This window comes from Phlebotomus papatasi, chromosome 1, assembly GCF_024763615.1.
Source record: "Phlebotomus papatasi isolate M1 chromosome 1, Ppap_2.1, whole genome shotgun sequence".
In the NCBI taxonomy this organism is placed as follows: domain Eukaryota; kingdom Metazoa; phylum Arthropoda; class Insecta; order Diptera; family Psychodidae; genus Phlebotomus; species Phlebotomus papatasi.
The window spans coordinates 44031917-44102946 of NC_077222.1; the positions used below are offsets into that span (position 1 = coordinate 44031917).

Below are 71030 nucleotides of genomic sequence, written 5' to 3' on the forward strand. Positions count from 1 at the left end.
ATCACCAAATTTTCACCAGTTATAGATCTCGGTCCCAGGAACAACATATCTCTCGGACTAATATAAAGCTAAGTCGACTTAGCATAGTATGGAATGGAGTCGTCGGTATATACTACGTATTTACTTGAAAGATATACAAATTTAAATGTATACTGAAGTTATACGTTGCATGGGCGTACCCAGCTAAGGGCTAGAAGCGTAAAAAAAATTCAAAAACAAATGTAAAGCAAAAAAATATGTGTTCAGCAAAAAAAAAATTAAATTCGATCAGTAAAAAAATCCAAATCTTTCTAGAAATGGGCCTAATTTTTCAATTCATAAAGATCGAAACTTTCATGAAAATTCTACTGCTTTCAAAGATATAAATAATTTAGTCACTTCTCAAATTTGATGTTTTACTGCTCATTTGTACAGTGTCAATACAAAAATAGAAACTCAATAACCATTAAAAGCCGAATAGAGGGAGGGAAGGGCAAGGCTGTTGCCCGTTCTGTACTACATACAAAAATTAAAAAAAGTTAAGCGTTTTTTTTAGCATATAATTTACCATATAATATGTTATTGAGAAGAAAGCAAGTTTCTCAAAATGATTCTACCAATTTTTTTTATAATCTTCTTCTTAATGGCCTATACCATTGGGAAGAGTTTTTGTCAAAAATTGCATTTTTGTCAGAATTTTAACGTTTCCACCTAGAGAAGTGCAGAAAATTTCGTTCAAAAAAGCATTTTTTAATGAAAATTGTTCCCAATGTGTAGAGGCCTTAAGATATCTTAGAAACTTGACGTGATGGACCTTAAGTTTCTTCGGGAGATATGTTTAAAAAAAAGCACCAACGACTCCGAAAGTTTATTTGAAGCCATCAGATTTAGCAGTCAGAGGTGAAATTTAAGAATATGTAATTAAAGCTGGGGTCGTACATTGACTTAGAACTTTAAACTGTTGAGAGGCTATTCGGGTCAAAAAGGCTGAAAATTGCGTATTTTCTAACTTTTTTTCTCAACATAATAAAAAGTCTATTTAATTCAAGCTCCTAGGCATATAAAAGCATAACATTTAAACTATATTTTTTTGACATTTTTATTAAAAAAAAATGAATAAAAATTCGGCCGTTAAAACCTGATTGTCTTAACGGAAACGAGTATTAAAGAAAACTCACTTTTCTTTAGTAACGATTACGTGATCCTTGTAACCCCTTACGACTGCGTGATCCATGTAACCCCTTAAGGGGTTACGTAGGTCAAACTGACTAAAAACAGCACATTTTTCTGTAATATTTTCACAGCATAATAAAAAGTCTATTTAATTCAAGCTTTTAGGCATATAAAAGTACAATATTTAAAGTATATTTTCAGAAATTTTCTTTTAAAAATTCGGCTGTAGGGATCTGATTTTCAGAATTCGGAGATCTTAAAAAAAAAACTTTTCGATGGACAAGATTTCTTGAAATAAGTTCATCCGAAATCCAAAAACCAAATATTTCGTGTTAGCTAATGAGTTAAACCAGTCCTTCATCATCATCATCATCATTATCATTTACAACCGCTTATCCCTATTGGGGTCGCATCCTTGATGCCTAACCGTATTTCGTTAATTTACGCATTTTCATTGCAATTCTTATGCAAATTCTCAATTACCGTGTTACCTTATCTCATACTTGGTGGCACTAGGTAAAAATAATATGAGAAAACTGAAGAAATAAAGCGAAAATGAGATAAACGGTGAGCAAAAAACTTTACGAAAAACTATAGCAAAAAATCCTACAGTTTTTTCCACCGTTTATCGAATTTTCGTTTTATTTATTCAATTTTCTTATACAATTTTCACCTAGTGCCACCGAGTATGAGATGCGGTAATACGGTAATCGAGAATTTGCGCAAGAATTGTAATAAAAGTGCGTAAATCAACGAAATACGGTGAGCATTTTACTGTCAATGTGATTCTGCCCTAAATATGAACTAACAGAATGCATCCTTGCTGTAGTTATTTGGTAAAAAGTAGCGAATAATTTCTAAAAATTAATTTTATTTGTGGCCAATAATATGGGAGACAATACACCTGTCCAAGGAACACTGATGATCGTTCCTTAAGAATATCTACAATTTGGGCATAGGCTAATCTCTGGTGAAAAGTAGGACCATCTTATATTTTTATATACTTTTCATCCCATTTTATGTTTAACGTCAAAATAAATATTATGTACCCCCCCCCCCGCCAACAAAATTTTGTGACTCAGCCCCCCCCTAACTGAAATCCTGGGTACGCCCTTGATACGTTGTATCTCTATACGCAAAAAATACTATGTTGAAGAAATACCCGGTATATATCGAGTTTTGTCATTGGCAATTAATTGAGATCAGTAGCAAAAGACAATCAGAGCCAGTGTCTTCATAGCTCAGTTGATAGAGGATTCGCCTAGATTGCGAAAGGCCCCCAGTTCAAGCCTGGGTGGAGGCAGGAATTTTTTCCTGTCTCTATTTCGATTGAATTGTGAGTTGGGAGTCACTTTGTTCTGATTGTCGCTCTCTGTGCATAAACACAAAACTTCTTGGGCTTACGTACCAAGCGAACAGAAGTCTGTTTAATCACTTTCATAATATATCGAGTATAAACTTTGTATTTCTGAAGGATAATTTTTGAAACTCTCACTCGCACCCGCGCCGCGAGCTTTTTAGTGGCCGAGAGAAATTGACTCGCACACCCCGCAGATTCAAATCCTTCTGTAACGACTTCTTTATAGCATAAACTACTCGTTGCACGTACTCAAGAATCTGCGGGGTACGAGTCAACTTCTCTCGGCCACTAAAGAGCTCGCGGGTCGCGGGTGCGAGTGAGAATTTCAAAAATTGGCCCTCTGGTTTAAAGTCCCTATAACTACACAGATCTGCTCTGTCGGGGTGCCTGTCGGCCATTTTCTTTCTAGTCGACAAAGTTGTGACATGTCTAATGGTGCAAGAAGTGTTTCCGCTCAGTGGAAAAGGGTAAGTTTTCCGTAATTTATTAATTATATTTTCAGTGAATTCAATCAAAAGGGACCCTCAAGACCATGTCCACAAAAAACAATCTGGAATAAGTGTACGCGGAAGTTTTCGTGAATTTTGAGGAAAACAAAGTGCGCAAGTTTTAATGAAAAAAAGTGTTCAAGCTTCTTTAGGTTCGTTCCGGAAACCACTGACAATCAATGTACATAGCTTTCGCATCCAGCTGAACATCTTGATGTGGTGATCAATTAATACGGAAAGGGCATTTAGAATATCGTTGATAATCTGTTGTTTGTTATACAAATATATTTCAGAATCTGTCTAATATAATATTCTTCCCATTTTTCTTATCTTCTTGCGCATAGGGATTTTATAGCGCAGTTTAGAAAAATTATATTTTATCCTCCTTTTTGTTTACATTTTTTCCAGATTATTAAAAGACCGACATTTTTTGATGAGGTGCCAGATCAATCAGGCTTCTTACATTCCCGGAACTGCCATCGCATACGGATCACGTATTGGAAGTCCTATTTAATGGCCTCTATCAAGGATTTCTGTGCAATGGATAGTTGGATGCAGGGATAATGCGATTTTATTCTCAGTAAGTGTAGGATTTGCAGGACATTCAATCTCAATAGTATCGACGTCTATTTTGGAAATCCATGAGTGAAATGTCCGCTAGGATAATCAGTAGCAAAAGACAATCAGAGCCAGTGTCTTCATAGCTCAGTTGATAGAGGATACGTGAGATTAATACGTGAGACTGGAGAGAATGGATGATTTAGTTCTTTGGTCATGCCTTTTATTCTTCTTCAAAAACATATTCAAGAACTAAACCATCGATTCTTTCAGCCTCAAATATATTTTAAAGCTTATCCTAGTGGAGAATTCACCTATAATCTCAAAGATGTCCTATCTCTCCTCCACGCTCTACTAGAGACTGAAAGTCTCGCAAATCACGTACTTAATTACTGAACATCAAATCGCATTATTCCAGAGTTCGCTTTTATTCGCTTTGTTTGCACTGCTGTGGGACACGAAAATTTTTACCAAATATCCATCCATAATACAATGTGCCTAGCCACATTGTATTTTAAGAAAAGTTCAGAAAATAAATATTTATAGAAAATAAAAAACATTGTTTTTACTTAGTATAAAATAAATAACCGTAAAATACTAGGTACCAACTCAGTACCAATACACGAAAAATACTTAGTATAAATAGTAGAAAAATACACGGAAAATTTATTGAAAATTAATGAGGAAAATCAAGTAAATACAAAGTAAATATACTCAGTATAAATGTCGACTCACGCGCACTAATGATAAGTATTTGGGACATTTCATACAAAATCTACTATGTATTTTATATGGGCATACTAGTTTCGTACTATATACTCAGTATATACTGAGTTTGTACATAGTAGATAGCCGGCCGGGAACTACCAATGCGTTCTACTTGCAAAATTGCTACGCATCATGCCTAAAATCAGTGATAGATGCGGTACAGAAGAACTTTCCCGATTCGTATCTGAAAACTAAAATTTACCGTTGCCAAAAAGCGGATGAAGCTGAAAATTTTGTGTTTTGTTGTGTTAAATTTAATTAATAATTTTGTGATTATTTTATTCGAAGGTGGTGGAAAAAGGAAGTTTAAAGGTAACAATAATTATGTCTAATGGGAGAAATCTGAGGTCAAAAGGTAAAAGTCTTTAGAAATACCAAATCAAAAAGAGTCGCACTATTTTTTTTTATATTTCTGTACTTTTTGCGGAATCCCTTTGAAGGCATGATCAATGATAGAGTGGAGAAATTGAACGGAAACCAATGTCCAATCTGCTTGGAAGAATTTGAGCTTAAGTACAGCATAGTCACAAATTGCTCTCATATATTTTGCTCTACGTGCCTCGATGAATACCTAAAGCAAGATAGAAAGCAATATCTCCTGACATTTCTGTATAATGATTTACACCTCAACATTCAGAGTTGCAAGAAGAACACTCACAGATGTCCAATTTGTAGGAGTATCTTAAACAAATTACTCTTCATAAATTTAAGTTTTTATTCCTACAAAAAGAACTAGAAACTTTTTGAGCGCCAAGGAAAAAGTGTGGTTAGGGTGTGGCAAAGTGAGGTTAACTTGAGTGACGTAAGAGATGTTTTTGAGAAAATTTCCTCAATTTTGGAGATTTACCCGTGGTATCAGTATGTCAGCAAGTGCAAGAGCTAAAGAAGCTGTCGAGGAGCTGAAGCAGAAGAATCCCTATTACGAGAAGTATGCCGAAAAAATTGCAAAGCTGCAAAAAACATCTCCGGAGGAGTTTCTTTCCCGTGTTGACACTTTGGAGAAGGGAAAAAAGCCCCAGAAAAGCCATAAGGATGATCCATCTAGGAATTATAGTGAATTGCTAAGGCCAAAGGAATCCCTCGAGTGTCCAGATCAAAAGGCTGAGATTCCAAACAAGAAACTGGAAGATATTATGAAAACTGAGCTGCTCGAGGGCAAAACTGTTGATGAGATTCGTGCCATTTGGCTGGAGTATCACAAGACAAAAGATGTGATTGCAGCGGTAATTCCCACTGAACAATATAAACTGCAGCAGAATAGGGCTAAAGCTCATCCTGTTTTTGTCCTTCCTATCCCGAGGAGTGAGGGATTTGAATTCATCATGCTCCAATTTGCCGCCAATTCTGTGCACTTCACCCCGCTCCTATGCTATCAGGTGCACAAGGAAAATGCTCCAGAATGTCTCAATATTGTCCACTACACTGAATATCAGGACAAGGGAATTGTTCTAATGAGAGGAGAATACGACAGTCAGGTGCTAAATGCACAGGAGGCACAGTGCCTGGCCAATCAGCTTCAACTCTACTATGGACAGTATTCCCAGTCCAAACTTCAGCTTCTCCAGACCTTCACGAATACCCCGGAGAGCTTCAAGCACATGGATGTCATTGCTGAACTTGAGAACCTCAAGATAACCACATAATTGTTCTCCACAAAATATCTGTTCTTATTTTTTTTTAGAATAAAAATTCCTGTGAAATATTTTCTCTGGTGTTTCCCCAACTAAAGTCTTCCATTGCTGATCTCCACGAAATACCACTGCAATCCAGCACTTCCTCTGTGACTTCACCTTCCGGGTTCTGAAATGAAGTTAATTTTGAAGTCTGCTTTGTGGTTTTCCGTCCTGTGATCTCATTCAAAATCTGAGTACTCAAGTCCAAGTCCGTCATGTTCGAATCCTCTTCCAGTAAATTATTGAGCCAGGAAGTGTCTGAAACATCGGTCGTGATTGTTTCTTGAATTCCAGTGGAATTCATAGAGATTTCAATCACAGAAGCTTCCTCACATTCAGCCAGCAGCTTGTCTAAATTCTCAAAGAGACTCACACTCTTCTTCCCGCAATCAGATACTAATTCACGATACTGAAGAGATTTTCTTGGGGTATCATCTTCAGCTTGACATTCTCGATTCGGATTTTCAGGAGAAACTGATGTAGGAATATGCATTTGGGGATTTGTAACTTGTTCAATTTGTTCTTCTCTGCCTTTCTCGTCTTTCCCCTCAATATTGTCCAGAGTCTTCCAGTACAGGGAATTCTTAAAAGAGCCCGGAAGAGATACTGAATATCCTGGTCGCTTTGTTGGCTGAAGGAATGCACGATCTTCTGAATATTTTCTCACTTTCCCTCTCTGAGCCATAAAATAAGCTAGAAGGAGCCAAAAAGTAAAAGAATTTAATCCCCAGATAGATCCTCTTTTCAGGAAAATTCCTTATCTTACCCATTTCCTAGTCTCGTGCATTTTCTGGCCCACAATGAAAGAAGCAAATTCAAAATTACTTCCTTAGGTGGCGTTGCAAAAGCTGCTCTGAAAGCTCATTTTTCGAAAAATAACGGTTAGATATTGCCTAGATTCATTCGTATTTCTTCATTTCAATCGTCAATCCTCGAGAAGATCGCCAAGAAGAGTCAATTTGCAAAATTGATGGAAAAACAAACAATAAAATTATTTATTTGCCTCAAAATTGCATTAGTAGATTGTTTAACGCGTATGGAGATAGAGATACAGTAGAGATTAATCTTGTTTTTACCTCCAACTTGAGAAAGATGTTTGTGCTCTAGCTGCAAATTATACAGCAAAATGCATTTCTAATTACATACATTCACATTTGTCTGTGACATCCTCAGGAATAGTTACCGTGATCAACTCTTTCGTCTCCTTTGGGACTCTGGGTACCCATGGAAACAACAATTTTTTTAGACTACCTAGAATCGATAAAAATCCGATTCTTGTGGATGATTACAAACTATAAGGATGTCCAAATGTAGGATATTTTTTGCAGGATCAAAATTAACTCCTGAGCTAAGATATTCTTGGTCAAAAATCGTGAATTTTCGATTTTCTGCTTCCCTGGAAATATTGTGACTTTTTTGATATTTCTAGACTCGAATAAGGAAAAACCTCTCGGGGTCAATAAGTATGATAACTAACAATTACAGATTACATAAATTCGAAAAACAATTTTTTCTTAAATTTTCAAAAAACTTGTTCAAACATCAGTCTTTAACCTCGAAGAAATTTTCCCTCCCAAACCAATCAGCAGATTGAACACACCGGCGGCCACTGGGTCTGATCTCGACTAAAAAACCATAGAAAATTCTAAATTCTAAACATTTTAAACTACTCCCAAAAAACACAGAGAATAATTTTTATTTTGGTAGCAGGAAAATATGAAAAAAAAATTGCACTAATTTTCGCAATTTTCGTTTTTATGAAAAATATTATGCATTGTTATTGTAATTTCTAGTGTCAAGAAATTTGTGCTTAAAAAATTTGAGAATATAAAATAATAATCATTCGTCAATGCCAATCAATGCGGTTTTTTGAAAACTCGTCACTTTTGAGCTTAAATATTTAGTACACACATAGCAAATAGTTGAAAATTTGCAAAAAATATCCTAGATTCCTACAACCTTCTACTTTGAGATTCCGTACAAACATTAGAAAGAAATTATTTTAGGTGGTCAGGAAAAATTATTTTCTCTAGGATAATGTGTGGTATTTCGGGACCCTTTTTAGCCCTTTCAAATTTCAAACAGCCTAATAACTTCTCAAATTATTTTTTTCTTTGTTGATACAAATATTTATGTTACTTATTCTATCCAGAATAAGATTCTTACCGCAAAATGTTGAAAAATGCATAATTTTTTATTAAAAATAGCAAAAAATGTAAATATAAGTAAGAATGGTGTATTTCGTGACAATTGGGTATTTCGGGACAGGGACAAAACGCTATTAAGAAAATAAATATCACTGAGTCTGACTATTTACCTTTAGAAGGTCTACACTTCACTCTTTCATAAAAATTGTGTTTAAATTTCACTTGTAAAGTGGCTTAAATCGAAAAAAAACTCAGCACTGTTTCTGTTGACATCTGCAAAATTGACGACACTGAAGGCTTTGTAAAAAGTGGAATGTGATACTCACAATTCACGCGTATTTCACACTTTAAATTAAATAAAATTTAAGAAGTTTTATGTTTATCTAATACGTAAAGAGCTTAAAATTTCATATACAGTAGACTCTCGCTCAATCGGCTCTTTCTCAATCGGGCAACAAATTTTGTTGACAATTTTCACGTTTAATTATGAAGCTAATTCGATCAAGTTCGGTGCAGTTCTTCCTATTTTATCGTGATTCTTTATAATTGAGCCCTTTTTGTGGAATTTACAAAGGCTTTGACGCTCAATTCTATCGCTAAACCGGATGACATTTTGCCCCATATTCCCGATTGAGAGAGAGTCTACTGTACACACGGCTCTTCGTTATCCGGCACTTCGTTATCCGGGTGACAGCTGCCAAACACTGGCCGTTGATGTATTCAAAATTATTTTTACAAAACATGAATTTTCTCCAGTGTGAATTATTAAAGTATTATTATCATTGTATCGCAGTTTTCAATACATAATTGTGATAAAAAATGAAACATAAGTACACCATGAAGAAAATTCTCATGTTCTTTGTCAGACAAAAAATAAATTCACGCAGCACAAAATATAAAAACCGTTGATCATTCAAAAAACCTAAATGTCATTTGTCCTCCAGTCAGCCGGATAACGAAGAGCCGTGTGTCGAACTTAAAAATAATAAGAAAACAAATATTTAGAGGATTTTTGATGTGTCCAGAAATACCCATATTATGTCCCGAAAAACACCTTGTCCAGAAATATCACACGTTACCCTATGGGTCACGGACACGGATGACCTAATCGTCCTTAAAGTTTAACCCATTCGCATCTTCGCTCTAGGTGGTTTTGAATAATTTATTTAAATTCTATCTAATTCTAATTCTATCAAAGAATTTAAATTCAGTGATCATTAAAGCGTATGTTTAACAGCCGCTCCCCGCTCCACCATAATAAATTTTTTTTATAATGTTAATCTCTAATGGTTTCGCCATACAGTTTAAGAAAATTTCATGAAGTCAACATTGATCCCTTTCTTTCTCAAAAGTTTTGTATAGGCTGTATAGGTCTATCTCACTCTCTTAAATGTCTCTCTCTCGTAAATGTCTTTAAAAAAATCAAAGGTTCTTTCTAAGCGAATCTATACTTCCTCAAATGTTTGAAAAATACGCTCTCTTTATAGATTTTTGTTGACCTTGAAATATCTTAGAAGGAATAATTCAAGTACATTGTTACATATGCGGATAGGTGGATATCTAGAGAACATCCGAAATAAAAAAGTAATTTAAAAAATCTACGCATTTCAGAAATATGGGGCACTCAATGGGTCAAGTGGTAGAGCACTCGCTCTATGATGCAAGTGTCCCGGGTTCGAATCCCCTTTAGGTCACCAGGAATTTTTCTGGCGTTAAAGGTGTTCGGATTGCATCCAGTGAGCTTCACTGCACTTGATTCCACGGGCATGGGACTGACAACCTCATCCCGTACAAGAAAAATTAATAATGCATGTCTAGAAAGAAATCCCCTTGCGGGAAGGCCTTGTTCCTTCATGGAATGTTGTGCCAGCATTATTATTATTTATCTCACTCTCTCGCACTCTTCTTCTTCTTTTGAACATCACCAAATTAAATTTAATTCAATCCTATTTTGAGTCCGGAAAAGTGGGATAGACTAATGCAAGTCTATGAAAGAACATGATGCGAAATTTTGATTTTGTGAAATTTTACTGATCTAGAAGATGTGCCGGAAATCATAAGGAACTAATTCCTATGAACATCCCTCCTTGGAAATTACAAGTGGTCAACTCACTTTTTTGCGATTTTGAGATTCTAATGCACTTAGAAAGACAATTTAATAAATTTTCAGATGATATAAGTCATTACATTTCGTCATTAGAAAAGTTTTTCAAAATTTTAATCTTTTTGATTACTTGCATAATTTTGTTTGAAGTAAAGGGGCACAAAATATATTCATCATCGTTCAAATTTTTGTGAAACACCGGGACTAACTCAAGCAAGATCCCTTGTCATTCTAATTTCAGCAAAATTTGCACATCTTTTAGAACGACAAGGATCTAACTCATTAAAAAAAACATAATTTGAAATGTAAGAATATAAAAGTTTCGATGTTTATATTAGTGCTCATACAAATAGAAAAGAAATAAATTGTTTTTGTTCAGTCATTAAATTGAGATACTGATTTACACAAAATTGAATCTTTCATGCTGTCTCCTGAAAAATGGCCGAAAATTAGTTGGCCCCTTGTAATTTCCAAGGAGCGACATATTCTATTCCCAGTATTTCTTGTATTAAGGGTACAAAAAAGTTCTCGCTGTTCACCGATAGATGATGCTGTCACGTACTGGTATTTGTAACCAACGTCGATTCTTTATCAATAGATTGTAATTGGTAGTAGGGGAGAACGGGGAGGTTTGGGACAGGGGTAGTATGGGACAAGGCGATTTTTTCATTAATTATTGAAATAAATGGGATTTAACAACTACTCAATCGTAGGCAACAATAAGATGTATCTTGACTAAAAGAATAGATATCGTCAGTTCTATTGCTAAATTCTATGAACATTTTTTTAAAAATTGATAAAAATTTTTGACGTCTCAGTTTTCCTCTTTGTATGTTATATCAGCGATATATAATCAAAACTTTTTTATCTCATTTGGTAGCAGTGTAATCTGGGAACATATTTTTATAAAAGTTTCAGAGATTATACGCTCTTGTTTTTCTACATAAAGTTTTTAAATACCAAAACTACACACGGGGGATGTTTGGGACACCTGAAAGGGGATGAATGGGACTTTGATTTTCGACAAGATTGTAGGTGATGTGCAATTGTTTATTGTCAAAATGAAGAGTAATGCCCAGTTTCTACTGAAAATCTCTCTCTTGTGCAAACTTTACCAGTGGAGCAGATTTCTCTAACTACAGGGATATATAATCTTCATGGTGAAAAATGTTGTTGACTTATCTGAAGGTACTTCGATATTCCGAGATTCTTTACACTTTTTTATCATGCATGACAGTAAAAATTATTTTTGGAAAGTTCAAAATGTGATCTAAATTCTTATATTTTATAACATTGTGACTTTGCCATCAACTGGTCAAATATTTGATTCAAAAATGTTTTAAGTTTTTCACAAGTCTCCAAATATCGACAGAGAAAATATTTGTTTTTTCTTAAATATACCGGGATTGTCCCTGATCTTGCAAAGGTTCTGGGAAATTAAGTCATAATAAAATATTAAAATAATGGAATAAAGTAATACACGAGGTAATACAACTGCCTAATCACTAAGGTCATTGTCACTGACATTGTTGCGTGTGTGATAGGTAAATTGTAAATTATGAATCTTGCAAAAGAGTTTTATCAAATAAATTTTCTTGGCTTTTCTCTTTCAGTACAAATATCTTGAGGTAAAAGCCATTATTCGGAGAGTACATAAAATACTCCATGTAATTTCGGACACTTTTAGGGTAAAATTGGACACTACTGTAAATAAACTGATTAAAATTATGAAATTTTCTTCAAATATTGTGACAAATTATTTTAACCTCTTTTATCTTTTCATTTAATGGATTTACTTTCTTAATAAAAAAAAATTGACATTAAATTTTTTTTAAATTTGAATATGATTTTGAATAATTAAAATTTTTACTCGACTGTAAGCGAAGCTGGTATTTCTGTAATTTAATTCTATTTCAATTTTTTCCCAATATTCTTACCTTATAAATTAGAGAAAATAAGCCATACAATATACGACTAAACAGCATTAGAGGTCTAACGTTTGTATGCTGTTTCACGAAAAACATCTATTATATTATTAGTTGATTTTTACATCATACTCACAATTATTATTTTTATTTATTTATTTCGATGTACCGGGCTTTTATTGCCATTTTGTACATTGTTCGGTTTACAAATGTATTATTCAGTTAACAATGTTTCGTGAAAAATGTCCATTCAGACGCTTCAATTATTTGTACCGGGCGGGACTCGAACTCACAACTGTGACAGTCGAACCGAGGGTCACACCGCCCAAGAGCCGCACGCTCTTACCAATTGCACCACGGACCCCTTACTCACAATTATTATTTTCAAATGGACTACCATTTTGACAAACTTCGCTAAGTTTTCTACTTTCGTTTCATTCTATTCAATGTTCTACACTACAGGAAGTTCCGCTTTGAAAGGATTTTTTTTGTAACCGAATAAAAGCACGCGAATTAACTCCAATGACACAGTAAAATTACACATCTGCAGGAGATATCTTTGGGATAAATTATGGAAACGCCGCGATGTAGGGGGAGATGGGGCTTCTTTGATCTGTGGCGCTACATTGCTATACGATTTTTTCGCAATGGCAACTGGGTTTTAATTTACCTTGATGTAATTTGGATAGCCAAATTAATTGTGGATCTAAATAAAATTATTGTAAGGACCAGCATCATTTAGAAATAGGCGAAAAAGTTGTATAACAATCTAGCCTCACAGCTCAAAATAGCCCCATCTCCCCCTATGCAAGAAATTTCCGGCGTCAATTTTTCAGCCTATTTTCAGCGCCAACGATCCATAAAAAATGTATTTTAAATTTATGGCATAAAAAATTGCATACATTTAGGGACATTTCAAAAATTATTTTATAAATGAGCTATCAATAGTAAGCAATTCATATCAAATTCTTTCAGCCCGTTTTCTCTCAAGCTGGAACTCCCTGTATTTGGCTAGAAGATTTTTTACACAATATGTCTAATTGATATTAAAAAAAAATTGAAACTTAATATTTGGTTTTTGCTCGGAAATTTCCGCAATTTTATACTCAGTCAGTGAACACCAAATGCCATGCTGAACAAAAAATACTAAGTTATAAATCGTTATAAATCAGTTAAAGACTTCTGATTTTTGGAATTTGCTGTTCCCTGAATACGCTTTTGAGTAAACCTAACGAGCACAAAGGGACGACGTTACTCTGACTGACTTATTTTTATACGTTTGGTAGGTAGTTATTGCTCTACAAGTAATTAAAATTAGGGCACGACATGAAGTCAAGTACTTAATTAAGTGTTGTACTTAATGAATGTGTTAGCCGGGAAGTTTACACGGAGTCCCGTCCCAATATTATGCACATTTTCGAGACCGAAAAAAACTGCGCGAAATGGTATTAATGCACCTAGAAAATTTGCATACGCGCAGGAGATTTCTTTCTAATAAGTTACAGAAGCGCCGTAATGTATGCAAAACTTTTATAGCGCCAAGTTTTCGCCCTATTATCAGCGCCAATGGTTCATAAGAAGTGCATTTAAATTTAACCACGTCAAAATATTTGCAATTTGCATACATAGGGGTATTTTAAACATTATTTCCAAATTTGTGTCCCAATAACAAGCAAATCATAATTCCGAAGTGCATAATTCCGAACTGCATAATTCCGAACTGCATAATTCCGGGACCTCGTATGTACAGACTTAGGGTTCTTCGGTACAAAGAATATAGTGTTTGGACAAGTGTTTTAAAACTGTATAAAAACAGTTGAATAATTTTCAAAGTACAGTTGCGGGTTGCGTTGCGGTTGTGATAGTTGAAAGTTATTAGTTATCAAAATCCGTGCTATACTACAGTAGACTCTCTCTCAATCGGGAATATGGGGCAAAATGTCATCCGGTTTAGCGATAGAATTGAGCGGCAAAGCCTTTGTAAATTCCACAAAAAGCGTTCAATTATAAAGGATCACGATAAAATAGGAAGAACTACAGCGAAATTGAGCGAATTAGCTTCATAATTAAACATGAAAATTGTCAACAACATTTTTCGCCCGATTGAAAAAGAGCCGATTGAGTGAGAGTCTACTGTAGTATAAATGTCCAAAATTCCAAATTTTGCATGAACCCCATGAACCTTACGGTAAGTTATCTTAAATTCTATGTTCTTAGGCTGAAACCGATCTTACGAGATTTCCAAATTCGGGCCCTGCGTTTGGCTCCCTTGCCTTCATTATGAAGATCAATGTGAATTTGTGATCTTGGAAATTTTCTCACCTAGACCTCTTTTGGGGGCAATTTAGGTATTTACTTCCCTTTATGCAGTAAAATTTCTCGTTATTTTTTTTTAATGATACCCAGAGAGAAAACATTCAATAACTGATATGATAACACTAATGACACCCAAATGAACAGTCATAAAGCGGCATGAATTGCGTGGGGGACTTGCTTGTGTGATTCCGTGAATGAAAGATAAAGGTGATATGCCTAGCATTTGATCCACCAGTTAATTGTTGCAAAAATAGCAAATTAAACACTGATATTCCACGAAGATGTTTCTCTTCAGATATGTTATCGAAATCACCAACTGATAAAATATTATTAATGTATTTTCATGACGAAATCACACAGTATTCCTTATTGAAAGGATTGGAAATGCACGTTTTTCACCAATTGATCAAATTTCTATCAAAGTAAATATTTTTCCACTAGAACATTTAACTGTTTCTTTTTACTAATTGCTGAAGAAAAGTGAAAAGTTTTATCATAATCGAAGAGGTTGAGGGGGTGCCTCGTGGAAAAATTTCGCTTTTCTGGGTTTTGGTAAAAACTGGCCTAACTGGATGTTTTTGGAAAGAAAAGAGAGCATGATAAAGAAAATAACATGATAGTTATGGTGTAACAACACTAATAAAGCAAATTGATATGTGATAAGCGAGGGCAAATTAAAATATTATTTAAATTTTGTGGGTGGCAAAGAAAAATACACAGAGATATCAGGGAGTATTGTTCCAATTTTTGTGTGTGAGCCAAAAGACGCCAATGTCTTCTTGGAGAGCACATATAAGAAGCCTAGGTTCTCAGCTCGTGACTTCAGTTGGTGTTTTGTGGAATAAGAATGCTATAGTGTCTCGACCAGGAAATGTGGATTATCGGTGATTAGAATGCCATTAAATGTGCAATTTTCTTTTTATAATATTGTGCCCGTATTTGTAGTTCTATTTTGTGGTTGTCTCCTACCTTCTGTGCTGGGACAACAAAGCTACAACAATAACCCTGTGAATGTGGGAACATCTCCCATAGTTGTGTCATCGCCCAACTATGCGAATTATTATTCTCCTGGGTCTCGCTGCTCCTGGCCAATTACCACTTTCTCAGACTATCGTATCAGACTCACATGCACAGTAGTTCAGGTTCCAAATCAAAATAACGGCTGCCCATTGGACTACATTTCTGTATCACGCACGGGTAGAGCAGATCATGCCGATGGATATAGATATTGCGGAACTGGTACTTTTGAAGAGTTCTCTGACTACAACCAGATGAACATTGCACTATTCTCCCAGCTCAATTCCCCTGGAGGTAGATTCTACTGTACTGTAAGGGCTTTCTTTGAACCATGCAACTGTGGACGCAGAAAGAGTGTAAGTTGACTCAAAGGCAATGCTCCAAAATCCCAAATCAGAAAACCATCTCGATCTTTAGTTGATTTATTCAAAAACAGAATAATTTTACATCAAAAGATTCTAAGTGATTAGAGTGAACATAGCTGAGAGTAGTGGGATTCTGTGAGTTAATTTCTGTCTTTCGTAGACTCGCATTGTTGGAGGGCAGAATGCAGCCGTTAATGAATTCCCAATGATGGTAGCTATATATGATCTCAATACAAGAACCATCATATGTGGTGCAACGCTCAGTGAGTTTTATTTTCTTCTTCTTGTGCAACTTTTTATCCAATGAAATCGTCATATATTTTTTCTAACACTTTAGTCTCCGAGCAACGTGCCGTTACTGCTCAACATTGCCTTGCCAATCAGACTCCAGGCTCTATTGTTCTTGTTGTTGGTGAACATGATATTAGTGTTGGATCAGATACTCCTTACACAGCTGTCTACAATGTAGAATCTTTCGTTTGCTACACCGACTGCAACCTTAACACTAATAATCAAAATGACATCGCTCTGATCAAGACAACAACTCCGATCCAGATGAATCCCGGAGTAGGAATCGCTTGTCTACCATTCAAATACAACACTAACACGGTAAGCCAGTTTTCCGGCTATACAGTTGAGGCAGCCGGTTGGGGTACCACGGAATTTAGCGGTCCGCGACCCAATATTCTACAAAAGGTTCAGCTGAATGTTATCTCCCAACCTCAATGCCAGTCAGTTTTGGGCAGTGCAATTAATAATAATCACATCTGCACTTTCACTACGAATAAGGACACTTGCCAGTACGATTCTGGCGGTGGCCTCTGGTGGACTGGACCAGATAATGGACGTCTCTATGTTATTGGGATTAACAGCTTCGGAGTTGCATGTGCAGATAATAGGACACCATCAGTTGCCACCCGAGTAACTCAATATCTCAACTGGATTATGGTAAACTCCCCAGAATCTAGATACTGCAGCGTTTAAAACTCTTACATATATTGAAAAAAATATATATTTTTGTTATTCCCTAATTACTGGGAGACACTGCTACTGATGTTTTTCTTATCATCGGGAAAGAAAATAATCTTGTACATGAAATATATTTTTTGGTACTTATAGATTTCTCTGAAAGTCTATCTTGAAGTCTACCACAAGCCCCTCATTTCCTAAAATCCAGAGGTTAAACGAGTTAAACTCACAAACATAACAGGAAAATTTTTAATTGACTTTTTCTTAAGGTAATTTTGTTAGTTGGGGTTGGGTCCTTTATTAAGAAGAGAACTGTGTCTCGGATTAAGCCTTCTTAGATTAAGCAGAAATGGTGTATATTGTACGAAATAATGGTAGGTCAGGTATTGTACATGGCTAAACTGTTTTTCTAAACAACAATCACCGAATTAAATATAGACGGATAATCCATGAACTGTATTAACTGTATTGATAGCACACGCAGTTCTGGAAAAACATTGAAAACTTCTCTACCGTAACTTAAACTCGTGAATAGAAGAACTGTGCCAAATTTCGGACATGTTTCATACGAGTCCCAAAATCCTAAGTTCGAAATACAATATCTAATACAAATTGAATTTTTGTTACATAACTTCTTTTACAAGAGTTTTGGAACCTACACAATTTATTAAACACATTTGTTTTCTTTATATATTTAAAATTGAGTATTGCTTTGTGCGCTATATCGGACAACAAGTCTTCCAAAGCTCTTTGCCGTTCTAACTCTTTCAAAGATTTTTCTGCTCATAGAAGTGGCACTCTTTTCTTTTTTTTTTGAGATTGCACAACTCCAAGAAATTAAAAAAAAAAAAAAACTAAAAAATTATTGAATTTTGAGAAATAAGGGAAATGACCGATATTTTCAGCCGTCCGAAATTTGAAACAGGTATTTTCCTATCAGGTAAGTAATTTGCATTTTTTATTTCCAAAAGAATATTTTTTGGAATTACACTCAGTCCCGGGATTATGTACATTTTCGGGTCCGAAAAAACGCAAGAAATGGCATTACGTATCAAAAAAATTGCATACCTGCAGGAGGTTTCTTTTAAATAAATCGACCCATTGATAAACTTAGTCAAACTTGAAAAATGTCAGCAAACTTTTTTCAAATTTAACTGCCGCCCGAATTAAAAAGTAGCCCGATCTTAAAAGAGCCGAATTAGCGAGAGTCTACTGTAATTCAATATAGTCATTCGAGGAGAGTTGGAACAGTGGGAGAGATGGACCACTTCGCCTCCTGCCTATACCCTATGTACGATCTCCACCTCATTTGGTCTATTTGTGCCCCTCAACATTCTAATGAAAACCCTCAATTTACAGCTTTCTACCTTTAAAATTGTACGACAAAATTGAAATTGAATTTTTTGGATGCCTGAAAAATGGCCAAAAATTTTTATTTCGCCATAAGAATACGTGTATTTGGAGGTTGAGGAGATATGGAACTTAATAGTTTTGGCAACACTTCCGGTGTGAATTTTGGTCAATGTTCTTCAAAAATTTTTTCAAGTAAATCTTAGAAATTATTTTCCCTAAATTTCTGGTAAGACTGACTTGATACACTCAGCGAAATTGCCATCGAAGTATATGAGCCTCATATTCCACAAAATAAATCATTTATACTGAAAAAAAATAAAATAAACTCCAATAAATTCAATGAAATAGTGTTCATGTTTAAAATCACTTCCTTCCTATTCTAAATTAATAAAATAAACTATAAATATTTTGCTAAAATTAGGGGTGTTCCATCTCACCTACCCTTTTTTTGAGTGCCTCAAAATGCAACTCTTTTTTAAATCCTATTTTTCGAAGTGACTATTTTCATCTAGGCATTTCTAATATTGATATCTTTTTTAGAGTCTTCAAATGATAAACCAGTGTGATTCTTTTTTGTCTCGCATTCAAAACGTATCCGCAATATGAATATAAAAAATGTGTTCCATCTCTTCTCGAATGACTATATTTGCGAGAAAAAAAGTGAGAAAAAATCCCAGCCCATCTGTCATTTCAAAAAAAAAAAAACAAACGACGCGGCGTACAATATTTATTCAATAAAATTTATAAATTAATAGCTTTTAGGGATAGGGATAACAGTTGAATTGACTAAAATTTAGTCAAATAAAGACGCTTGTTATCACTAGACTAGAGTAAATGAAATTGATATAATGCATTTTTGAAAATTGTCGTAACTTCTAAGATTTCCATACATTGGATGTTACGGCTTTATAAACGATAGAAGTTACGATAAAAACGTATTGTGTTTCATCGGACATATATCTCTATATCTCAGCTTTTAAATCATTTTATAAAGATTTTCTCGAGTTAACTTACAGTTTATTAGTGCCACTTTTATTATTTTGACTCAAAAGTATCGCATTCGGGGCTCATTTTTAAGAAAAATAATATTGAACTAAAAATTTCGTCTCCTGAAAAGTTGTCAAAAGGAAGTTACGACAAATGCTGATTTAACTGACGAACTTTACGTCTTTACCCCTTGAGAAAAACTTTGAGAACCTTTGAGAACCACTGCAAGGTAAAAGTAGATAGGGTAAGTGTGCCAAATTTCGGCCAACTTCTAATTTCGGCCACTTTGAGTGTAATTTCGGCCATGCAAATAAATTAATTAAAATTATGTATGTAATCTTCGAATATTCAATGAATTCATTTTGCTTTCAAATATTTATTCATTTTAGGATGTATTAATACAAAGACAGTTAAATTTTAGGTATAATTTGCATTTAAATTGCGTTGTAAAAACTCAGTGTGGAAAGAGTCTTACAAAAAATGTGACAGATCGATTATGTCTCTAGCAGTGTTGTGATTTGTGGTGAAGTGCAGAAGGTTTTCCTTCGGTGTTTTTCGTGAAAATTGATTAGTTTTCATAAACATCTTTTGCTTTCCTAAATTTCTTATTCATTTTATGTTTTCTTTTTCAATTTCTGAATTCTACAATGTCCAGAGAAAAAACCATCGCTTCTATGAAAAAGATGATGGGGAAAAGGCATTGGAAGGTTCAGGAAGTGCAAATTGCTACGGGAATCTGCGCGTAAATTTGAGATGCTACTCTTCAGGTGTTTAGGACAAATTACACGGAAGATCTCAGGGCTTGTTAGTCATATAAACGTATTAAATTAAATATTAAACTCGTTCCGTTTGACGTTTTGAAATTTTCTATCCGTTGCGTCACAAAATGTGGTCAGAAAAAAGGTGGCCGAAATTTCACACAAAGTGGCCGAAATACTACCCAAAGCAATGTCCATATTTTTATTAATTTTTCAATATTTTAGAAAGTGATTTAAAGAAAACAAAAATGATAAACTAGTCTTGAAGGTTCCACACGACCCTTCCGAAAAGGAAGTAACAAAAAATATCAATATGAATTAAAAATATTGCATTTTAAACTTAGGACTTCGGTGCTTACATGCAACTATGCCGAAATTTGGCACACTTACCCTATGATTTATTTGGTAAATCGGCTATAAGCGATTTCCACCACAGATGGCATAGAGTTTAGAAATTCGGTGTTTAGAAATGGTGAATAATCCCACCTCTCTACCGTCTCTACCAAAAAAATAATCACCACACCACTTCTCCATTCCATTGCGTTTCAGATTTTCGTGACGTTTGGTCGTGTTAGCCAAAAAAAAGGATAATAATACCATAAACCTCGTGACTCGTGATTCGTGACTCTGTGATTGGAAAAATCGTCTTTAAAAGATGGCAAAACGTATAAAATTGGACTTAATCGAAAAAGCGGAATCTGAAAATAAGTATCCCGTATTTTCTACGACGCTCTTTGACCTTCCTGTGCAGGATATCGTATGTACTCATATTGCAAAAGGGACAGATAATCCTAACCGGCTTATGTAGGTGAGATTCTTAACGTGAGCTAACTCGGAGTGCATGCAAATTCGATTTAGAGCTGAAATTGTGAGTCGCCATTCAGTTATCTTGAATCAAATTCGTGAAATTATACAAATTTTGTATTTAAACCAAAATATCAAGGATTTGAATGAACTGGCACAAAAGTGATATATGGGTGAAATGTAGACCAGAATGTACTCTATAATTTTCCTATAGAACATGATCTCATCGATTACTCAGAAGCCAAGATAATCGACATTGTTTGTTTCTGAACTGGTTTTTTCGACCAGAGCGCCCCATGTGTTCATTTGGTGAACTTCAACTATATCAAAGAATTGTTGTATTTTGTGAGACTTTCCATTTAAACCCCTATTTTAAGTGTCTTGGTGGAGTAGAGGCAGTCAAATTGGCATCTGAGTGATTTCAAAGCGTTATTATGGGAAAAATCAATTTTTTCACACTTAAACGACAAAATCGGACAGATCGCATTATCTGATCGAAAAATGATGTATGGACGAAATATAGAGACAAATATCCTCTACAATTATGTCGAAGTAATCATCAAAATCGGTGAAGCACGTGTCGAAATAATTGAGGTTATGTGATATTGAAATTGGTTTTTCGACTGTGGCGCCCCTGGTGTTGGTCCCACGAAGTTCAAATATTTTAGAAAGTTGTAGCATTTGGTGAGATCTTTCGTTTAAGCCCTCATTCATCAAAATCGGTCACATAGAACCGGAGATATGATTTTTTGAATTTCGTGAACTTTGACCCTTCATATCTCCGGTTCTGTTTTAACCACAGCGCACTTACGCACCATTTTGGAAACGTCCTAGACTGGACTACAGCATACTAAAATTTCATTAACTTGCACAATGCCGTTTTTGAGAAAAGTGACTTTGAATTTCGATGAATTTTGACGCTATCACAGCGCCACCTGTGGTGACTTTTTGAACTTCCATCTGAAAGTGCTAATCGAGACGAAACCAAAAAGGTAAAATTTAGGCCGCTATGTTAAATAGAACTGGAGATAGAGGCCGGTCAATGTTCGAACTTTGACCCCTTATAGCTCGGGTCAGGGGTTTTAGATCGACTTAAGGTTTTTTTTGTTTGATAGGTATAATCAACGGCTACAACATACTAAAATTTCAGCCCGATGCACAATGGAATTTTTGAGTTATTTAACTTATAAGATTTAAAAATTTTCTTTTTAATAATAGCGCCCCTAGCGGTGGTTTTATGAACTTGTGATGTTAGAAGGGGAAGTGGCATTTCATGAGAGCTTTCCAAAAAGCCCTCACTTTTTAAATTCTGACAATTAGAACCGGAGTTATGGCCATTTTAAGAAAAATTTTTTGGACCCTTATAGCTCGGGTCAGGGGGGTCGGGGGACCTTAAGTTTGGTATTGATCGAAAACTCTAAGGTCCAGCTATAACATACTAAAATTTGAGTCCGCTGAATGCCATAGGGGCGGAGCTATTGAGAAAACAAAAAAAGGGGGGTCTTCAAAATGGCGGAAGGAGGGGTGGGGGGTGGGGGGTCAATGCACCAAGTTGCAATTTTCACACGATATATAACCTTTGCCGAAAACCGCAAGTCGATATCTTTTTTAGTTTAGGAGCTATTAAGCTCCAAAGAGCGGCCGGCCGGCCGGCCGGGAACGTAAAATAGCCACATATATATTCGTGATCAGGAAGTGGCGAAACACATTTTGGCCAAGTTTGAGGTCGATCGGACGACATGAAATTTTGTTAGGATTATAGTAGGTGAGATTGTTAAGAATCTCACCTAATATTTGAGTCTGGAGGATATCTTCAACTTTAGAGAATGCTCCCCGGATTATCGAAAACTAGGAAATGAGATACTTGCAAATCTTCGGGTTATTGAAGTGAAAGACGATAAGTATTATACATTGCTTGAACGTTGCCAAAGTGTACAAAAGCTTGAGTTAAAAAATCTGAAGTTAATCACAAGTGCAATGCTTTGTCGTCTTGTACGGAGCAATCCTCATCTTAAAGATATAACTATTAAATCATGCAAGACAATTATTTTTATGCCACTATATGTAATTGCTGTAGAATGCACCAAATTGACCAGGTTGTCCCTAAAAGATATGTCTTGCAATTACCGGATCCTGGATACTCTTGCTAAGCACAATACTAAACTCGTGAAACTGGAGATTATTTACAATAAGAAGTATATTTCACGAGAGTGTCTTGAAAACTTCTTTTCGAAGCAGCCAAACTTGGAATGGATCAACATTGAAAGATTAACAACGTACAATAAGTTACCGATAGCACCAGTCCTGGCTGTAATTAAAGACTTGCCAAAATTTGAAGTACTTGAATATTAGGGGTTGCCCGTGGGTAGATGATCAGTCTGTAATGTAAGTAGGATTTATGGAAACGTCGACATCTCAAAGAATAAATTTAAAGCCCAGTACTTTTGCAGGAATATTGCTAAGAACTGCCCTAAAATAGAAAGAATCATACTGTGTGTTCCGGATGAGGAAGACTTGCAAATATATGACTCGGATTCATATTTTTCTGACAGTTCGGATGATTTTAGCGACGCAAAATTACACAAAAACACCGTGAAATACTTGAAGAGCAAGAATATATTTGGATAATTATTTCTTTGAAAAATAATTTATGATTTGTAACGTTGTAATGGTTGCAATGCTATAAAAATAAATTTACTATGAAATACACAAATTAATTTTAATTCTTTAGTTTAGTGATCAAATCATTTAAGGGAAGTGTACCACGGATCGGAATGTTAAGAGACATGCTCCATATTTAGTTGAATATATGAGTTCCAAAACACTATTTGGTAATTTTTTACACGCCAATTGATATATTAGTGATCCATTTAATAATTTTCGTGTATTGACACTTTTTCTAATTACGGAGATTAATAATATATAGGTGTAATTGTAAGGATGCAATGTGTTCCGCGGATCGGAAGGGACTTAATCAGGTGTTCCACGGATCGGAAGGGGTGAGCCACGGATCGGCAGATGTCTTTGATGAGGATTCTCCTGCTTTCTTGGCATCTAAATCACTACAAGGCTTCTGAAGCTTCTTTGTCATCCTTACACTGTGCACTGTGTATTCACATGATACAACTTCTAAAATTGTTAAATTTAATGAAACTTTCACTGGTAAATTGTTCTATCACAACAAAAACATCTAATAATGGCTGTGAAGATGACAGCTGAGCGAGTTGAGTGCAATTTTCCACGAAAAAAATGTGGCGATTCGAGGAACAGATGAAAGAAAACGTAACTTGTTCGCAAAAAATAATTTATTTTCAATATTCCTTGCCGAAATAATTAAAAAGGTATATTGATAGTGAAATTAGAGTCACTGAATATTCATTTTTTAATTAACACAGATTTGTAAATCATTTTAATCAAACCTAATTCCTCATATTCTTGCAGACAAATTCTCGCGTGAAATATTAAGAAAGTGATAAATGGCGGATTTTTTGCTAAGACTCTGATATATATAGTGATTCAATAAATTAGGTAAATAATAGTAATTTTGTTTGAAACTCGACGACAAAATTGGTTCTGTAGATTAAATATGAACTAACGTGATGCATCTTGCTAAAGAAAAATACTAAAATACAGTGAATAATTTTCAAAAGTACATTTTATTTTGGGGTGCCGATACGCGGGACAACCTTCCGATCCGAGGAACACTGACGATCGTTGGTACATTTACCTTATATCAAAAAATTTCTTTTTGAATATTACATAAATAATGTTCAAATAAAAAATTTTGAGAATTAAACATTGAGAACAGTTTCAAAGCTTTTTCAGAGAAAACTACCAAGTGTCAGTACTTCTTCAGTAAATTTGTTTTTTTTTAATTATGACGTGACAAATATTTACAATATTTTTTTTATATTCCTTATTCGAATCCCTTCTTAAACAAACTTTAAAGCCTCTTTATTTTAGAACATATTGAATATAGAAATGTTTAATTTGATAAATTTGGCACAAACTTCCCAGTTATGTTGAGGAGATCGGGGCAGAATTAGCCACGTACAGTAGATTCTCGCTCAATCGCTTCTTTTTTAATCGGACAAAAAAATTTTGTCCACAATTTGTTCAAATTCACTTTACAGTAGAGTTCCGCTATACCATCGCCTCGGCCATCGCTGCTACAGTCCACAATTTATCGACCGTTGATTTCAAAACACTGATTTTAAGTTAGGTTATGTTTTTTTTTAGTACGCGATACATGCAATGTTGTCATAAATTATTTTAATATTTTTGGCAAACTTTATTGAGTAGTTGTGATAATTGTGATCCATAATGAAGAAAGCGAGGACAAGTACAGTGCCCGCTCTCTAATCCGGATCGCCGTAATCCGGACGAGTTATCAACGGTTACATTTAAAATCATTTTGAGGTTATGTATGCACGAGTATTCTGCAATGAAAATGAATTATCCTGTGATGTTTTTGTTTAATAAGTGAAGTAGTTATAAGCATAGAATTCTCTAATTATGTCTTTTTAAACTTCTTTAAAACTTTTATTCTAATTCTAGAAAAAAAACTTGTATATATTTTCGAGACGTTGAACAAATTCAAAAAAATCACCCGGATTACGAAGCGGGCACTGTACCACAATCGCAAAAGAAGCCGTCGAGCAATTTCAATACTAAAAGTTGTTGATAATTTTAAAAAATGACGCACAGTAAAAAAATTAACACTATTATAGTGTGTAATCTTTCACACCACTATTATAGTGTTAAATTTGGAAAAAGTGTTTAATTTAAAATTGTTTAATTTAAAGTTGTTGAATTTTTATGTGTAAATTCAAAAATTGTTGAATTCTGTTTATTGTTGAATTTTCTTTTCATTTCGAAGATTTTGATTTTCTTGGCATTTTAGACATTTTTATTGGTTTTTTTCCTGTACTCGGGATCCCCCCTAATGCGAAATGATTACATCTGATGCTCGGATCTTTACGATATACTTATTTTGCATATAAATATTTGATGTTATATATGACTTTTGCCCAATGAAAAGCATCTCGACTGAAGTATAAGTCTTAATTGGAAATTCAACAATTTTTACACAACTTTTGTTTAAAAATTCAACAAATTTGGTTGCAATACACAAGGTTTCACACTATAATAGTGTTAAAAATTATGATCAAACTATAATAGTGTTAATGTTTGATCATGTGACAAAAAAATACCATAAAGTTGTGTATTTTTCACACTATAATTATGTGAAAACTAATCATACTATATAATTGTGGTAATTTTTAGAATTTGTCAAACAGTTTTAAATCACGAAACATTGTTGAAAAATTTTTCTTTTTCAAATTAAACAACATTGTTAAAAAATTTTCAACTATAATAGTGGTAATTTTCAATCACGTGACAATAAATTACCAAAATGTTGTGAATTTTTTAAACATTTTTAAATTAAACAACTAAAATGGTCGATTTTGCACTATTATAGTAGTAAAATTTTACACATTTTTTTACTGTGTATATGATTCATATTATTCAAAAACATGAACGTTCGAAGGGAGTTCCCGCACTTTACTGTTCTCAAGTTATTCTGCATTATCGACTTTTCTTTGTGTTGGTTCTTGTCACGACTGTTTGGTGGTTTAGATTTAGAACAAGGAGAGGACTGGAGGAAAACAAGTCGAGATGGAACTAACACAAAGGACTAGTCAATAATGTAGAAGAACTTGAGAACAGAAGTTCTAAAAAAAAAGTTCAGTTTTCATTGGAATCGCACCCACTTTCCGGATCGGAGTCCCCAAATTTTATTTTTTTCTATATCGAGCTTTTAGTATTAGCCGTAAGAACTAAATTTTTAATATTAAAATTTAGCTCAAAAATTAATTCGTTTTCTTCTAGAGTACCTCGAGTCCTACAAGGCGAAAAAGATTCTTATTAGGAAACCTTGCAGTGTTTTTACTTGGAATAATCTAACCAGTCTAAAATCCTTGAGTTTTTCTAGAGAGGATAATGAAAAAAGTATGACACATTGGCTACACTTGCCCCGGCTCGGGTAGATAATACTTTTGGGGTACTAATTGCCACCAGTTTTCCAGATGAAATTTTAAACTGGAGATACCGAATATTGTTTCGCTTGATACACTGAAGCCCACTATGATGCTAAATATGCCACTTAACCCTTTAACGACGAGACACTTTTTACGGACTGAAAATCAACAATAAAAAATAAACTGGGAAACATAATCAATGATAAGTCTTACATCTAACTTTGGAAAGTCCAACAGAGTCTGGGACAAAAATAGCCCAAAAATTTAAGTAATTTTTCTGGCAGTACCAATGAATAATATTTTTAGCTTTAATAAAAAATATTACGTATGAGTATTGTAGTTTTTATTGCCAAAACGGTTTTGCTTAAAAAAAATTGGAAGTATAAAAAATAAATAAAATCAATTATGAATTTGAGAATTTAAAAATTTGCCATTTTTGAGCTTAAATATTTAATACAGTAGCCTCTCGCTTATCCGTGGACTCTTTTTCCGGGTGACATAAAAAAATCCGTGATGCAGTTGAATTTTCAAAATTTTGAGGACTCATTGTTCCCGTTTTGGGGTTTTTTTGTTAAGCAAATGTGCTCTATCTACTGTAATTCTTACTCACTGTAACTTTTTTGGACAGTACGCATGTTTAGAGAGACTGTCGGATTCAGTCAGGTCAGGATTCACTCCATAAATTTTCAATGTAAACAAAAAAATCGTTGGATTTCAAACAATTTTATTGGTATCACTCTCAAAATCCGTATGACATTTGGTCCCGCTCTCACGGATAAGCGAGAGTCTACTGTACATAGCAAAGACATAGCAAAAAATATTCTAGATTTCTTCAACCTTCTACTTTACAATTATGTACAGACATAAGAAAAAAATAACTTTAGGTAGTCAGGAAAAATTATTTTCTTTATGGGACACCGGTGTTCCAATCGTCCTTAAAGGGTTTAGTGAAAAAGGCTTTAGCCGACTTTTTTATGACATTTTTGTAATTGCGGTAAAATTGATGAAAATATCCTGAAAAAATCTATTTCACAAATTTTTCATCCGAATGGCAATATTGCTTGGAATATCAATAGTACTTTTTCATCTAACAATTATCTATGTATTAGTGAAAAATCATCAATAGTTTTAGCCCGCCACGGAGGAGTGGCTACAATTGCCCCGAGGGCTGTTTTAGTGTTTGTCATCTTATATAAAAAAAAATGGATAATTATTATCCAAGTGAAAAATATTTTTTAATTAGATTTATTAAACTAGAAACGAGGTAAAACTATGAAAACTTGACTAGAAACTCAGAAAACCAAATGCTGGTCCAAACACTGTAACATCATAATTATAATTTTATACCCATTTTATAAAAATGCTTCTAAATTGTAGGATAACTGGATCAGACTTATAAATATTAGTACCAATATGGAGATGTATTCCTACTTGCATTAAAAAATACTTTGCTCGATGTTACATTTTAAGAAAAACGAGAAAAATCCACTGACTAATTCTACCCCTGGCTATAAGTACCCCGGTCTCCCCTATAATGGAAATTAGCCTTTTTTGTTTCGTGTGAAAATTCCTTCACATTTTATCTGAATTTTCAAAAAAATATACAAAAACCACAAGAAAACGGAAAAATCTTTATTGGAAAATGAATTTATAGGTCCTAATAGTTATATCAAACTGGCTATCCCCCTGGTTATAGAAGTCTTGCAAAATAAAAAATTATAGAAAATTTGCTGTTAACTCTTTCGTCTCTTTTGGGACTTGGAGTACCCAAAACAGCATATGAATGTTCTGTGAAAAACAATGTTTTTTTAATTATTCAGAAGTGATAAAAATCCGATTCTTGTGGATGATTACAAAATATAAGAATGTCGATATTTTTTGTAGGAACTCAATTAATTCCAGAGCTTAGATATTTTTGATTAAAAAATTGTGAAATTGGCTTGCAGCATAGCTGCGGTCTGGAAAGAGTTAACCTGAGAATATTTCTTACTAGTCCTTTATACTATTTGGAATTCTAATACGATTTTTTTTGCAACGGGTTTTTAACAATATCTTCCTACAAGAGTTGTGGGAATGTATCCTAAATAGGACAAATCGGACCAATAAGGCACCACCAATGAGAAAGGTTGTGACACGAGTTCTTAAAGTTCCAATAGGTGTTCCTTCGACCCTACTAAATGACAATTTTAGAGATTTAATTTATTGTGTTTTTAAGGATCTACTCAAGATTTGTTAAAACTCTTTATAAAAAAAATTTGATAGCCCTAAAAAGGGCTGTTTTTGTGAGGTTTTTTTCCCAATGTGGGAAGAGAAGTGAAAGGATTTGAAGAAAGTTACTTCTTCTTGGCTGCTGTCTTTTTTGGTGCAGCTTTCTTCGGTGACCCAGTCTTCTTCGGCTTGGGAACTTTTGGCTTTGTTCCTATGGATTTTGAAGATGCCTTTGTGGACTTTTGTTTAGGAGCAGACTTCTTTGCTGCAGCTTTCTTTGGTGCAGCTGTCTTCTTCTTCTCACCACTTGGCTTCTTTGCTGCCACTGCCTTCTTGGCTGTAGTAGTTGCCTTCTTCTTGGGCGATGCAGCCTTCTTCACTTTCTTCTCTCCAGAAGCTTTCTTTACACGGGGCTTCTTTGCTACTGCCTTCTCGCCTTTTGCTCCAGCCAATTTGAATGAGCCAGAGGCTCCCTTTCCTTTTGTCTGAACCAGAGCTCCACTTGTCACGGCGGATTTCAGGTAGCGTCTGATGAATGGGGCCAGCTTCTCTGCATCAACCTTGTAGTTGGCTGCCACAAACTTCTTAATGGCCTGCAGGGATGATCCACCACGTTCCTTCAGATCCTTAATGGCATTGTTAACCATTTCAGAAGTCTTTGGGTGCGTTGGTTTCACTCGAGGCTTCTTGGCGGTTTTCGGGGCCTTGGTCTTCTTCCCCGCTGGGGATACTGCTGGGGCTACTTCTACGGATGTCTCTTCTGCCATTCTTTGCGATTTCTGGGTAGATATCTCAAGAAATTTACTAGAAAATACCACATTTTACCTTACTCACAAACGTAACCCATTTATTGGAACCGGAATTTTGCTTTATTCTGCACTCAAATTTTCAGTCCATTTGCAAGACTTTCAAAAAAACTTAATTAATTAATAATTTCAGGTGTTCCTACTTAGTGGATTCGAAAGACTGAATGTCTATTAAACATATTTAAAAGATGCAACCTTCTTATTCTTCTATATTCTAAAATAATCACAAATTTGCTACGACAAAGTTGATCATAAATATTGGCGAAAAGTGATAGCATTTGAATTTTAAGTTAATTTTATGCAATTAAATTAATCACTCTTTTAGTTAATATTCCTAAAATATATTTAAATATATTTTCAATGTTTTTCTGATGTTAAAAGCTAAATTTATAAAGCGGAATATGTCGATTTTTTATGCTAAAAATCGTATATGTTGCAAATTCAAAGTAATGGTGTAATTCTAATGATATTTTGAAACAATTTTGGATGAAAAATTAATTTTATTTTTGCATTACTTGTTAATAAGACATAAGAAGAGGTGATTTATGTTGAAATATTATCAAATTAATGACATATCGAAAGGCATTTGGATATTTTCACAGGGATTGCATATTGGAAGTTGCTGCGTAGATCTCTCTTTTGTAATCTGGGAAGAACATTTTGAATTATTTTATGTTATACTTTTGTAGAAAATTAGCTTTTTAATAATTTATTAATTACTACTGTATTCTAATTAAAATCAAAATATTACCTGAAGACTGTTCATTTTTAAAATATTCTGATAGGAATATTTTTCACACCTATTGTAATTCATTGAATGTGAAAATTTATATGAAGATGAATTAATCATTGTACATCTCTTCTATTTGCAAATACTTTATGTAATAATAACTTAAAATCATGAATCAATGCAAATGGATATTTTTATTCAAACGATTTCTGGACAAATTCTTATTAATATTGTTTAACATTAAAAAAAAACTTTAAAACGTCTAAACTGCAGCAAAGGTTTTAGTCGTCTAACTAAATAATGTAAAATCTTCTAAAATTTAAATTTCAAGTTAATTTTAAGTACAAAAAATTATAATTTACTATATCTTATGATTTTACAATTTAAAAAAAAGGTTTTTTAAAAATAATTTCTCATTCACATTTTTTTGTATCAGCAAATTTAAAATAATTTATGCTTTTGTTCGCCCCATTTTTGCAATTTCTATTATTTTTGTTTTAAAGTTTTGTTTTAAGTTCAAAACGGTCCGTCCAAAAGTAATAAACATTTTTTTTAATAACTTATTCGATTTTAATCATTGGGATCATTGCGTTGAAATTAAATTATTTTAGCTACCATTCTACAATTCTTTTAGAATAATTCATTTCTTTGTCTAGCTGCGTAATTTCTACTAGAAATAAATCCATTTAATTTTTTTGCAAATTAGTATTGGTCTTCATGTACGATCCCCGGGTTTAAACTATCTCGAAACTAATGTCTGGTTAATGTCTCTTTAAATGGTTTATAATACCTAATTGCGTAGGATTAACATACAAACGTAGGAATTCATACAGACTAACATTCAAATTCGTTATTATCTGAAACAGTATAAAAAATTTCCTTTTCTAATTAAACGTAATAACAAAATGAAAAAGTAATTTAAGATTTCAATAAACTCTTTATCAAATGATTTGGTCGCCCTAAAAAGGGCGTTTTTTTTTTCTTGTCGACTTGAGAGCAGTTGATTTGCAGAATTTATGTCTTCTTTTCGGTCTTCTTGGGCAGAAGAACTGCCTGGATATTGGGTAGAACACCGCCTTGGGCAATTGTGACTCCGGACAGCAATTTGTTCAATTCTTCGTCATTGCGGATGGCCAATTGAAGATGACGAGGAATGATTCTGGTCTTTTTGTTGTCACGGGCAGCATTGCCGGCCAACTCAAGAACTTCAGCAGCCAGATATTCCATGACGGCAGCCAAATAAACTGGAGCTCCAGCACCGACTCTTTCTGCGTAATTTCCCTTCCGGAGGAGACGATGGATACGTCCCACGGGGAATTGAAGCCCAGCACGATTGGAGCGAGTCTTCGCCTTTCCCTTCACTTTTCCTCCCTTTCCGCGTCCAGACATTTCAGATGGTTTTCCTTTGTTTGAAGTCACACGAAGCAAACTCAGCAACAACAGTTGATTGACTATTAAAAAATCACTACTAACTCCCCTATATTTATGCGTTTAGTTGCCCGAAAAAGTCAAGTCAGAGTTGTTGCACACTATCTCACTTCCCCCTCCACTCAAGGCCTTTCCTATTGGAATGAACAGATGTTCAATGGTGTGAGTTAGAATGTGTGAGAGCCAATCTGAAACATTTCGAGTTACGAAGTCCATAAATACTGGTGTTCCCTGTACGACTTTTTAGTATCAAAAGTTACTTCACTGAGAATACTTCAATTACAATGGCTCCGAAGACTAGTGGAAAGGCTGCCAAGAAGGCTGGAAAGGCCCAGAAGAACATCTCCAAGACGGACAAAAAGAAGAAGCGCAAGCGTAAAGAGAGCTATGCCATTTACATCTACAAAGTGCTGAAGCAGGTCCATCCTGACACTGGCATCAGCAGCAAAGCCATGAGCATCATGAACAGCTTCGTGAATGACATCTTCGAGCGCATTGCTGCAGAGGCTTCTCGTCTGGCCCATTACAACAAGCGTTCGACCATCACGAGTCGCGAAATCCAGACTGCTGTGCGTCTCCTGCTGCCCGGAGAATTGGCCAAGCACGCCGTAAGTGAAGGAACTAAAGCCGTCACTAAATACACCAGCTCCAAGTAAATTCTTCCAAATCTTCTGATTTGCAACAAAAAACGGCCCTTTTGAGGGCCACAAATACATTTCATAAAGAGTTTGTGATCATTCTTCAATTTCTGGGAAATAATCTCATTGTCTCGCAATTTCCTGAAAAAAATATTTAAGAATCGAGAAGCAGCAGAACAAAATGGCGATTCACTTGAGTGTTCAAAATTTTATCACAAGAAAAGTTGTTTCGGTTTTCATGCTTTCTTTTACTTCTATATAAAAGTATATTATAGTATCCTTATTAAATTATTATTATAATTTTTTGATGAATATTTATTAAAGGTCTAGGCTGGATATTGGCAAATTTAGGTTAATAAGAAGAGCTAAAAAAAAGCTCTTTTTCAAATGTTTTAGACATATCTTCCAGACTTGCATTTGTAAAGATCATATAATATCGTCGGTTCCGAAGAAGACTATTGTAAGTCCAAAATGTAAACTTTACAGGAAAGAGGTTTAAAGTTTGACAACTAAAATTTATTTTCATTAACTTCACTGCAATTAGTATACTTTTATCTTTTGAAACTATTTTATCATACCTACGCATTGAATATCTTCTAGTTAACACTATTTTTAAATTAATTATAGCAAAATTGTGGGCAGAAAACTCAATAATTGGGCACGCTGATTTTAGGTTTTTTTCTTATAACTTTTGCAGGAATATCTTAATCAACATAAAATTTTGTGGGGATATAGATCTAAGGTTTCTGCATCCAATGATACCATCTTTTTATACTATTGTAAGTAGACTTACAATAGTCTTCTTCGGAACCGACGATATTGTGTTGTCTGTTGCATAAAATTTGTGAATTTGTGCGACTATAAGAGTCTTATGATGTTTAAAAAAAACATAAATGATAATGGCGATGAACGCTTCTATTAGATAAAATTTCAAAAGTAATATATAGAATAAATACTTTTGGCTTTTGATTAGAGAATTTTTTTTTTACTTGTATAAATAAAATTAAACTCAGAAAAACGCTTAAAAGGGACAGATTATCCTAACCGGCTTATTGTAGGTAAGATTCTTAAAGTGAGCTAACTCGGAGTGTATGCAAATTCGACTTAGAGCTGAAGTTGGGAGACGCCATTCAGTTATATTGAATCAAATTCGTGAAATTTTACAAATTTTGTATTTAAACCAAAATATCAAGGATTTGGATGGACTGGCAGAAAAGTGTTATATGGGTGAAATGTAGACCAGAATGTTCTCTATAATTTTGCCGTAGAACATGATCTCATCGATTACTCAGAAGCCGAGATAAGCGCGGTTTTTTGTTTCTGAACTCGTTTTTTCGACCAGAGCGCCTCAAATGTTCATTTGGTGAAGTTCAACTATATCAAAGAATTGTTGTATTTTGTGATACTTTTCATTTCAAACCCTATTTTAGGTGTCTTGGTTGAGTAGAAGCACTCAAATTGGCATCTGAGTGGTTTCAAAGCGTTATTATGGGAAAAATCAATTTTTTCACACTTAAACGGCAAAATCGGACAGATCGCATTATCAGATCGAAAAATGATGTATGGACGAAATGTAGACACAAATGTCCGATTTTGAAATCATCAAAATCGGTTCAGCGACCGTCGAGATAATTGAGGTTATGTGATATTGAAAGTGGTTTTTCAATTGTGGCGCCACTGGTGTTGGTCCCACGAAGTTCAAATGTTCTAGAAAGTTGTAACATTTGGTGAGATCTTTCGTTTAAGCCCACAATTGTCAAAATCGGTCACATAGAACTGGAAATATGATTTTTTGAATTTCGTGAATTTTGACCCCTCATATCTCCGGTTCTATTGAAACCACAGCGCACTTACGCCCCATTTTGGAAACGTCCTAGACTGGACTACAACACTCTAAAATTTCATTACCTTAAAATAAAAATGAGTTTTAATGTATTTTAAGTCTATGGAATTATTAAACAAAATGCAAAATATTTGAAAAAAAAAACAGTATTAATATTGAATTTAGCAGAAACCGCGATCCGGTATACGTTTTCTGGGAGCACATTTAATAATATTATCCACTCTGAGAATCATTTCAGCTGCTTCGGCAGCTGATACAAGTACTTGTCGTTTAACTGCATACGATTCAGTAATACCTAGCTCTTTCATACATCCAATGCTGTTGCGTTCCATATCTAGACCCATTGTATGATGCCCTTGTACATGGGCGGCTTTTAATTCGGACACAAGTTGGGCAGAGTCGTAGCCGGCATTATCAGCGATAATTGTAGGCAATTGCATTAATGCCTTAGCAAATGCTTCCATGGCAATTGCCTCTTTGCCTGGAGTTGACGCTGCTCTAGCTTGAATTGCACTTGCCATCAAGGCTTCACTGCAACCCCCACCGTAAACAGTTTTTGACTCGCGCACCGTAGACATCAAAACACATAGGGCATCATGAAGGGAACGATCAGCCTCGTCAATTATTTGCTGTGTTGCTCCACGTATTACAATGGAACAAGCTTCCCCTAGTTTAACACCACTAAACCGCAGAAGAGTATCTTCTCCGATCATTACCTGCATAAAATAATAATAGGAAATGTTTTGGATTTTTTGAAAAGAAAAAAAATTAAATGCTTCCAAATAAAAGTTTAATACCATAAATCTCTTGTTGATATAAATATTAAATATATAGGGTAAGTGTGCCAAATTCCGGACAGCTTTCAATTTCGGCCACCTTTTTTGTTCCTCGAATTTCTATGAACTGTTAGATTTTACGTACTTTAGAAGAGATTATACAATGCAAAAGAATAACAAAACAATGTAGCTTCGATAAACGATATGACGTGAAAGAGACATTTGAAGAATTCCCAGGCAAGAAACTATGAGAATGAAGGTGGCCGAAATAGGGCACCAAAGTATGTCTATATTTTTTATTCATTTTAAAATGTATTAAGAATGATTTTAGAGTAAAAAAAGACGGTAAACTCTTTACAAGGTTCCAAACAACACTCTTTCAGAAAAAAATATATAAAAAATCAATTTGTATTTAAAATATTACATTTCAAACTTGAGACTTTGACGTTTGCATGCATCTATGCCGAAATTTGGCACACTTACCCTAATAACGTTTATAATTGATTAAATAAATAATTTAAAATAAAATTGGCATAATATAAATGTAAATATTTAAAGAATTATTGACGAAATTACCTGCTCAATAACCTTGCAATGGCCAAATTTCACTAGTTCTGGGTGATCAAAGGTAGAAACTATTTCACCACCTGTCACTAGAGCTAGTCGTTCAATCCCATCAAAATCAGCATGTTCAATAGCCATGATGCCAGCATCAGCAAACAATTGTTCCGGATAGTTATAAATAAGCTGCCGGTTAATGAAAACATTGCAATTATGAGCGAGGATTTTTTGGACCTTATCCTTCATCTTTTCTTTTTCAGTTATTTCCAAGTCAGCAATCTTTGCCATCGAATCCACTTTCACCTGCGATCCAAACACTTTAATTTTATCCGTATCCATAGGCGTATTGGCTATCAAAATTATGGCATTTTCTACACGTTTGGGTTGATGAACACCAGGTTTTTTGTCTAGCAAGAAGCCCTCTTCCAAGAAACTGTCTTTAAGTGTTCCGCCTTGCTTTTTTATAATTTGAATAGCGTTGAGCTCTCCAGATCCTCGAAGGCGCAATATGGCATCCACCGCCAACTTGGCAAAATGTTCCTTGTGTTGTGATAGAATTTTTGAACTCAGCGTTGTACGTGCAATATTCATAAGATCATTGCGAAATTTCTCAACATTATTCGAATTGTCCTGAGCCACAGATAATAAAGCATCACGAGCTACATTGACTGCTTGTCTCCATCCAGCAATTATTGTTTGCGGATGCAATTTGCACTCCACCATCTTTTCTGCTTCACGAAGTAATTCTGCAGCTAGCACTGTAACTGAAGTTGTACCATCTCCAACCTCATCATCTTGTACTTTTGACATGTCCACAAGAATTTTGGCCGCAGGATTGTCTACGCCGACAGCCTTGAGAATTGTTGCTCCGTCATTTGTTACCATAACCTCACCGGCATTTCGTCCATGCGATACAAGAATCTTATCCATTCCTTTAGGTCCAAGAGTGCTCTTGACTAAGTCCCCAATTGCAATGGCACCAACAAAGGATGAAAGACGAGCAATTTCGCCCTTCTCCTCTTGCGCATCATTTTTTAAAATTCGTACAGGATTCAGTGCTACTTCCTGTAAGTAATTTTTGACAATATTTAAGAATATTAGAAGATGCTTACGTCAGAGCATTTTTAAAATTTTGTAAATGTAATTAAATTGTTGGTTTCTGATATTAAATTTTACAATACGTCAATAATATGTGAACGCGGTGCTTCCATGTTAACTTAATTGCTGAAACAATATTGCTAACTGGGAGCTTTAGCGCATAATAAATATTTAACTATAATGAAATATATTGCCAAATCCCTGGAAATGAAGTTAAAAATACGAGGGCAGAATCTTCTAGAAGTGTCATGTAATTTACATAATTTTTCTTAATCTTCTATTCAATATTCTGGTGATTTTTTAAGAACCGCAATATTTTGTTGTAGTAGCTAACGCATCCGTGATGTATTTTATGATTCTATGCTTATAAACTTACCATATTTCTTCAAAAAAGTTATTTTATTTCTCTCTGTTCTGCAATGCAACACAACACGTGTAAAATTTTTTACTATAAATATATCCATAAAATCGAAACTACATGGAAAAAAAAGCTCGCCACATATACGAGCGCCTCTTGTGTCTGAAAATTGTGACTGCTGTCAAATGAATTTGAATCGACCGGTAATCCACTTGGGACAAATTAATTTATAAATACGCAGAAAAAAGTGAAAATATGATAAATTTAAGTTTTTTAATAAAAATAAAAGCACGAGTAGTGAGTGAAATAGTGAAAATGTTAAAAAAAAAATTTTCCTTCGTTTTTTTTGGAGTCAATGAAGCTTTTGTCCGAAATCCGAAAAGTTGGCGATGGTGGCGCAAACTGTACTCGGAAATTTGAAAACTTTCGCAGCGACCCGTGTTTTTTTCATCTGTTTCACCCGTTTCACCTCACCACCAGTGATTGTGAAAATTTGCGTGAAAGAAAGTTCATATTTTTGTGGAATTTGTACTCAGTAGTGCAGTAAAATTAATAAAAATAATAATGCGTTGTATTCTGTGCATGCGTATTACAAATTTCTTTTGAAACTTCAGAAAATTTAGTGATTTCTGCTTTGCTGTAATGAAGCTTCTTAAGCCAGACTGGGTGCATCATGATGGTTAAGTATAGATTATAATAGTATAGCTGTGTAGTAGCTGTAGTAATAATAAATGCAAACATAACCTAAAAACGTTGCATTTTGGGTTTATTTCATTACAGAAAAACCAATATTTTCCTTGGATATTCATCCAGATGGTACAAAATTTGCCACCGGTGGTCAAGGGAGCGATTCAGGTCGAGTTGTTGTATGGAACATTGCCCCCATAATTAATGAGAAGGTGGAAAGAGATAAGTCTGTGCCAAAGGTATTGTGTCAAATGGACAATCATCTTGCGTGCGTGAATTCTGTTCGTTGGAGTATTAATGGACAGTGTTTAGCATCGGGTGGTGATGATAAAACAGTTATGATATGGAAAAGAGCCAAAGGAAGTGGAGGAGTATTTGGCAGTGGGGGCTTCACGAAGAGTGTTGAAAACTGGCGCTGTGTAACAACACTTAGGGGTCATGCTGGAGATATTTTAGACATGGCATGGTCACCACAGGATAGATGGTTAAGCAGCTGCAGCGTAGATAATACAGTAATAATTTGGGATGTATTTGCGCTACCATCGATTGTAGCTATCCTCAAGGGACACACAGGCTTAGTCAAGGGAGTTGCTTGGGATCCCGTAGGAAAGTTTATAGCATCCCAGAGCGATGATCGTAGTATAAAAGTATGGAAGACAACCGATTGGACTTGTCAAACGACCATCACAGAACCATTTCAAGAATGTGGAGGTACTACGCACATTCTCCGACTTTCTTGGTCACCGGACGGTCAGTACTTAGTTTCAGCACATGCAATGAATGGAGGTGGACCAACAGCACAGATTATTGAGCGTGAGGGGTGGAAATGCGATAAAGATTTTGTTGGACATCGCAAAGCAGTCACTTGTGTACGATTTCACAATTCTATTATGATGCGGACGGCGCCTAAGACCAACAAGTCTCAACAGTATTGCTGTTTAGCTGTTGGTTCACGTGATCATTCACTATCCATTTGGATGACAGCACTTCAAAGGCCACTTTTAGTTATTCATGAAATTTTTCAAGATAGCATACTGGATTTATCATGGAGCTCTGATGGATATATTCTAATGGCATGCAGCGGGGATGGTACAGTAGCTTGTTTACAATTTACCGATGATGAATTAGGTACACCTCTCTCTGAAGAGGATAAAAATGCCTTGTACCAACGTATGTATGGCAAGAGTGTAAATGACATGAATATGCAATCAGAAAAGGACATGATAATAGAGAATGCTGAACTTCTGGACAATATTGTTTGTGAAAAGCAAAAACAGCCAACATTTATAACAGAATTAGATAGTAGAGTTCAAGAAGAGAAGGGCCACAGTGTGTTACTTCAAAAGAAAACAGTATCACATAATAAGTGTGATGAAAAAATACCTGTCGTTAATTTTTCCAATGAGTCGGCGCAGTCAAAGCAGGCCATACACAAACAAATTGAGACAAGAACAGCAGACGGCAAAAGACGTATTACACCCATGTTTATTCCTATGAACCAGGAGACAAATGAAAGTAATCCAATTGAGCTTAATAGCTGCTCACGCAGTAAGAGCTCTATAATAATTGAGAAAGTGATTCCTAGACAAAAAATGCCTTTGTATATGATTGATCGTTCTGAAGATCAACTTGACTTCCGTCTTACAAAGAGTCTTCCGCCGCCGGCTAGGACGATTACTTTAAATATGGCAATTGGAAAGTCAACATGCACTCAAAATTCTACAAAATCTGATTGCACAAACATTACACGAAATCTAATAGCAGGTCGTTCAGAGATAATAACAGGAAATTTTGTGCGTACAGTAAATGATTTGCGAATTCAGGTGGCTAATTATGCCATAAAGTCTCCATATGGGATGCTTTCACGAGTCTTTTGCATCTCAAATGCTACGCCTATGAATACAGTCTGGGAAATCTTTTTAGGATCATCAGTAGTTAATTGCAGTGCATGTTCAAAGTATATAATTATATGTTGCCTAGACGGAACTGTGCGGTTCATCAATCTTCGTACAGGAGTTCTCACTTTGCCCATCCTGAATATGCCAACATCAGTTATACAAAGCGCATTTGTGAGTTTTTTTTATTCTAACTTTTTAGACTTTATACCTATATGTATTAGATGAGATCATATATTCTGTCAGTAGAAGAGGTAAAAAGTTTGGAGTGGTATATCTCAGCTCCTGATGAACATAATTGGATGAGTGAACTATTGTTGGAAAGCTTGGTTCATTAGCTTTCAGAATCTGGTATATGTAATTGGCTATGGGTAAATCATGGTCATCCAGAACCATTTATGTCGAAGAAGACACTTTTTGCAGCGTCATTTTTGACCATCTACTGCTGGGACCAGGAGTGACCCACAATTCTCGCACTTGGACTGTTCGTTAGAGGAACTCAAAAGGTATAATTTGTAGAAGAAACTTTTTTTTGGACATCTTACTTTTTTTTATTCATCGACTTTTGCAAGAATTTTAAAATGTTAAACGCAAGGAAAAAATTCCATTTTCTGGACAAACTAATGAAGATATCGACTTGGAATGTTCTGAGTATCCCCCCATAAGTTGATCCAAGGAATCCAAATGTCACTTCAATTTCACCCCAACGTCTATCCTTCCCCTCCAGAAATCACTCCTTTAGGAATATCTCAAGAACCAGACCATCGATGCATTTCATTTTGGGATATGTTTTAGAGAGTATCCTGGCGGACATTTCATTCATACATCTCAAAGACGTCCGACCTCTTCTTTTTGCACTTGCTAATAATCTGGTTAGAAGAGCAGAATTTCTTTTGATCAATTTTCTGACCAAAGAGACAAAGTTAGTGACTTTTATTGTTCTGAGTACCCCCCCCCCCCCCCATAAGTCAATCTAAGGAATCGAAACAACACATGCATTTGCCTCTCATCCCACTCCTTCTCCTCCAGAAACCACTCTTTTAGAAATATCTCAAGAACCAGACCATCGATGCATTTCATTTTTGGAAATGTTTTAGAGAGTGTCTTAGCGGACATTTCGTCCTCAGACGCCAATATCATCCAGGAATTTTTTTTTGGAATCTAGAAAATAAGTGTTTAAACTTTTGTACCAGTGAATTTCAACATAAAAGAAATACTTAACCAAGTAAAAATTGAATAAGCTTGTAAAAAAATTTAAGATCTATCAAATAAACTACATTCTGTCTAAATCCGTTAAAAATACACTCCCTTACGCAGTCTATTAATTGGCCTTGGAAATTCCAAGAATAAATTTCTGGATGATATTGGTGTCTGAGGACGAAATGTCCGCCTTGGCCATGTCAAAAACATATCCAAATATGAAAAGGATCGATGGTTTATTTCTTGAGATATTCCCAAAAGAGTGGTTTCTGGAGGAGAAGGAGTGGGATGAGAGGCAAATGCATGTGTTGTTTCGATTCCTTAGATTGACTTATGGGGGGGTACTCAGAACAATAAAAGTCACTAACTTTGTCTCTTTGGTCAGAAAATTGATCAAAAGAAATTCTGCTCTTCTAACCAGATTATTAGCAAGTGCAAAAAGAAGAGGTCGGACGTCTTTGAGATGTATGAATGAAATGTCCGCCAGGATACTCTCTAAAACATATCCCAAAATGAAATGCATCGATGGTCTGGTTCTTGAGATATTCCTAAAGGAGTGATTTCTGGAGGGGAAGGATAGACGTTGGGGTGAAATTGAAGTGACATTTGGATTCCTTGGATCAACTTATGGGGGGATACTCAGAACATTCCAAGTCGATATCTTCATTAGTTTGTCCAGAAAATGGAATTTTTTCCTTGCGTTTAACATTTTAAAATTCTTGCAAAAGTCGATGAATAAAAAAAAGTAAGATGTCCAAAAAAAAAGTTTCTTCTACAAATTATACCTTTTGAGTTCCTCTAACGAACAGTCCAAGTGCGAGAATTGTGGGTCACTCCTGGTCCCAGCAGTAGATGGTCAAAAATGACGCTGCAAAAAGTGTCTTCTTCGACATAAATGGTTCTGGATGACCATGATTTACCCATAGCCAATTACATATACCAGATTCTGAAAGCTAATGAACCAAGCTTTCCAACAATAGTTCACTCATCCAATTATGTTCATCAGGAGCTGAGATATACCACTCCAAACTTTTTACCTCTTCTACTGACAGAATATATGATCTCATCTAATATAATATATATATTTTTTTTAGAGTTTCTCTGGTGAATTCGGAGGTGTTGTATCAGAATGTGGTTTAGTTCGTGTGTGGAATTTAGAAAAACAGAAAGTTATTGTGTCCACAAACTGTTTGGACATAATTCGTGGAGGAACTGTCAAAATGCTAACAGTCACAGATCGGGGAATACCTTTCGTCTTAATTTCTAATGGATGTGCATATACATTTTCTACGGATTTAGAGAGCTGGCTCATTCTTCATTCCAAGGATGTTCTAAATCAACGCAATCTAATAAATTACAAACCACCTACAATGGCAGTCCATAAGAACTTGCGTACTTATCCAATAATGGGAATTCAGGGAGCAGCACATTCACTTTTACCTATGTCACACAGTTTCATAGATGTAACAGAAAGTACATGGGAAAACATTAGTCAGTTTACATTCATTGAAAATCAAATTCAACTGTGTGAGACTATTCAGTCACCCGTGGAACTTAAATACTGGTATTCTGCATTGGGATATCACTTGGCAAATTATGGCACTGAACAAAGACTGAGACTAACACTTGACGATCTCCTACGATCTATACATTCCAATAATACAGAAATTTTGGTAAAATTACTATTTCTTGCACTTTTTTTTTACAAACAACTAAATATATTATTTTATTTATAAGGGTATCAGCAAGTTGACGCTTTTGGAGACAATTTTGGAAAATTTGAAATCAGAGCCAAAATGGCAGCGTATTTATATGGAGTACACCGAACAGCTTAGTAATTTACAACTCTAACTATCAAAATATGCAGTAATAAATATTTAATCGAAAAAGCAAATGTTATTTTTTTTAAATGAACAGAAAATGATATAAATAAATTGCAAAAAACCGAGTTCGACCTTTGTAATATTCAGGGAGCAATTATATATATATATATCGTCAGTTAAATCAGCATTTGTCATAACTTCCTTTTGTCAACTTTTCAGAAGACGAAATTTTCAGTTCAGCATTATTTTTCTTAAAAATGAGCCCCGAATGCGATACTTTTGAGTCAAAATAATAAAAGTGGCACTAATAGACTGTAAGTTAACTTGAGAAAATCTCAAGGATTTCTGTAATTTTTTCCTTGCGTTTAACACTTCAAAATTCTTGCAAGAGTGGATGAATAAAAAAAAATTAGATGTCCAAAAAAAGTTTCTTCCACAAATTATACCCTTTGATTTCCTCTAACGAACAGTCCTAATGCGAGAATTGTGGGTCACTCCTGGTCCCAGCAATAGATGGGCAAAAATGACGCTGCAAAAAGTGTCTTCTTCGACATAAATGGTTCTGGATGACCATAGTTTACTCATAGCAGACTACATATACCAGATTCTAAAAGCTAATGAGCCAAGCTTTCTAACAATAGTTCACCTATCCAATTATGTTCATCAGGAGCTGAGATATACCACTCCAAACTTTCGACCTCTTCTACTGACAGAATATATGAACTCATCTAATATATATTATATGTATATGCAACAGCCTCGTCACTTCCTGAAAAGTGGTACAGCATTCTGGATCCCAGTTCACTCCGGTGATCATGCCGATGGCAATACCTGTTACCACGCTGCTCAGGCTGACGAGCTCAGAGAACCGATGGCAATTAGGAAGGGGACTAAAAGCCTCGTCTCTCCCTGGATGGTCCAAGCCCAATCCCGCAGAATTTCCGAATGCAATAGCTGTCTCTCACACAGCTGAAGGAGGCGAGATTAGGAACCAACGGTTCCCGCTCAATTAGTAGCCCATTCAAGCCGCCCATTGAGCATGATTCGATTGCATCTCCAGCCCAGCTTGTTTTTGAATTTCGATTTCAAAAATTTTTATATTTTCTCCTATTGGCTACAAATCTAACTTATAAATCTAACAAAATTGGTGTTTGTTTAATACTAGGAATCCTAGTGATACCTTTACTGTACATAAGGATTTGGTGTGCTTTAAGAGCACTATTTTCTGGCTTGGGTTGTTTTTGCATTCAATATCGCCTCAATGTCTTTCGCTGATGTATGAGTTGGTCGCATGAATTTTACCTTAGATGTAAATGCGCTATTTACCCGTCAAACCGTCTGATTTTCTTCAGAGAATTTAATGCATCACCTCTGGGGTTACTCTTTCAATATTTCGCCTCACAACAATACTTAATTGATTTTCGGAAACAGCTTCAATTAAATTTCGTACAATTGGACTTTTAGATTTTTTTTTTATTAAAGTATTACACTCAATACAGTAAATTATAATTATTTTATATAATATTAGGCATTTTAGTATGAAAACTGTGTTATGCCCCTATTGGAACTCTAACATCGATACTGACAAAAAGCATTAAAGTGAATTATTAAACAAAACCAAAATGCAAAATATTTGAAAAAAAAAAACAGTATTAATATTGAATTTAGCAGAAACCGCGATCCGGTATACGTTTTCTGGGAGCACATTTAATAATATTATCCACTCTGAGAATCATTTCAGCTGCTTCGGCAGCTGATACAAGTACTTGTCGTTTAACTGCATACGATTCAGTAATACCTAGCTCTTTCATACATCCAATGCTGTTGCGTTCCATATCTAGACCCATTGTATGATGCCCTTGTACATGGGCGGCTTTTAATTCGGACACAAGTTGGGCAGAGTCGTAGCCGGCATTATCAGCAATAATTGTAGGCAATTGCATTAATGCCTTAGCAAATGCTTCCATGGCAATTGCCTCTTTGCCTGGAGTTGACGCTGCTTTAGCTTGAATTGCACTTGCCATCAAGGCTTCACTGCAACCCCCACCGTAAACAGTTTTTGACTCGCGCACCGTAGACATCAAAACACATAGGGCATCATGAAGGGAACGATCAGCCTCGTCAATTATTTGCTGTGTTGCTCCACGTATTACAATGGAACAGGCTTCCCCTAGTTTAACACCACTAAACCGCAGAAGAGTATCTTCTCCGATCATTACCTGCATAAAATAATAATAGGAAATGTTTTGGATTTTTTGAAAAGAAAAAAAATTAAATGCTTCCAAATAAAAGTTTAATACCATAAATCTCTTGTTGATATAAATATTAAATATATAGGGTAAGTGTGCCAAATTCCGGCCAGCTTTCAATTTCGGCCACCTTTTTTGTTCCTCGAATTTCTATGAACTGTTAGATTTTACGTACAGTAGAGTCTCGCTATAGGCCATCGCTCAATAGTCCACAATTTATCGACCGTTGATTTCAAATCACTGAGGTTATGTTTTTTAGTACGCGACCGCAATGTTATCATAATTATTTTAATATTTTTGGCAAACTTAATTAGGTAGTTGTGATAATTGCGATCCTTAATGATGAGAGCGAGCACAAGTACCACAATCGCAAAGAAAGTGGAAGCCGTCGAGCAATTTCAATACTAAAATTCGTTGATAATTTTAAAAAATGATATGGACTATAGTGCGACCCAAGTGTCAAATTTGGAACCAAATATGGACTATAGCGAGACTCTACTGTACTTTAGAAGAGATTATACAAAAGAATAACAAAACAATGTAGCTTCGACAAACGATATGACGTGAAAGAGACATTTGAAGAATTCCCGGGCAAGAAACTATGAGAATGAAGGTGGCCGAAATAGGGCACCAAAGTTATGTCTATATTTTTATTCATTTTAAAATGTATTAAGAATGATTTTAGAGTAAATAAAGACGGTAAACTCTTTACAAGGTTCCAAACAACACTCTTTCAGAAAAAAATATATAAAAAATCAATTTGTATTTAAAATATTACATTTCAAACTTGAGACTTTGACGTTTGCATGCATCTATGCCGAAATTTGGCACACTTACCCTAATAACGTTTATAATTGATTAAATAAATAATTTAAAATAAAATTGGCATAATATAAATGTAAATATTTAAAGAATTATTGACGAAATTACCTGCTCAATAACCTTGCAATGGCCAAATTTCACTAGTTCTGGGTGATCAAACGTAGAAACTATTTCACCACCTGTCACTAGAGCTAGTCGTTCAATTCCATCAAAATCAGCATGTTCAATAGCCATGATGCCAGCATCAGCAAACAATTGTTCCGGATAGTTATAAATAAGCTGCCGGTTAATGAAAACATTGCAATTATGAGCGAGGATTTTTTGGACCTTATCCTTCATCTTTTCTTTTTCAGTTATTTCCAAGTCAGCAATCTTTGCCATCGAATCCACTTTCACCTGCGATCCAAACACTTTAATTTTATCCGTATCCATAGGCGTATTGGCTATCAAAATTATGGCATTTTCTACACGTTTGGGTTGATGAACACCAGGTTTTTTGTCTAGCAAGAAGCCCTCCTCCAAGAAACTGTCTTTAAGTGTTCCGCCTTGCTTTTTTATAATTTGAATAGCGTTGAGCTCTCCAGATCCTCGAAGGCGCAATATGGCATCCACCGCCAACTTGGCAAAATGTTCCTTGTGTTGTGATAGAATTTTTGAACTCAGCGTTGTACGTGCAATATTCATAAGATCATTGCGAAATTTCTCAACATTATTCGAATTGTCCTGAGCCACAGATAATAAAGCATCACGAGCTACATTGACTGCTTGTCTCCATCCAGCAATTATTGTTTGCGGATGCAATTTGCACTCCACCATCTTTTCTGCTTCACGAAGTAATTCTGCAGCTAGCACTGTAACTGAAGTTGTACCATCTCCAACCTCATCATCTTGTACTTTTGACATGTCCACAAGAATTTTGGCCGCAGGATTGTCTACGCCGACAGCCTTGAGAATTGTTGCTCCGTCATTTGTTACCATAACCTCACCGGCATTTCGTCCATGCGATACAAGAATCTTATCCATTCCTTTAGGTCCAAGAGTGCTCTTGACTAAGTCCCCAATTGCAATGGCACCAACAAAGGATGAAAGACGAGCAATTTCGCCCTTCTCCTCTTGCGCATCATTTTTTAAAATTCGTACAGGATTTAGTGCAACTTCCTGTAAGTAATTTTTGTCAATATTTAAGAATTTAGAAGATGCTTATGTCAGAGCATTTTTAAAATTTTGTAAATGTAATTAAATTGTTGGTTTCTGATATTATAAATTTTACAATACGTCAATAATATGTGAACGCGGTGCTTCCAACGTTAACTTAATTGCTGAAACAATATTGCTAAATGGGAGCTATTTAGCGCATAATAAATATTTAACTATAATGAAATATATTGCCAAATCCCTGGAAATGAAGTTAAAAATACGGAGGGCAGAATCTTCTAGAAGTTTCATGTAATTTACATAATTTTTCTTAATCCTCTATTCAATATTCTGGTGATTTTTTAAGAACCGCAATATTTCGTTGTAGTAGCTAACGCATCCGTGATGTATTTTATGATTCTATGCTTATAAACTTACCATATTTCTTCAAAAAAGTTATTTTATTTCTCTCTGTACTGCAATGCAACACGTGTAAAATTTCTTACTATCGAAACTACATGGAATTTTTGATGGCTGTTTAGACGTTGTTAAATCCCTCTGGTGGTAAAACCTCAAATACAGAAATTACCCTATAGCAATATAAATGTCACGTTCTTTATGTTCTAAAATATTAGTACGTAGACTCTCGCAAATTCGGCTCTTTTAAGATCGGGCTACTCGAGGGGTTACTCATTGGAGAAACACAAGCCATTTGGCGGAGAAACGGTTTCAGAAACGAGGAAACATTACTGGAAACAAGAGAAACATGCTTGGAAACGGGGAAACGTAGCTGGAAACACAAAAATGTTTCTGGAAACGCGGAAACACAAAATTCCCCGTAAGAAATTGAAACTTGGATAGAAACATGGATAGAAACACGGAAACATGGATAGAAACACGGAAACATGGACAGAAACAAGGAAACATGGACAGAAACAAGGAAACGCGGATAGAAACATGGAAACGTAAATTTTCAATTGAGAGTTTAACGCTAACTATTTGAAATTCAAAAATTACCCGGTTTGTCAGCAGTTATTAGCTGTAAGTTTCTTTTTAATGTGGACCCTATAAAAATATTATACTGCTAATTTGTTGCAATATTACAAAATTATTTATGTATTTAACTTTTAAGGTAAAGTATCCTCGAGTCGACCGCCCTGAGTTCCTCAAGTCGACCGGTGGAAATATTTATTCAATTTATTTACATTTACAATAATTTTTATCGAAGGGTTTAACATCATAGGGTCATTTTTTTCATAATTAATTCAAATCACTGAAAATATCATAGAAATTGACCATAAAACACTGAAAAATCATAAAAAGACGGAGCGTTAAGGTATTTCTTAAAGAAAAATTGAGAATTTTTCATTAAATTACGGTATACTTTTTGATATTCTTGACTTTTTTCTTAAGGATTTCAATTACTATCCTCACAGATTACTTGAGTATTCCAATTTCCAATTCCAAATTCCAATAGAGAATAAATTGAATGAATTGAATTTTGAGTCTAATCGCAAGTTGAGTACTTAATCTTTTTTACTTGTGCAAAAATTTTAGTACCATGACTAAGTTAAAGATTAATTTTATATATAAAAATTGAAAGTGCATTTCAAATAAATTGTTCCTCAATTCGACCGGTCGACGAATCATAGCAAGTGAAGCTTTTTTTCTTGAATGTTGTTTTACTTCTGAATGAATTCATAAAAGTGAGTTTCCCTATTTATTTTAATGATTAACTCTTTCGTCTCTTTTGGGACTCTGAGTACCCAAAGCAGAATATGAATATTCAGTGAAAAACAATGTTTTTTTAATTATTCAGAACTGAGAAAAATTCAATTCTTTTGGATAATTACAAACTATAAGGTTGTCCAAATGTAAGATATTTTTTGTAGGAACTCAATTAATTCCTGAGCTTAGATATTTTTGATTAAAAAAATGTGAAATTGGCTTACAGCATATGCTGCGGTCCGGAAAGAGTTAACTAAATTTTAAGTGCTAATCATGATGTGTTAAACAAGCCAAAGTTAAATCCGTGGCTTTTAAGTTTTGTGATTTGTTTAATTTTAAGAAAAAATAGGTGGTCAAGTAGACGAACCCCAGGCGGTCGAGTAGAAGTACACTGATATTGAAATGGTCGAGTAGAGGAACACTTCACATTTTTGAAGCATTTTAATTTTTTTATAATTTAAAATTATATTATGACTAAATGAAGTTCACAATTAGATAGACAAGGATGTATTCTATAGTTTTAGGCAAAAACCCTATGAAAAAACACAAATTATAACTTTTTTCATAAGTTTCAAATAACTGCTTTTTTCATAGTTTTTCACAAAATCTATCCTTCACTCTTTCATGTCATTAGGGTCATATACGACGCGACGAAAATTTTTTTTTGACTATTTACATTAATTGAAATCTATCTTTTTGTGCACGACATCATAATATAAGGATGTAAGATTCTTGGCTAATTTTCTCAAGGCTCCAGATATTCAGGAAAAGAAAATATTTGAAATAAAAAATCACGAATTTCGAACTTTGTGAAATGATTTTTATTTAAAAATTTTTTATATTCATTTATTTTTTTAGCGAAAAGTTCTTTAGAAGCACAAAATAGAATATCCAAAGATTGTATATTGCATATTTTGATATAATAAACTACTCTCAATTTTCCAGAAAAGCGCGTAGAATTTTCCGGGTCATATATGACCCTATTGTCGGCAAAGGAAAAGTTTATGAAAGTGTTTTCGTGCCAACAATGTAGTTGGGACAGTTGGAACATTGTTTTTCTTTGTGAAATCCACAGGGAATATATCTTGCTCCTGAACATTTCATCTTATATCTGATGAATTATAACATATTTTGCAATATTTTAGTTAGAGTATTCTGCAAGCGTCCCATATTGTGTAATTGTATTGTGTGTGGATAAATATGTAGATAAGTTTATTTTTGCCAAATACCACTCAAAATATTGTGACAGAGACTGTTCAAAGGGATTACCAGGAAGATTCCTTGAACACCAAGAGTACAGTGTTCATCAAAACTATCCAGTTTGCCATGATTTTTTTCCAAATTAATAACTTCAAACAAAAAAACTCTTAGAAAGCCCGTGATATGGATTTTGAAAATGGTATGTATACTTCACTTGCCGACAATAGGGTCATATATGACCCGGAGTTTTTCCGAGTTTTCACGCAATGGAATTTTTTTTCCTTTCACAACTATTATATTTGAATATAAAGCATTAGGAAAAACTCAGTTTTACATGAATTTACTTGCTGAATAAAAGTGTGACGCGAAAGAGTTAAGTGATCGACATAGGATACTTTACCTTATACTAGAAAACTTCATCAGATTTTCTTTATTACGTTTTTTGAGCTGAATTTTATATAAGATTATGTTTGAACTAAAATTAAATAACAATATTCTACTCATATAAAGCATAAGATTATATGTGGAGCTCAGAGCGACAATGGCTAATATCCTATGCTTTAGTCATTTTCACTCTGAGCTCCACATATAAAGTTCTAACTTTCAAGGTAAATTCTTTGATAATAAGTTTCTAGTCCACCAAATTAAACAGAGATTTGATATTATTGAAACACAAAGGTGAGGCTTTTTCTCTACAAGTCTTAATGTAGGGGGAGGTGTGGCTACTTGGAGCTAGATATGGTAAATTTCAAGAAATTTCATGAATTTCCGCCTAAAATAGATAGAGATTGCCGTGAAATTTCTAAAATTGTACCATCTCTACTTGGAGCAGTGGGGTTACATTGATATACGATTTTTTTCGTGTATTTCTGAAGGAAACTGGGCTTTAACGTAATGTAATTTAGTTAGACAGACGAAACAATTATGGATCTAAATAAAATAATTATAAGGCTCTGCTTCCTTTAGTATGCGAAAAAGTCGTATATAAATGTAGCCCCATCTCCCCCTACATTAAGACATCTAGAGTTCTAGAGCAAAAGCTTCAGTTTCTGAAACCAATAAATTTTCACGAGAATTTTATTTGTCTTAATACTCTTTCCGTTTCGAAATAAGTCGTACGAAACACGCTTTGACACTTCTAGATCACGAATATGTGTGCCAAAAATCGATTTTTTGTGGACGTCCCGTCCATCCGTCGTATAAGCACTTCTGGAGAGAAAACGGAGATAAATATCGACAAGCGGTTTTCGGAAAAGGTTAAATGTCGATGGGTGGCTAGAAGTGGGTGATGTCAGATTCACCCCCCCCCCACACCCCTCCACCATTTTGGAACACCACCAAATTTTTTTTTTCTATAATTCAGCCCCTCTATGGCTTCGATCAATCTCAAATTATAGCTGGGCCTAAGAGCTTTCGATCAGTACCAAACTTAAGCCCGATCCCCCTGCACTGAACTAGAAGGGGTTAAAAATTCAATTTTCAAATGGCCATACCTCAGGTTCTAAATTTGAACCTCAGGTCAGAATTTGAAAACTTTTGGTGTTTTGGAAAGCTCTCGTAGAGTACTACAACCCTTAAGGCACCCCAATTTCTTTCGATTTAATCTAAAAGGTCCAATTAATTGAAAAATCGATTTTCGAAATTTCAATTTCGCATATTTTGATTTTTTTTCTTAATAGTATGCTGTAGCTGAAGTCGTGACCTTTTCAACGGTGGGTCGCACTCCTCCCTGGATGTTCCCCAACTTGAGCTATAAACGAAAATGTCTTGACAGGATCCTATTTTCAGTATTTATGAAGCGATTTCGATGAAATTTTAGTATACATTTGTATCTGTGATCTATATCTTTCTAACGATTGGTCCCATTCGTCTTTACACCAACCCACTGTACCCCGACCCTTACTATATTCAAATGGAGTAGACTCTATCTCTAATGTTTATTAATCGATTTGAGTGATCTTTTTAGCCGAGATTCTTTACAATCTCAGCTTTTGTGGTCACAGGTGAAATGCGACCTTGTCACATCGGGCCCAAATTTTGGATTCACGCATTTGAATACTCATAGATCACGAACATCATATGCGCTAAAAATCGATTTTCGTGAACGTCCCGTTCCGTCCCGTCCATTGTATAACCACTACTAGGGAGAGAACGGAAAGAGATATCAACAAGCGGTTTTCGGAAAAGGTTAAATGTCGATGGGTGGCTAGAAATAGGTGATGTCAGATTAAAAATACGCTTAAAAATACACAGAGCCCAATCAAAAAACGGTTAAGAATGCGCCTGAAACCACGCGCAGCTCAATCACAAAATGGTAAATGCGGTAAATGCGCTTAAAATCACGTACAACAGAATCATAAAACAGTTAAGATTGCATTTAAAAACTCGTACAGCTCAATCAAAAAACGGTGAGTGATTTTAAAAGCATTTCACGTTTCATGATTGAGCTATGCGTGATTTTAAGTGCATTTACCGTTTTATGATTAAGCTGTTCCTAATTTTAAGCGGTTTTACCGTTTTATGATTGAGCGGTGTGTGATTTTAAGCGCATTTACCGTTTTATGATTCTGCTGTATGTAATTTTAAGCGCATCTACCATTTTGTGATTCAGCTGTGCGTGATTTTAGGCGTTTTTATCATTTTGTGATTGAGCTATTCGTGATTTTAAACGCATTTACCGTTTTATGATTGAGCTATTCGTAATTTTAAGCTCAATATTACCCGTTGTATGATTCAGCTGCGTGTGATTTTAAGTGCATTTACCGTTTTATGATTGAGCTGTGCATGATTTTAAATACATTTACCGTTTATGATTGAGCTGTGCGTGATTTTAAGAGCATTTACCGTGATTTTAACGTGATTTTAAACGCATTTAAACATCTAGTATAAAACGTTTTTCCACTTATCTCAAATTGATCCTTACGATTTCGTTTAATTTTGGACATGTTTTGAAGGTAATCCAGCAGAACATTTTGTCTTGCGATGCTCTTCACCGAAAATCTTTGACCTTGAATTCTTCAAGGTCCAAAGTTCAACCACTTTGTAGAGCCTAATTTTCAACGGATTTAAACTTAACGGATTTTAAAACCAAATATTAGCCACAAATAGAATTTTTTTGAAAGGTCTTAATTCTGAGTCCAACTGCGTTAGTCGAAATCGGTGATGAATCGGTAAAGTAGCGGTAACAGCTCTCTTTTAAAAATAGTGTTTTTCGCGTTTTTTCAGTCTTCTGACCCATATAAAATTCAGACGATTCAAACGGTAAGAGATATAGATTTCCGCTTTTCGATCACCCCTCCTCAAATGATAATATTTCGACGCTAATCTCTTTATTTTTCCCCCTTCCCCCTCATACGTTTCTTACCCCCCTAAAATATATCAAAAATTAGGTTTTTCTAATATTTAAAAATAAATAAATTTAATTTTCAGTTGATTCCAATCTTCAAATAAACTCATTAGAATAAATATCTTAATTCACAACCATTTCCAGACAATTATATAAATTTGCTCCTTGACTCTTCTAGAATGTTACAGTTTAATGAAAATTCTTTAGATATAATTTGAAAACTTTTTAAATACAAGAAAAATACGCGAGTGTAAAATGTTTCTATTGGAAACATATTAATCCAAATGGAGACAAGGGAAAGTTTTTAATTGGAGACAAGCAGTGTAAGTGAAAACACGACGACAGGCTTCCAAAACCTTGTTGAGTTGCTCTTGAGTGCAGGATTTGTTCTTATTCCAGGGCTTTACTCCTTTCCCATCTATAACAATAGGTAAATCTCTCTAAAAAAAAATCATATTTCTAAGGTTTCCTCTTGAAGCATTTGCAGACATTTCAGAAAAACTCTTTGTTTACGAAATAGGTAATTATTTCATTTGAAAACTTCAAGAAACGTTACCAATAAAGATAAGCACATCATTTAAATAAAATTATCCAGAAATGTGACATTATATGTTAAATAAAACGAATAAACAACAGTTTCATTTTGTTTTTCATTGGAAAACATGGTCGATCGATTAAAAATTCGATGGTGAAAAGGTTATACTTTTAATTTTTCTGAGAAATTAACAAATTAAATTAGTGAATATGAATGGATTTGGAGCAAAATTACCCAAATAATGAAACTGTTGTATAGAAAATTATATAAATATAATAATTTAGTATTATAATTATCGTGAAAACAATGATTTTTCCATTTGTTGTAGCCGTAGTAGCAAAAAATTTCCATTTGGAGCAGATTTTGAATTAGCTTAATTTACTCTACGCCATCGCCAGTCTAAATTTCTAATAAAATTATTTTAGACATAGATAAATAATTCTACATAAAAAGAATGCCAGATTGTGCTAACATAACACCTGATGCGACACAAATTCCATAATGTACATGTGTTTAGTCGGGCACTTTTCTGCATTGGGAAGAAAACATCCGATAAAACTATTCAAATTTGAAAGAAAATTACGGATTTAAATGTCTGGATAAAAATTTGGATAGAAACAAAGTAGAAACAAGGGAATATGCATGGAAACGCAGAAACACAACTAGAAACGCGAGAAACACGACTGGAAACGAGGAAACACAACTAGAAACAAGGAAACACAAATAGAAACAAGGAAACATGGTTAGAAACGAAGAAACATAACTGGAAACATACTGGAAACGAGGAAACACACCAAGAAACGGGAGAAACACATTTTTTTTAGCGATAGAAACAGAAACGGAGAAACAGAAACAGAAACGGAGAAACATTTCTCGTGTTTCTGGAAACGGGAAACGCAAGCCAATTTCTTTTCTTATGAGTAACCCCTCGGGGCTACTTTTTAATTCGGGCAGCGGTTACTTTTGAAAAAAGTTTGTTGTCATTTTTCAAGTTTGATTCAGGGCCTCGCGATTGGGGCTTCGGAGTTGAAGCCATTTTTTATTTCACTCCTCCATCTCGCTTACTCTTATAGAAAAGTGCTAAATTTTTAAACGTTAGGGCTTGTAGTTTAAAAACTATGGTTCTTATCAAAATATGGTTTTGACTTATCAAAAGTGGATCTAATAAGCCATCATTATGCTAAATATAATAAAAGTCTGAGGTCTTGTTTAGGCTGTGGTACTCGTTCCGAAAAAAATGCGTATCAACACACAGCATATTTGAGTGTATACTTCAATATTACGCAATTGAATCAACCATTGCGTTCAATTTGAGTTATATTGTGTTCATTAATTGCTCTTAATGATAATGATTTAAAGAATTAATACTTATAAGATTAATTTGAGCACATTTCGTCACAATTTTTACATTTTTGCCATTTACTTTTGTATGAAACCCAGTAAATAATCAGAAGTGGAATTATTTTGGAATGTCCATGGAATTTTCCTAGGAATGTTTTTCTATTATATTAATTTGAAAAACAAATTTTTTTCGTGAAATATCATTTCCAATAGAAATTTAACATTAATTCTTCGTTTTAATTAGAAGATAAAGTGTAATACGAATTATTTTGTGCTTGAGATATTGCATGAATCATGAAATATTTAAGAATACATCTCCTTTTTCGTTTTTTTTTTAAGCAATTAATGTAAAGTTCCCTTTATGTTTGGGAGGATTGTCTAAAAGGCAATGAAGGAAATTTTAAGAAAGGTATTTTTTTTTCTAAAAATCAACAAATTTTGAAATAAAAATTGTTTTCAAAATTCTTTCATTTAATTTGGAGTTATACTCACCTGTTATCAATATGGTTTTATGATTCTTAATAAATTTATTATGCGTTGTGCTGACTAACGCTAAGTTGAATTTTTTAAAAAGGTCTCTCAAATTCAAATGCCAACGACAAAATTTTGATTTGATTTTGTGTAAATTGAATCAATATTGCAAAACCTAAAACTTTGAGCAATAAAAAATATCTAAATATATTTCCATTTAAGCAGAAATGGAAAATTAAGTCTGATTTCAAAGTCTGGAAAATATTAAAAAAGAAAAAAAGCATTTTAGTGTTTTTATATATTTATATTTTAATAAAATACATATTTTCTTTAAAACAAAAGTGGATCACATTTTTCAATTTCTTCACATTATGTCTTTTTTCTTAAAGTGAATCAATTTCTATTTATCCAGAAATCGAAAATTCAGTGCGTTTTTAACGATTTTGACAAATATAAAAAAAACAATTTAGAAAAAGCATTTTAGTTGTCTTATATTTTTATGTTTTCATATACTATAATTATTTTATAATTTCTTATAAAATAATGAAACACATTTAAATTTCTTTCCATTGTATCTTTTTTTCTTTAAAGTGGATCAATTTTTATTAATGGAGAAATGGAAAACTTAAACTACTTTTAACTGGTTTTGAAAATAATAAAAAAAATATATATATAAAGCATTTTGGTGTTCTTATATTTTTATTATACATTTTAGTCATTTCTTAATAAAATATTGTTAGCACTAGCTTCTCCCCAACGAACGGTTAAACCCCCCGTTGGTATTTGAATTTGACATCATAGATGTCTCTCGGAGCGGCGCCGATTTCTCCTAAGAGTGTTCCTAGTGTTAGCCTGTGAGTTACCCCTACGGATCGTCGTAGTGTATAGATCGTTAGGAGGAACGCTGAGGGTCCTGGAGAAATCTCTAGCGGCCAAGGCGCTCATCCACGCGATTGCATTGAGGGCTCCGCCCTTACAGATTCCCTGACGGTTCTAACAATATGTCTTTTTCTGCAAAAAAAAATGGAACATATATACATATATAGACATGTATTTACATTAATTTGTACTATAGTCAAGTGTGCTAAGCTAATCCGGGCGCTTCGCTATCTTGATCGTTTATGCCTAATCCACTTAAAATAATATTTTTATTTTTATTTCCGTAATATACTCACTACAGTAACATGATAATATAACAATTCAACTTTGAAAAAAAGCAAAATTATTATTTATTTCCATTAAATAAGTGAGTGTAATCGACTCATTTAAACTTGTGCCAGCTGGGTTCTGCACTAAAAATTTTTTAGCAGTGATATTTTCGCTAATGAAAGCTGGTTGATTGAAAACAATTATTGTTTTTTTCCTTGTGAAAAAAAGTATTTAAAATCCAAAGGTTTAATTAAAAGTGAATTACCCAAAAGGCGACCCAGTTAGTGCATGCTGATTTTTTTCAGTATTTATCATTATTTTATAAATTTTCGTTAATATTTTTGATATTTTTTTATATTATGTTTCTGAATGAAACAGTGCATAATTCTATGGATTTAGAAGAAGTAAAAAAGAATTTTATCAGTCCAAAAACTAGCGTTTAAGTAGCACTCTACGGAAAACGATCCAGTTACCCACCTTACTATACATAAAAAAATTTACATATTTTTAAAATGCACTAGACTTTACAACTTGCTTCGTTCTGAAATTACATAATTTATTTGAAGGCTTTGGACATATTCCACGTGAACATTTCGTCCAAACATATGTGACCAAAAAATCACCATTCAAAGATATAAGTTTAAATATTATAGAGGGTTTTTCAAACGATTTGATTCAATATGGATTTTTTGGAAATGTCTTGAAATAAGTAATGAATCGGTTAAATATCCATAAATGACATATCTTTCTCGTATTTACATTATTTGTATATTCGTATGCTTGTAACTAATGCCAAAGTATTATAAAAATTATCATTTCTTTATCAATTTTTGTTTTTGAAATGCTTTTGTGATTTTTGAATCAATTTAATATTTAATCTCTAGTAGACAGGTAAGTACCAAAAGATCATGTAGAACAATATCTAATTCACGGAAAGCTCTATCTCGTGAGTTTAAGTATACGCAAAGCTGGGAGGATTTACCATTTCTTTTTTTTTTAAATTCTTTTATACGTAATAAGGTCAATAAAATACATAAAGCAAGTATAAAAATTATTAATCAGAATGGGACACCGGTGTTCGATTTTTCTTTACTATAGACAACAAACTATTTATTTATAAAGATACATTCGAGATCCCCTTACATAGAGATAGACTACGTAGTTTTTAGCGTCCACCGCCGTCTTAGCGTTGGTGACCAACCTCCAGAGGAAAACGGTGGACAAGCTCTTTCTCAGGTTGTATATGCCAAATAACTCTAATAATAACTTTAATAATAATAAATAAAAATAAAATAATAAGGGTTTACGCAAGCCTCGAAGTAAAAAAAACCATATTTTTTCTCTTTTTTTTTCAAAATATTAAAAAAGAAGTATATTAAATTTAAACTCTTACTGTGTTATCACACTTGCACATTAAAATTATAATATGATTCACATTAATTGTCGCTGGTGAGAGTCCAAATGTGTAATTTGTGTGTTTGAATCATTTTATATTCAAAATTTGATCTATTTGTTGATAAAAAGGTAGACTTGGCCCGCAAAATTTGATATAAATTGATTTATAGCATTAATGTGAAAAATTTATGCGATTTTCTCTTTAATTTTTTAATGTGAAAAATATTTATGCTTTAGGTAAATTTAAACATATTTTTGCAGGCCAAGTCCACTTCTTTATCAATAAATTAAAAAACCCCAAATATTAAGTGACTCGAAGACACAACATATTTGGACGCTCACAAACGACAATTGATGTGAATCACATTAAAATTTTAATGTGCAAGTGTGATAATGCCGTTAGGCATGAAAAAGGACATTAATTGAACATACTTAATAAAATGAAATTTATTAATAAAAAAGAGATGGCAAAGCGTCCCAGCTTTGTAGAATGCTCGAACTCACGAGATAGAGTTCACGGTGAATTAGCTTTTTGCATAATCTTTTGGAATCACTGATCTACTAGAGATTAAATTGATTCATAAATCACAAGAGCATTTGAAAATCAAAAAATCGGTTCTTAATCCATTCATTACCGATGAAGATAGATGCAGCCGGGTTCTAATTTGCAATACTTTTCTAAAAAATCAAAATTTAAGCAAAAAGAAAAATGAGCCTTCCAAAGTGGTTGGACTTTGACCTTCAATAATTCCAAATGGCGAATTTTCCGGTCATAGGTATGTTTGGGGGAAATATTCGCCTGGACCAGCTCTAAAACATATACAAAAATCTTTGAAAAAGCTTGGGCCAATTTTGAGAAAAACCGGAAAAGCATTATTTTTAGGGAATTTTAATTATTGGGGATGTAAAATTATTCAAAAATCGGTACTTAACCGGTTTATTACCGATAAAGACCGATGCAGCCGGGTTCGAAATTGCAATACCTTTCCAAAAAATCCAAATTTAACCAAATCTGTTCAAAAATGAGCCTTCCAAAGTGGTTGATCTTTGAGAGCTCTGCCTTATATTCCTTTTCACAAATTTTTCTGGTGCATATAAAATTATTGTCGAATTAAATTTGTCCATAAGTCACCACAAAATCATTTTCATGAAAATTGTTCAAGAGGGTTTCAAAATATCATTAACCTCTTAATTAGTTAATTGACCAAATCGGGTGAAAATTAGGCTTTTGACCTTGAATAATTCAAGATGGCGAATTTTCCGGTGATAGGTGTCTAAGAACGAAATATTCAGCTAGACTAGGGTAAATGTCCTAATTCAAAATCATTTGCAGACGCTTTAACTTTGACAGAAGATTCAACACATTAAGTTCATATTTTTTCTGAAGAAAATTACATAAATTTGCTCCTTGACTCTTCTAGAACGTTACTGTTAGTGAAAATTCTTTAGATATAATTTGAAAACTTCTTAAATACAAGAAAAATACACGAGTATAAAATGCTTCTATTGGAAATATATTAATCCAAATGGAGACAAGGGAAAGTTTCTAATTGGAGACAAATGAGACGCTCAGTGCAAAAGTGGACCGTTTTAATACGGAAATGCATACAAAGGAGACCACTCTTGCTCTGAGCGTCTCAAATAGTGTAAGTGGAACTGCAACGAAAGGCTTCCAAAACCTTGTTGAGTTGCTCTTGAGTCCAGGATTTGTTCTTATTCCCGGTCTTTTCTCCTTTCCCATCAACAACAATAGGAAAATCTCTCCGAAAAAATCATATTTCCAGGGCTTCCTATTGAAGCATTTGCAGACACTTTAGAAAAACCCTTTTTGTTCACGAAATAGGTAATTATTTGATTTGAAAACTTCACGTACCGTTAACAATAAAGATTAGCATTTAATTTAACTAAAATTAGCCAGAAATGTGACATTAAATGTCAAACAAGACCAATAAACAACATTTACCTAATTGTGTTTTTCATTGGTCGATCGATGAAAAATTCGATGGTGAAAAGATACACTTTTCATTTTTTTGAGAAATTAATAAATTAAAATTTGTGAATATGAATGGATTTTTGCTTTATTTGGAGCAAAATTAACTAAATAATAAATCTCTGGTATAGAAAATACATAAATATAATAATTTAATGCTATATTTATCGTGAAAACAATGATGTTTCCATTTGGAGTAGCGAAAAATTTCCATTTGGAGCAGGTTTTGAATTAGCTTAATTTACCCTACCTGCAAAACATATCCAAAACTGAAAGAAATCGTAAGGGCCAACTTAAAAAATCCTATGAAAAAATTTCACTGCCCGCCCATACCGACAAGAATTTTTAAAAGCTCTATTTTCCAAAGATTTATTTCGAAGGAATTGAAACTCTGGGAATTTATTCTTTTTACGTTATACAATTATTCAAACAGATTTTATTTTTTAATTCAAAGACCCACGTAACTCATTAAAAGGTTAAATTAATTGAGTATTCAATTGCGATTAAATTGCGATTATTTTACATATATATTTAAATTAAAGTTAAATAAAAAATTAGTGAAAATTTGATTTTTTGGTTAAAAATACCTGTACTGTTATTAACGTCAATTTGGAAGTTATATGATTTTTTCTTCGAGTTTTAAGTGTTAAAATACTAAGAAAAAGAAAATTATGTTTTCTTCACGAGAGAGAAAATGTTTTTTTTTTTAGTAAATTTTCAATAATTTTTTACAACATTGGAAAAATGTCCTATGGATGTGTCTTATGACTCTGCGGACAAAAAATTTATTGGGATTTCGTGGAATTCTCCCGCCTATGAAGTAATTCTGCGAAATATCGCTATTTCTCTATTGTTTATAGATTTCTCACAATTTCCTTAGGTTCACTAGGGTCTATGAACACTGATTAATAGAAATTTGGATAATTTGGTTCACCATATATTTGTATTTCACAGAATTTGAGGATTTTAACACTATTTTGCACTACATTACTTACCCGTGGAATGACACCTTTCGGGAGTCTCTTTCTGTCGCTCCGCACACTATGCATCGCATTTTTCATCACACTGATTAAGATTTTACCAAATTTACACTTTATTTCGCGATTATAAAACAAATTTTCGCTTAAAAATTCCGCGACGGCTTGCTTTCATGCACACACATACACACACTCATGAAAGGACCGCGAAGCATTTCGACTTTCCGAAGCAAGTCGGCGCTGCTACCGCCACAAATCAGAATTTCGGAAGAGCTTCATTTAGCTCCATATGAAATGAACAGAACACCGAGGCCCTGGTTTGATTATGATTATCAAATGAATCAAATATGCTCAAATTTGGCATGGTTTGCCTTAGTTTTGATGTGATTTTGCATTATTGTGGGATTTTAATGCAATTTACGTTATATATGAGTGTGTAAACTCAATATCTATATACACATGAATAAACAATCGTTGCATTTCAAAAAGTTTGTCGCCCGAATTTCTGTCTAATTCGGCTGACATTTCGGTCCCATATATGCTCGAATTTGAGAGACTGTATTGGATTGTGAATTTGAATTGTCTAAAAAAGCTTGGAATGGTCGATTTTGAATGATAAACATTGATCGAAATGAAATTGATCGACTCGAATGAAACTCCAAAATCTGATATGAAATATTCACCATGGAATGAAATGCAATGATTGAGATAAAATGGTCAAAGACCAATACAAAAGAAAATGAAATTATAGCGTCGCTTATATATGATAAGGAACCGATAGGCATTCCACTTCCGTCTATTATGTCTCCAAGATCGTGGCCTCTGTTCAAATTTCTATATTAACTACCAAAAAATTAATGAGGTCATTGATCCAGTCAGGATGGCCGAATGTAAGACTAATCGGTTCCGCGGCTAAAGTCCCCGCCGTTATTCTAAATTCCTTAAAGACTGATTGGGTACACAATGTGCCTTGTCCCTAGGGCTAACCCTCTGAGTGGGAGGTGAAGGGTGAAACATCTTTACCACAGGGAGAGAATGTGCCTTTCGATGGTATTAGACTCGCTCTGAGCTGGCAGTTCATCTTGAGTTGTCTTCTAAACTACGCCCTTAAAGTGTTAACTTATTGGGCCACCCCCACCAGATTTTCCTTTTTTTTTGGATAAAAAAAAGATTTTTTAAATTTCGTAATGAAATATGATTTGATTGGAGTATATGATATAGAACTCCGTTCTTGGGCTGGATCTTTATGGATTAAACAGGATCGAAGGGAACAACTCATAGCAGTTTTTGTTAAAACAATGATATGGAATTCATTAAGAAAACATACACAATAAGACAATAATGAAAAAAAAAGATATCTTATGGAAAAGCTTACTTATGTTATGATGGAGTCACTCAGGTCACCAAAGACCAAAAGTCGATACCTCCTACCTTTCAGGCTCTAGATCTAGACCATAAAAAGTGAAAAATTTAAATAGCCGCGTACGTGTGTTTATGCATTCCCCTCTCCTACTTCTAATATTTTTATTGAATAACATACATAAATAGCGTTACTAATATTTTACAGCCATTTAAATACAACCAAAATAAAAAAAATAGAATGTTTCTCAAGTGTTTTTTATATGCTGATTTTTTTACTGAAAACTGATGTAAGACAAAAATTAGGATTATAAATTATTTATTGGAGTCGCAAACATATCAACCATCTAAATCCTACCAACTAAATCCTTCGAAGTTGTTGAAATTATTTTCATATCTCTCAAACACAGCCCATCTTATCTGGTACCACCAGCCACTCTTTATTTATTTTGTGTGAAGGGGATAAGGAAAACAATGTCCATTCACACCCTCAGAGTCATAAAAATCACATTTAATCCCCTTTGAAGTGATAAGACATCATTTAAGTGAATTTACTCGACCATAATGTTAGAAATTAATTTCCAATTGATGAGGTCACGTGCAGAGCAATGAAATGAATAATATTCCCACATTTTTTCTCTATTATCATAATAATATGATGGGTAACGTTTTAAAATGCTCTTTTTATATGTACAATGTAACTAAATATAGTGTAACTAAGGGGAGTAGAGAACAACCCTCTGCTAAATATATTTACTTTCCAAGACACCACCCCTTCTGAAATGGATGCTTGCACAACCATGAGTTTGCTCACACAAAACGGATTTCAGTTTAGTTTAGGAAGAGAAATCTTTGCAAACGGTCACTTTGCGTATCGCGCGTATAACGTTACAATTTATTTTTCCGTCATTTGAATAAGTGTATATATATCGTGTAGTATGGATTGGATTGAAAATGAAGAAACAAATACCGAAAGAAGTAGTTCAACTTCATCTACACCAAATCTAATAGATCCTACGCAAAATAAAAAAATATTGAATACATCAGCAATTAGTGTTAACCTAGATAATTCATCAAAATGTTCTCAACTCGTCAATAATCAAGACTCATTATCGGACGACGAAATGTCCGACTTCTCCCTAAATGAATCCGAAGATGAAGAGAATATCACAGGAAATGGTGAATAATTGATAAGAAAGTAAATATTCACAACTTAAAACCATATAGTATAAATTTAATATTTACAGGAATGCAAAATTGTGCTCGAAGCATTCATCAGCGGATGATTTTTTCAAATGGAGGGACTATGATAAAGAATGGTCAGGTTGTTAGAAAGATTTTCACAAACACAAGAGAAAGATGGAGACAACAAAATGTCTCAGGAGCATTTGCAGAACTGCGTAAATTAGTGCCAACACATCCACCAGATAAAAAACTATCAAAAAATGAAATACTTCGTATGGCTATCCGGTAAGTTTTTCTATCATTTTCCTCAACAGTTTGTATAATCCTATAACTTTGCTTTTATAATTGCATAGCTACATTCATCTTTTAACCAATGTTCTCGAATGGCAAAAGCAACAGGAACAAAAGAATGAAAATGCTGAAAATATTAATAATAACTCACAACAAAAATCCGACAGGAAATGCTTTTCTTTAGGACCCGTTTCAGTGAAATCTAAAATATCCTGCAGAATTGCCAACTCCTCAAATTTATTCCATAAAATAATGTCACCAAATTGTGTTGATAAACCAATTAATATGGTTTCTGGGTCATTATTTGGTTGTAATGAAAGATGTTCTATTAAAACAGAATTTGTTGAAAACAATGTGAAGGAGTCAAAACAGTTCAATTATGAAAAATTTACAGATATTCAAAATCTAGATAAAATTAATATTGCTGAAAATGGTATTGATGTGAAACCTGTAAAAATTAATTTTATACCCAAATCGAAAACCAGTAAGTATAAAAAGAAAAGTGGAATACAGAATAAAAGTAATAGTAATTGCGAGGAAGAGAAGGAAGATTAAAATGACATCAATTATTTATTATAATTATATGGTATATCTATACAATTAATTACGACATTTTATCTTTCCAATTTATCAAAAAGAAAGTTTCTCTCCAGAAATAAAGAACTTTGGACAAGCGGAAAGATTTTTTCGCTAAATTAATCTTACGTATCAAGCGATAAGCAATTATAATCTTCTCTTATACATTAAATTTGTAAATCTTCAATGTTGATAACGTATATATAAACATTAATTAATATAAAACCAGTATATATTGTATATTCATGCAATATTGCATGAAAAATCACAATGTTTAAATATAAATAAATACTACAAAACTTACATTCTTAATGTAATATGTGTAGGTATAAATTTCACAATTTATACTCATTAATATTAATATCCCATAATAAATATTTTTAAAAAATCATAAAAAATATTCCTAAAAAATTTATTGATTTTTCTTGTTATATATATATATATATATATATATATATATATATATATATATATATATATATATATATCCATATATATTAGGTTGATATTTTTGGGGTTGAAGCCACGCCCATTTATTGCGAGTTTGCACCACCCATTTATCCTTGCGTTGTCCTCGGTGAGAATGCTTCATATTATTACTTGGATTGATTTAAAAAATATTATTTTCCAATACTTCGCAACAATAATCTGAAAGATGTTTTACACCGTAGTCAGTTGCAATATATAAATTCTTTCCAGAAACCATTGTTCTATTAACTAATGGATTATGTAATTCAGAAATGAAGCTACGAGAAGCTAATACAGTCGTGGAGTCCTTATTCGTTGATATTTTTTTCTGGAAGAAATTATATAATCATATTAGACATATGAATTTCTATATAAAAACCTCGGAAATCTCTCATATGAACAAACTTTAGATTTAAATGATTGAATTTCATACTATAGTAGATAATAATAGGATAATATTTTATGAATGAAATACCTTAGCATACGCAAACGCATATTTTGTTTAATTTTATATCAATTCTTCACTTACCATCCAATATTCATTTCCAGGCAGGGAATTTGCATTAGCTGTATATGTTGAAACATAGATATATTTGTCGTCTTCTTGTATTGTTCTTTTCTCAACAGTCGTGGACGATAATCTTACTTTAATCCCTTGATGCGGATGTTTATTCCAAAAATACGGATCGCATTCATTATTGTTATTTAAGAAAGTGTCATCCTTAACCCAACAGTTGTCATGGAAATTTTCAAAGTGGATGCAATAAATAGAATATAGGCGTCTATAAAGACATATTGCAGTTGATACAAAAGCTCGAAGAAAGTATTCCTCTTGCCATTTAGTCATTTTTTCTAGTCCTAAACGATATTTATTTATCCAGATATAAGCCATTTTGCCAATTTTCTTACCCCGTGAATTACTCTCTATCAACAAGTGCATTATCATTATAGAATACCTCTTTTCCAACATATAGCAATCACAAATTTCTGTTGTTTTCTCAATTTTTCTGTAACGTGGCAGAATTTTGGGACTTCTGCGAGAATGGCGTTCTTCTTTTTTATCTATTTGGCCATATAAAGGACTTTTATGATCATAAAATTTATCCCAAACAGACCTACATTAAAAATAAGTTATTATATATAAAGATTCAATTTTTTGATCAAGTTTATAACCTTTTATCAAATAGCTTTTCCACCTCATCAGATTTTTTTTGTTTTGGTCTTTTACCATATCCACACTCAAAACAATTTTGGCTCTTCCCTAAAATAATATCCTAAAAATAAAAGACGGTATAATTATTTTAAAAATAAATAATAATATTGTATCTTACTTGATAATCCAATTTATTTTTTTTATTAAATTGAGGACCACAAACTCCAACTGTTACATTGTTTTTCCAGGACGAAGAAATTGTTATAAATGTGGCTAACTTGATTTCATCAAGTGTTAAATAATCTCTCATGACTAGAGGAAATTTTTCCTGTCTTGTTCCAATTGTCTCGAAGCCGCCATTTCCTATCTCTCCTGATCTTAATAGGAATCGATCTTTTTTTCCAAAAAAAGAAACACATCTTTTCACAAGCAATCTATCAACAAAACCTTCAATAGTCATATCATAATAAATATTCTTTTCAATTTCTGTACCTGAAAAAGTGTTAATCAATAAGAATTGACATAGAAGAAAAATTGATATAACAAACTTACCATATTTGAGTTTATGTTCAAGAAAGTTGCAATAAAGTACTAGGACTTTATTCAAAATTACTGGATATGTAGAAGATGCTTCTTCTTCAATAAGTTTGTGTGAATGCGAAGAATGCCATTTTATACGATATTTCTCAATTGGAAATTTTATATTCATTTCATCAGAATTATACATCAACTCTTCAATAGAAGAAGGTTCAGGTTTACTTAAATTTGCACATTTTTTTAAATAACTTTTAATTGTCTCAGAAGGATATCCTACATCTCTCAAAATGTTATAGTTATGTATTATGTACATAAAGTTGTCCATTTCTAAAAAAAAACAGAAAAATGGGTAAAACAACAATATATATTAATTTTTGGGTTTAAAATTATTTACAAGACTAGATATTAAAAATTCAACTTTGTAATTCGTTGTGTAAAACATAAATTGTTTTTCTTCACTTATGTAATTTAAATTTAAATTAAATTTTAGATGTGATTCTTCCATTATTACATCTATTTATGCTTACAATACGCTCTTTGGGAATTACAAGGGACTAAAACATGACAATTTTGAAATTTAAATGCACTTAAAGAGATAATTTAATATTTTTTTCAGATGATACTAAGTCATTAAATTTCTTTATTAGAAATATTTTTCAAAATTTGACTCTTTTTGATTGCTTGCCCAACTTTAAAGTAAAGGCGCATAAGATAGATTTATCGTTCAACTTCTTATTAAATAAGGAACTAACTGGAGCATATTGGTTCCGTGTCATTCTAATTTTGAGTAAATTTACGCATCTTTTAGACCGACAAGGAGCTAACTCATAAAAAAAATACCGTGAAAGGTAAAAATATATAATGTTTCGATGTTTATATTTATGCTCATTACAAATAGAAAGGAAATAAATTGTTTTTGTTCAGCCATTAAATTGAGATAAAAAAAATATTGAAAACTTTATGCTGCCTCCTGAAAATGTATGCAACAAAATGTATGCGGTCTCTTGTAATTTCCAAAGAGCGAATTCTAACATGCTAAACTTTATTATTATTTTAAGAACTTAATGTAAAACCTCATTCTATTATATGGGATTTATTACAGAATACTTTTTTTTTAATGTGATGTTTCTGAATTTTCTTCTCCTAAAACTTTGTTTTTCATCAACACATAGTAATCTTTAATATGCATAACACCAAACTCCGTTGTAGCTATAATGAAGATTACTTTCAGTATCTGTTGTTAATGTATCACCAATACTGCACATAGGATTCTAGAACATATGTATATATTCAAATTAGTAAAGAAATCCAAATTATTGTGATTATTACAACCTTTATTAAAACTGTAGGACATTTTGAATATATTCTGATTGATATAGTGTCCGTGGCTATCTTTTTGGGGATATCTTCACCCTCTTCACCGATGAAAAATATTTTTATTCCTTTCTTTGGATTTTTATTATATAGAGACGAATATTCCAATAGTTCAATGTTTTAAAATCATTGTGCTTTAAAAACCTTCTTCAGGAAACCCAATGAAATTTTTTATATTGATCAGAGTGTTCCAACATTGAATCATAAGTCAACCATCAAATGTTTCCATAAATATTTGTATCTGCCGGGATGGGGTGTTGGTTGGAAATAAATCTATTAAAAATAATTTCAACTTAATAATGTAATCTAAATTTGAATTACAATTTATAGCACTTCGTAGTCATTATCTTATATAGTTAGAATGATATTTCGAAATTTCTTGTTCTGATAGGAAAGTGTGGTCCTTAAGCTAGGAATTTAGGTCATTATGATTGCTTATTAAATTATCCTATATAATTAAAAAAATTATGGATCTGGATTTATCATCATTTTTTGAAAGAGTATCAAAAGATTGCGACTGTTTTATTCCAGAATATTTCACCACAATGATATTAAAGAGAGCCACACTGGAAGTTGGGTTAATTTGTTCTACTTATATAAATAGTTTTCTGAATAATATTACAAAGTACCATAGGACATATTTAATGTTTTTCATCATAGCTTTTTGACAAATATAAACATTGGCAAAAATTCCCATTTCCTTCGCTCGTGATTCGCTCTCTAATAATATTGTGTCGATCGTTATTGTATATCTCATTGATAAAATATAACAATCAATAAAAGTATTATTACTTTTAATTTCTTGAAAGCGCTTTTGACCAGATGAATTTAATTTCTGATTTATATCGAATTGTTTATAAATTAAATAAACTTCGACACTGATAAAATTGGCTTCATGTCTTCCATGAAACTTAGCTTGTGTAAAAGCGTGATTATGATCAAATTTCTTTGGTTGAACACCATATCCATTCTCCTTTGTATTTTGAATTTTCGATATAACTATGTCCTGATATATTATTCAATAATTCTATTAGGTAATTATTTTTTTTATCTTAAACTTACTTGATAATCCATTATGCCTTTTTTGTTCAATTGCGAACCACAGATTTCGATTTTAATATTTCTTCTTGAAGAAATGGTTATAATGACGCAAGTTTTATTTCATCAAGTGTTAGATAGTCCTTCATGACAAAAGGATATTTTTCATCAACAGTACCGACTAATTTGCTGACACTATGTGAATATTTCATATTTTTTAACAACAATCTCTGTAGGAAGACTTCGATATTACTGCCTCTGTATGTATTTTTTTCAACAACACTGCCTAAAATAACAATTTCTTAAAATATTATAGTTTTCAATACAAAAAAGTAGGTGATATTATTACCATATTGTATTTTATGTTCTAAATATTTCATGTATAGGGGAGACCGGGGAGGTTTGGGACAGGGGTAGTGTGGGACAAGGCGATTTTTTCAATTAATTTTTGAAATAAATGAGATTTAACCATTACTGTATCGTAGGCAACATTAAGATGTATCTTGACTAAAAGAATGGATATCCTCAGTTTTATTGTTTTAATTCTATGAACATTTTTCTAAAAATTGATAAAAATCGAAAAATTTGACGTCACAGTTTTCCTCTTTGTATTTTATATCAGCGATATATAATCAAAACTTTTTTATCTCATTAGGTAGCAGTGTAATCTGGGAACATATTTTTATAAAAGTTTCAGATATTATACGCTCTTGTTTTTTACATAAAGGTTTTAAATACCAAAACTACACGTGGGGATGTTTGGGACACCTAAAAGGGGATGAATGGGACTTTGATTTTCGACAAGATTGTAGGTGGTATGCAATTGTTTATTGTCAAAATGAAGAGTAATGCCCAGTTTCTACTGGAAATCTCCCTCTTGTGTAAAGTTTATCAGTGCATCAGATTTCTCTAACTACAGGGACAATTAAACCATCAATGTCTTGGGAATCAATAATTTCTTCTCAGAGTATATTCGATCTTTGCCCAATCTAGTTAAAAATTATTTTTTTCGAAAATTTCTCAAACAAGTTCTCCATAAAAGGCAAGATGAGAGCTAATTTAGAGAAATAATGAGAAAACAGGTACAATGCAGTTGTCGTAAAATCCAACAGGAATCCATCAATGAGTTTAAAACTAAGAGTTGCAAGAAAATCTACTCGCCTGAGGAATTTGGTAATCATGATTGCAATATTTAGAATAAAAAAAGAAAAGTAGATGAAAAATAAGAAGAAAATACTTTAAATAATTGATTGACAATAAATGACTCTACTGTACAAATAAAATTGATATTAATTTCTAAGTGTAGATAAAAGATGAAACATTTTTATTTCTATCAGAAATATTTTTAATCTGGTATTTAAAATTAATTAACGTGTTCTAGTAATACAAATTATGCGAGAAAAAAGGCGTCCCAAACATCACCTTTTGCGTCCCATACTGCCCCACATCGGGGAGGTTTGGGACAAAGCGTCAAGTTAAATGTTTTATCTTCTCCAAGAAAACTCAGTTGTTTTCCAAGTTCTATCGAGTACTTTTTATAAAGTCAATACCCATAAGTATCCTATAGACCGCATAAAATTGTAATACACTATCGTGGTTTTTTGGAATACTGTCTCAAAGTCAAAACATGAAAAAGTGTCCCAAACCTCCCCGGTCTCCCCTAAATGAATTTATACATGAATGAATGACAATGAATATTGAAAATCAGAAATTTGCTTACATTAGACAGACAGTCTTCAGACCACGAGGTTTAGCCCAGTTTCCGAAGGTTTCAAAATCCTAAATAGTATCCAATTTAATTTGATCTTCTGATTCAAATAGATTAATTCCCATTTTAATAGTCTATTTTTAAGTCAAAATAATCCAAAAATTGTCG

The 71030-nt window shown here is 33.6% G+C and overlaps 11 protein-coding genes across 11 annotated transcripts; 5 read left to right on the forward strand and 6 right to left on the reverse strand.

Annotated features, from left to right (window-relative positions):
* The first annotated feature begins 4505 nt into the window (after positions 1-4505).
* Positions 4506-6031, forward strand: LOC129798363 (ATP synthase mitochondrial F1 complex assembly factor 1). The gene is made up of 2 exons (XM_055841482.1): positions 4506-4681; positions 4767-6031. Exon 2 carries the CDS (start codon positions 5136-5138, stop codon positions 5967-5969), a length of 834 nt encoding a protein of 277 aa, XP_055697457.1. The 5' UTR covers positions 4506-4681; positions 4767-5135; the 3' UTR covers positions 5970-6031.
* LOC129798366 (uncharacterized) lies at positions 5970-6919 on the reverse strand. The gene is made up of 2 exons (XM_055841484.1): positions 6766-6919; positions 5970-6692 (listed from the first exon to the last, which is right to left on the reverse strand). Exons 1-2 carry the CDS (start codon positions 6767-6769, stop codon positions 6004-6006), a joined length of 693 nt encoding a protein of 230 aa, XP_055697459.1. The 5' UTR covers positions 6770-6919; the 3' UTR covers positions 5970-6003.
* A 7929-nt stretch (positions 6920-14848) lies between these two features.
* LOC129798362 (venom serine protease-like) lies at positions 14849-16991 on the forward strand. Its single transcript, XM_055841481.1, has 4 exons — positions 14849-15375; positions 15437-15864; positions 16034-16136; positions 16211-16991. The coding sequence occupies exons 1-4, from the start codon at positions 15363-15365 to the stop codon at positions 16855-16857; spliced, it is 1191 nt and encodes a 396-aa protein (XP_055697456.1). The 5' UTR covers positions 14849-15362; the 3' UTR covers positions 16858-16991.
* A 12048-nt stretch (positions 16992-29039) lies between these two features.
* On the reverse strand, positions 29040-29806 carry LOC129798367 (histone H1-II-like). The gene has a single exon (XM_055841485.1). The coding sequence runs from the start codon at positions 29758-29760 to the stop codon at positions 29119-29121; it is 642 nt and encodes a 213-aa protein (XP_055697460.1). The 5' UTR covers positions 29761-29806; the 3' UTR covers positions 29040-29118.
* A 1712-nt stretch (positions 29807-31518) lies between these two features.
* LOC129798369 (histone H2A) lies at positions 31519-32045 on the reverse strand. Its single transcript, XM_055841488.1, has one exon. The coding sequence runs from the start codon at positions 31916-31918 to the stop codon at positions 31544-31546; it is 375 nt and encodes a 124-aa protein (XP_055697463.1). The 5' UTR covers positions 31919-32045; the 3' UTR covers positions 31519-31543.
* A 139-nt stretch (positions 32046-32184) lies between these two features.
* On the forward strand, positions 32185-32660 carry LOC129798370 (histone H2B). The gene has a single exon (XM_055841489.1). It carries the CDS (start codon positions 32242-32244, stop codon positions 32611-32613), a length of 372 nt encoding a protein of 123 aa, XP_055697464.1. The 5' UTR covers positions 32185-32241; the 3' UTR covers positions 32614-32660.
* A 1844-nt stretch (positions 32661-34504) lies between these two features.
* Positions 34505-37539, reverse strand: LOC129798360 (T-complex protein 1 subunit beta-like). Its single transcript, XM_055841479.1, has 3 exons — positions 37250-37539; positions 35791-36840; positions 34505-35154 (listed from the first exon to the last, which is right to left on the reverse strand). Exons 1-3 carry the CDS (start codon positions 37250-37252, stop codon positions 34600-34602), a joined length of 1608 nt encoding a protein of 535 aa, XP_055697454.1. The 5' UTR covers positions 37253-37539; the 3' UTR covers positions 34505-34599.
* Positions 37540-37666: 127 nt separating this feature from the next.
* On the forward strand, positions 37667-42902 carry LOC129798357 (protein HIRA homolog). The gene is made up of 4 exons (XM_055841477.1): positions 37667-37910; positions 38012-39987; positions 42108-42686; positions 42751-42902. The coding sequence occupies exons 1-4, from the start codon at positions 37874-37876 to the stop codon at positions 42862-42864; spliced, it is 2706 nt and encodes a 901-aa protein (XP_055697452.1). The 5' UTR covers positions 37667-37873; the 3' UTR covers positions 42865-42902.
* Positions 42903-44288: 1386 nt separating this feature from the next.
* Positions 44289-47615, reverse strand: LOC129798361 (T-complex protein 1 subunit beta-like). The gene is made up of 3 exons (XM_055841480.1): positions 47480-47615; positions 46016-47065; positions 44289-45055 (listed from the first exon to the last, which is right to left on the reverse strand). Exons 1-3 carry the CDS (start codon positions 47480-47482, stop codon positions 44501-44503), a joined length of 1608 nt encoding a protein of 535 aa, XP_055697455.1. The 5' UTR covers positions 47483-47615; the 3' UTR covers positions 44289-44500.
* A 15232-nt stretch (positions 47616-62847) lies between these two features.
* Positions 62848-64982, forward strand: LOC129798373 (uncharacterized). The gene is made up of 3 exons (XM_055841491.1): positions 62848-63711; positions 63780-64002; positions 64071-64982. Exons 1-3 carry the CDS (start codon positions 63471-63473, stop codon positions 64561-64563), a joined length of 957 nt encoding a protein of 318 aa, XP_055697466.1. The 5' UTR covers positions 62848-63470; the 3' UTR covers positions 64564-64982.
* LOC129798374 (uncharacterized) lies at positions 64982-66169 on the reverse strand. The gene is made up of 2 exons (XM_055841492.1): positions 65582-66169; positions 64982-65380 (listed from the first exon to the last, which is right to left on the reverse strand). Exons 1-2 carry the CDS (start codon positions 66020-66022, stop codon positions 65195-65197), a joined length of 627 nt encoding a protein of 208 aa, XP_055697467.1. The 5' UTR covers positions 66023-66169; the 3' UTR covers positions 64982-65194.
* Between the last annotated feature and the right edge of the window lie 4861 nt (positions 66170-71030).

Bases quoted from the DNA above. Each gene is read 5' to 3' on its own strand.
- LOC129798363 (XM_055841482.1), top strand. From the start codon at position 5,136: ATGTTTTTGAGAAAATTTCCTCAATTTTGGAGATTTACCCGTGGTATC.
- LOC129798362 (XM_055841481.1), top strand. The intron at 15,865-16,033 runs GTAAGTTGACTC...TGTCTTTCGTAG, and splicing joins ACTGTGGACGCAGAAAGAGT to ACTCGCATTGTTGGAGGGCA. The intron at 16,137-16,210 runs GTGAGTTTTATT...CTAACACTTTAG, and splicing joins CATATGTGGTGCAACGCTCA to TCTCCGAGCAACGTGCCGTT.
- LOC129798367 (XM_055841485.1), bottom strand. From the start codon at position 29,760: ATGGCAGAAGAGACATCCGTAGAAGTAGCCCCAGCAGTATCCCCAGCG.
- LOC129798369 (XM_055841488.1), bottom strand. From the start codon at position 31,918: ATGTCTGGACGCGGAAAGGGAGGAAAAGTGAAGGGAAAGGCGAAGACT.
- LOC129798370 (XM_055841489.1), top strand. From the start codon at position 32,242: ATGGCTCCGAAGACTAGTGGAAAGGCTGCCAAGAAGGCTGGAAAGGCC.
- LOC129798360 (XM_055841479.1), bottom strand. The intron at 35,155-35,790 runs GTAATTTCGTCA...TATTTTATGCAG, and splicing joins ATTGCAAGGTTATTGAGCAG to GTAATGATCGGAGAAGATAC.
- LOC129798357 (XM_055841477.1), top strand. From the start codon at position 37,874: ATGAAGCTTCTTAAGCCAGACTGGGTGCATCATGATG. The intron at 39,988-42,107 runs GTGAGTTTTTTT...TATTTTTTTTAG, and splicing joins CAGTTATACAAAGCGCATTT to AGTTTCTCTGGTGAATTCGG. The intron at 42,687-42,750 runs GTAAAATTACTA...TTTATTTATAAG, and splicing joins CCAATAATACAGAAATTTTG to GGTATCAGCAAGTTGACGCT.
- LOC129798361 (XM_055841480.1), bottom strand. The intron at 45,056-46,015 runs GTAATTTCGTCA...TATTTTATGCAG, and splicing joins ATTGCAAGGTTATTGAGCAG to GTAATGATCGGAGAAGATAC.
- LOC129798373 (XM_055841491.1), top strand. From the start codon at position 63,471: ATGGATTGGATTGAAAATGAAGAAACAAATACCGAAAGAAGTAGTTCA. The intron at 63,712-63,779 runs GTGAATAATTGA...TAATATTTACAG, and splicing joins AGAGAATATCACAGGAAATG to GAATGCAAAATTGTGCTCGA. The intron at 64,003-64,070 runs GTAAGTTTTTCT...ATAATTGCATAG, and splicing joins ATACTTCGTATGGCTATCCG to CTACATTCATCTTTTAACCA.
- LOC129798374 (XM_055841492.1), bottom strand. From the start codon at position 66,022: ATGTTGGAAAAGAGGTATTCTATAATGATAATGCACTTGTTGATAGAG. The intron at 65,381-65,581 runs GTAAGTGAAGAA...AATTTCTTCCAG, and splicing joins CTGGAAATGAATATTGGATG to AAAAAAATATCAACGAATAA.